The sequence below is a fragment of the Gobio gobio genome (assembly GCF_949357685.1).
Source record: "Gobio gobio genome assembly, chromosome: 24".
Classification (NCBI taxonomy): domain Eukaryota; kingdom Metazoa; phylum Chordata; class Actinopteri; order Cypriniformes; family Gobionidae; genus Gobio; species Gobio gobio.
In genome coordinates this window covers 11,443,890-11,515,978 of record NC_137120.1, presented here as the reverse complement: position 1 = coordinate 11,515,978, position 72,089 = coordinate 11,443,890, and the positions used below count along the sequence as shown (strand labels likewise).

Sequence of the window (72,089 nt, the reverse complement as noted above, 5' to 3'; positions counted from 1 at the left end):
GACTTTAAAGCTTTATATAATGTAAACGAATGAGTTATAAAAAAAAATTCACCGCCCTCACATTTGTCATGAAGGGCAAAATTAGCCGTATAGACAAAAAACACAATTTGTACCAGACTGTAAACATGTTTTTTTCGGCTGTAAATTTGGATCATTTTAACATGGGGCTCAATGAGATTCTGCTCCCTTCTGGAGCCTGTCCCTAGTGGCCAACTGCGGGAGTTTGCCGCTTACTTACTACAGGTGAGATTTGGCCAAACCTCTGAAATGTGCCTTACTGACATCTAGTGGTCTGCTAAACGCATGCAAAACCTAAAACACTGATATCTTTCACATAACGTTTGGAGAGTTAAGCTGTAAATATGGAAATAAAACCATTTAATTAGATTATTAGAGTCATGATATGGTGGATAATAGCAATAAATACATTTCCAAGCCCTTTATGGGTGATATATTCCTGCTACTGTGTATTCTGCCTTTACTAGTGTGTGTGAACTAGCTTTACAGATAGCTAACAGTCTCCAATAAAGAACTAGGAAGCATCTTGCTGTTTTAGTGTGTTTTACTGGAAGGACTGTAAAACTGTAACATACAGAAACAAAAAGAAAACATATTACAATCTCAATAAGGAGAATATACAATGCAAATATAAAATAAGTAGCTTAGAATTAACTAAACCCTCAAAAACGATCGCATTAGCGAGAGAATAGCACAAAGCTAATATACATGGAAAATGCCATAGGGAAGCTAACAGTACTAGCGTCACATATTTCCTTACAAATTACAAATAGAAAACATGCTAAAATTACTCAATTTGGAATATAAAGGAAGCTAAGATCACTTATCAAACAAATACTTACAGACAGATAATTGCCAGGGACCAAAATAATGATTTACAGCCTTTAACACTCTGGGAGATCGACTTGCTGAAGGATTGTTAGTAAAATAACTGAACTACGGAGGCTCTGCGTGGACAAAACACATAAAACTCAAAACACAAATAATTCTTCCCACAAGGGGGCAGCACACTCCCCGTCTGATATACTGCTATATCACTATTGACCTTTAACTAATAACACAATTTCAGAAATAGGTCTTGAGTACACCTTAGCAGTGCCTTCTTTAATTATCCGTACGTCTACTTTACGTACTCTTTTATCTCGACCAGGATAAGTGTCCACAATAAGTCCAGTAGGCCATTCGTTTCTTTTGACCTGAATGTCCTTTAGAAGAACAACGTCACCAATGGCTAAGTTTGGTTGATCTGCTTGCCATTTTCTTCTTGGTTGAAGGGATGCCAGATACTCTTCTCGCCATCGTTTCCAGAATGAGTTGGCAAGACTTTGCACCTGTTTCCATTGCTTCCGGTACAAATCCTTTAGGTCAAAGTCTCCAGGTGGAATAGAGACAGGACAGATTTTCTGAGTGAGAAGGGCTCCTGGTGTCAGCAAATCCGGTTGTTGAGGGTCGGAAGACACAGGTACTAATGGACGACCATTCATTATGGCTGTTACCTCTGCCATGAACGTCACAAGTACTTCATGAGTCAGATTTGGAGAGTGAACTTTCAGCAACATAGCGTCCAAAATACGTCGGGCCACTCCGATCATTCTTTCCCACACCCCTCCCATGTGAGAGGAGTGAGGTGGATTGAACTTCCAAGTGCATGCCTCATTTTTGAGGTAGGATTGAAGCTCTGAATCTTCTGAACTTATCTGAAGCTCTTTGCACGCTCCAACGAAGTTCGTTCCACAATCTGATCGAAAGAGCTTGGTGGGGCCTCTTATGGCCAGGAACCTCCTGAGAGCGTTTATGAAACTTGAAGTGGAGAGAGACTCAACTACCTCGATGTGAACTGCTCGTGTAACTAAACAGGTAAACATTACTGCCCAGCGCTTGTTCTCTAACACACCACCTCTTGTCCGGCGGATGCTGATGTTCCATGGACCAAACACGTCCACCCCAACATGTGTGAAAGGAGGAGATTGGATGAGGCGATCAGATGGAATGTCTGCCATCTTTTGTTGTTGTACATTTCCTCTTAACCTGCGGCAGGTTGTACATTTGTTGAGAAGATTTGTCACCAACCTTTTCCCTCCAAGGATCCACAGTCCAGCAGACCTGATAGCTCCTTCTGTGATGAGTCTACCTTGGTGCACAACCTGTTTGTGATAGAACTGAACCAGCAAAGCAGCAATGTGATGCTTCTTTGGAATAACGATGGGCTGGCTTTGTTCTTGAGTTATATCGGCAGAAGTCACACGTCCTCCTACTCGCACCAGTCCTTCTTTGTCCAAAAACACATTGAGATTCTTCAGTGGACTGTGTTTTAGTATGTCCTCTCCTTTGTTCAAAGTTTTTAATTCTTTTCCAAATGTCTCGCCTTGAACAGTTCGTACAATCACTAATTTTGCTTGTGTTAGAGCGTCCATCTTCGGTTCATTTGATTCAGGAGCTTTTGAGAAAGACCTGACCTTTTCAATGAGTTTGGCTATAGCTTGTGTAAGACGTTTCCAACTGGAGAAGCGTTCAAACCTGTGTGAGCCGAGCAATTTTGTCACAGTATTAGTTGCAAATGTTGAGACTTGTGGGCGGACTTCAATGTCTGTGGCAGGTTCCACAAGTTGAAAGCAGTTTGATTCCACAGGACACTCCCCATCGCTTTTCCTCAAGAAGTCTGGACCAGTCAACCAATTGGTAGAACTCAGTAGTGAAGCTGGCACATGCCGTGTTCCATGATCGGCAGGATTGATTTCCGTACTCACAAAGTGCCACTGACTGGGTTCAGATGACCTTCTGATTCGAGCAACACGGTTGGCGACGTAGACATAAAACCTTCGGCTGCTGTTGTTGATGTAGCCTAAGACTACTCGGCTGTCAGTGTAGTATTTCACTTTGTGAATTTCGATGTCAAGTTCACTTAGTAGCATGTCTGCCAGCTCCACCGCCAGAACTGAAGCGCATAGCTCCAAGCGAGGTACTGTGTGGACTTGTCTAGGAGCTAATTTAGACTTGCCCATGCAGAAGCCTACGTGGACGTGACCTACGGTGTCTATGGCTCGAAGGTACGCCACTGCTGATATGGCTGATGTAGAAGCGTCTGCAAAGACACACAGCTCTCTTTGACAGGTAGATTGCAGTGACGTGTTCACATACTGTCTAGGAATTTGTAGTTTCTCAAGGTCAACAAGCGAGTCTTTCCAAGATTTCCATTGTGCTTCTTTTCCTGCTGGCAGTGGAGTGTCCCATTCACAGTTCTCTGAGCACAATTCTCTGATGAGAGCCTTGCCTTGTACGATGATGGGGGCTGCAAACCCAAGGGGATCATACAGGCTGTTAACTGCAGAAAGAATGCCCCTTCTTGTGAATGGCTTGTCTTCTCTTGACACAATGAAGGTGAAACAGTCATTTTGCAAATCCCAGTTAAGCCCTAAACTTCTCTGTAAGGGCAGGGGTTCTGCACCAAGGTCAAGGTTTTTCAGTTCCTTTGCACGTTCTTCTGATGGAAATGCTTCCATTACAGTTGGGCTATTGGAGGCTATTTTGTGCAAGCGAATGTTAGAGTCTGCAAGCATTTCTTTGGTGCTTTTCAAAGTTTGGATGGCGCTGGCGTCTGAAGAAAAGGAAGCCAGTCCGTCATCAACGTAGAAGTTTTTAAGGACAAACTGTTTGGCCTCGTCACTGTATTCTTCTTGTGTAGCCAGCGCTGCCCTCCGTAGACCATATATTGCTATGGCGGGAGACGGGCTATTTCCAAACACGTGTACAGTCATCCTGTACTCTCTGATGGCCTTTGTGGGATCGTTACCTTCGTACCACAGAAAACGCACAAAGTCGCGGTGGTCCTCACGAATGACAAAACAATAGAACATTTGCTCTATGTCTGCAGTGATTGCCACAGGTTCTTTGCGGAAACGCAAGAGGACCCCAATAAGTGTGTTGTTCATGTCTGGGCCGGTCAACAAAACATTGTTCAGAGAGGTGTCTTCGTGAGTGGCACTAGAGTCAAACACTACACGTATCTGGTTAGGTTTGCGATGATGGTAGACACCAAAAAACGGTAGGTACCAACACTCTTGGTCTTTGTTGAGTGGTAGAACGGGTTCTGCATGTCCTGACTCAAACATTTTCTGCATAAAGTTCAAGAAATGTTCTTTCATGAGGGGCTTTTTGTCAAGCACGCGACACAGCGAATTGAGACGTTTGACCGCTTGGTCTCGGTTGTTGGGTAGTCTGTTCCTGTTTGTTTTGAAGGGTAATGGCGCCACCCAGCTGTTAGACTCGTCCATAAACATTTGCTCATCCATGATCTTCAGAAAGAGTTCATCATCCACTGACATGGCAGGTTTATCATCATGTGGAGTTCTCATGAACAGTTTGTTGAAGAGACAGTCATTTTCGTCTATGTCAATCAAGCTGGTCGTGTTCGAAGAGTTAAATGGGGAGTCAGTGCCCAGGACCTTTTCTTTGACATGGAATGAGTTGGGGCAGGAGTCCAAAAGAGATGTGCGTCCGTTGTTCAACACAGTTGTGCGGTAAACACTGACTTTGCTTGGCACATGCGCACCCCCAAGACAAACCTCACCTATTATGACCCAGCCAAGGTCGAGGCGCTGGGCGTACGGAGCATCGTGGGGGCCGTTGTAATGCTCTCTGACCTTGTGCACTCTTGGTATGTCCCGACCGAGGAGGATCAGTATTGAAGCATTTGGGTCCAAATCTGGAACCTTGGCTGCCAAATGCTTGAGGTGAGAGTGGTGTATTGCGACCTCCGGTGTCGGAATCTCAGATCGATCATCTGGGAGCATGTTGCACTCGATTAATGTGGGAAGCCGGACGCTAATGTTGCCGTCGAGAGACTCCACTATGAAACCGTCAGCTTGGCGCGCCCTTGTCTCTCCTACACCTGAGCAGGTTTTCAAAGTGTAAACTTTGGTGCCTGTGTTGACGTTAAAGATCTCAAAGAATTCTGTCTTAGCTAAAGACCTATTGCTTTGCTCGTCTAACACAGCATAGGCTTTCACTGCCTTTTCTTTGTGTCCAGCAGGATAAATGTTGACTAGACAGATTTTGGAGCATGAACGTGAGCTGTTACCTTTGCCACAGATCTCTGTACATTTGGACACAATGGCCTGGATAGGACTTTCTGGTTGCTCCCCGCCATGTCCGTCTGGGGCTACAGAGCCTGGAGTTTCCGTTTTCCAGGGTGCTGGTCCAGGGTGCAGCGCGGTGGTGTGGTGGTCGCTTTTACACTCATTGCAATGTACGCTTGCGTCGCAGTCTTTTGCCATGTGGTTGACGGAGGAACAACACTTGAAACAAATATTATTTTCCTTCAGAATGGCCTTTCTCTCATCCAAGGTCTTTGCTCTGAAACCACGACACTTGCGAAGGGAGTGTGGTTTGTTGTGGAGCGGGCACAGTTTATCTGGGTCAACCACCTTTTGGTCAGAGGGGCCACGATAGCCTTTTGGAGCAGTTATTTCAGTTTTACGAACAGATACTGTGGTTTTGAAGTTGGGCTTGCTCAGTCTTTCAGGCCTATAAACACTTGGGCAACCAGCAGAAAGCAAGGGGGCAAAGCTTGGGTCATTAAGAGTTTTAGCTTTGTCGCACACAAACTTCACGAAAACAGGGAAAGGCGGGTACGAAGCGTGGTGGTACTCTTTGTAGTGAGAAGCTGAAGTAATCCATTTCTCTTGGAGGTGGAATGGAAGTTTTTGAACGATAGGAGTGATGCCCCTGGACGTATCTAGGTAACTCAGGCCAGGTAAGAGACCATCTACACGGGCAGCATCAAGCTCTGAGATTAGATCACCAAGCTCCCTCAACTTGTGATTTTCTCTGTTTGCGATTTTGGGAAAATCTTCCAACTTTTTCAGGAGAGCATTTTCTATTGCTTCAGGGGACCCATAACTGTCCTCCAGTCTTTGCCACACCATTTTGACACCAGTTGTGGCATCGTAGGTGTGTACAGCCCTTAATCGTTTCGCTTGCTCTGATGATTTGGGACCTAACCACTTGCAGAGGAGATCCAACTCCTCTCTTGGGGATAAATAGAGTCCTTCTGTAGCGTTCACGAAAGATGCCTTCCAAGCCCAGTAATTTTCAGGCTTATCATCGTACGTCAGGAGCCCTGAGCTAACCAACTCTCTGCGAACCAAATATTTAGCTAAGTCTGATGTGGCTGGGGAATTGGACTCGTTTGCACTGACAACAGGGCGTGGAGACGATAGCCTGGGCTGGAAAGGGGCAGACTGATTCATAGAGTGTGGCTGAAATCTGTGGTCAGTAGTAACTGGGGTTGGATGCTGCGAGTAAGATGTGAAAAGGGCATTTTTGAACAAGCTTTGGCCATTAGAATGATCTGCTCCACTGTTGCTGCCATACTGTGAGGAATGCACCACTGGTAGCTCTTGAAACTGATATTCACTAATCTCACTGTTTTGTATGCTGAGCTCTTTGACTTTATTTTGCACAAATTCACCACTGTACTTTACTCGCTGGACTGCTGGAAGCACTTGTGCGGTAGCTTGTGCAGAGTTAAAGCTGGTATTAGCCGGCGGAGGTGGAACTGGTATGGGTTCGACGACGTTGTCGCTGTTTTTAGGAAACCAGGTATCTCCACCTTCATCCACGGCTGCTGCCTCTAGGACCTCTGCTTCGGCGTTAGCAGCTGCAGCTGCACTCTGTAGACGCAGTCTGAGGAGGTCAGCGCTGAGCTCTGCTTTCTTTTTTGTAGCTTCAGCTTCGATGTGGGCCTTTTCTTTTATCACCTCTGCTTCTCTTTCAGCGTATGCTGCCTGTGCTTGAGCGGCAGCTGCTCTAGCACGTGCCTTTGCTGCCAAAACGCTTGCACTGGACCATTGACTGGCACCTGACCGCTGACTGGCACGTGACCGCTGACTGGCACGTGACCGCTGACTGGTCCGTGAGATGTTGGAACAGTTCGATCTTGTTTCCCACAGGTCACCAACGTTGCTGTATGTGCTTTGGCGATCCGGGACAGCAGTGTTGTCTTCTGTATCGACTTTTGGCTGACCTTCCATCTGTCTTTTTACTATTCTGCCTTTACTAGTGTGTGTGAACTAGCTTTACAGATAGCTAACAGTCTCCAATAAAGAACTAGGAAGCATCTTGCTGTTTTAGTGTGTTTTACTGGAAGGACTGTAAAACTGTAACATACAGAAACAAAAAGAAAACATATTACAATCTCAATAAGGAGAATATACAATGCAAATATAAAATAAGTAGCTTAGAATTAACTAAACCCTCAAAAACGATCGCATTAGCGAGAGAATAGCACAAAGCTAATATACATGGAAAATGCCATAGGGAAGCTAACAGTACTAGCGTCACATATTTCCTTACAAATTACAAATAGAAAACATGCTAAAATTACTCAATTTGGAATATAAAGGAAGCTAAGATCACTTATCAAACAAATACTTACAGACAGATAATTGCCAGGGACCAAAATAATGATTTACAGCCTTTAACACTCTGGGAGATCGACTTGCTGAAGGATTGTTAGTAAAATAACTGAACTACGGAGGCTCTGCGTGGACAAAACACATAAAACTCAAAACACAAATAATTCTTCCCACAAGGGGGCAGCACACTGTGTCTAAAACGGACGCAACCATTTTTGCGCCACGCCACAATGGTAAAAAAGCAAAAACGAAATCAGTCTTTTTCTTCTGGTAACACAAAAGGTGGTGGTAAGCAGAATGTTGGGTACTGACAGTCACTTTAATTGCATGGAAGAAAGATGCACTGAATGTAATGCGGCCGTTGCAAATCCATTTGTCCCTTATGTCAGTTGTAATGTGTGTGGTGCCCACGGAAAGCTGTGTACACAAATATTATAGAGTAGTAGGGCTGCACGATTAATCGAAATCGAACCGCAATCGCGATTTGGCTTATGTGCGATTATGAAAGCGCAAAGGCTGCGATTTTAATGAAATAAATAAATGCCCAGCGTGTCAGTGAAGAGCGGCTCTGTGATCAGTAAACGCTGCTCCGTCTGAAAGACTGCGAGTTTGAGCAACATGTGTCAAACATCTTCACAAACTAGTAATGCGAAGCGTTCATAAACCTGTTGTCCAACCAAATACAAAATGTAATAACATGTTTTAACTCACTTCATATTAGGGGCTGCACGATTTGGGGAAAATATCTAATTGCGATTATACTGGTTAAAATTGCGATTGCGATTTAAAATGCGATTATTATTATTTATTCATTTTTACAAATGAAAAGTGTGTTTATAACATTTTGTGTTTAAATATTAATGTGACTAATAATAATAATTATTGCGAAATTAATTTAAAAAAATACTATTACAAAAACAATAATGGGTTACCTGTTAGTATGCCGACAGCCTATGACTAAAAATCATTAGAAAGGTCGATTTATTGTAAAAAAGTAAATAAAATAAAAATTATTATTATACAAATCTGTGCTTTTTATCTGTGATATCAATTTCTTAAAGTCTGTCTTTAATATGAAATATGAGCCTCTTATACATCCACTGTGGGGATTAAAACTCCTGTACATTGAAAAAGAACATATGGATTGCCATATACATTTTTTTAAGAGAGAAGTTTTATTTTTCTTATTTTCTACCCAAAAGTTTCATTCATACTGGAGGCCAGAGCGCGCCCTCGAGCAGAAACGGCACATTTGCGCCAGAGAAGTTTGTTTTTCAGGAAATCTCTATGGGAAATCCCTAATGTGAAGCTCACACTGTAAGCTGAATAAAACGAATATAGATACGCTTTGACTGATTAAACATGAAGATTATACTTCTGCGACAAGATATGGTGTATTTGAGTTTTCAAACCTTAAAAAGTCTACAGTCCCATTTGGGGCAGTTGTGGCCTAATGGTTAGAGAGTCGGGCTTGTAACCGGAAGATTGCAGCTTCGAGTCTCAGGTCCGGCAGGAGTTGTCGGGAGTTAATAACCAGTGCTCTCCTCAATACCACGAGTCAACTGAGCAAGGCACCGAACCCCCATCTGCTCCCCAGGCGCAATATGGCTGCCCACTTCTCGGGGTGGGTGGGTAGGTACTAGACTGCAAGTATTTATTTATCACAATAACATCTCTTAGAATTCACTAGAAAAAAAACAAATCACATGACTAGTATAACAATATGCTTCATTAAATGCATAATTTTAGAGACTTCTTCCTCAAATTTGAAATGAAGCAGGACCACACGTATGGCTTCACTTAAGTTGTAGTTATAAGTTATTATACTACATTCACATAGTTATACATTTAAAAATATAATATTTGGGTTTTCTAGATATGTTTATGTGCATATTCAGAAAGACTTGCGAGCAGCAGCCCTTTTATTTGCTTCCAACACTACAATTAGAAAGTGGTTATATAGTTAGAATGTGGAAATTAAAAAGACACAGTGACATTTTACACATTTTACTTTATTTTAGACAGATTAGTTCTTACAAAATTAAAATAAGTGTGCAAAGACAAATAAATTACTAGAACAATAAAATTAAATTATAAAATGTGAAAACAACAATATAAAAAAGTGTATTTTTCAGTAACCTGTCCAAGAGCTGTGCCAACACGTACAATATATAAAGTACAAATGTGGTAGAGCAAATGCTTCATTCAAGCGGCTGGTCATTGTGGCTACTTCTTGAACAACTGGACAAACTGTCCAAGAACAGACAGAAACCCGGTCTGAAAGTCCCTCTGCTGCCGTCAGCTTTCTTCCGCTTCTGACTGGTGGAATGCCAGCTCTTGCCTCCTCATCTCTCCTCGGCCTGGCTCTCCAGTAACAGCTGAATATATTGGTCTCGCTGTTCTTGTCCATGCTGCAGGACGGCCCGGTTAGCATCCTCCATGTCCCTCAGTGCATCAAGAAAAGTCAGTCCCTTTTCCTTTTCCCTAAGTAGAAAAATTGCACAGAAACACATGGAAATTAATACACAAGGCAACCATGAAACAATAGAAACCATCAATTAATTATTTAGTGTTTTCACTACAAATAATGAACAATTGTTTGCCCAGCTTGAACAATGCCCAGTGTGCAATTATTATGGGCAATTTAAGTTTACAATTAAAAACAACAAAACTACTCAAAACCATTATGGATTACACATCAGTTTTTAAATATATACACATTTTGTCAGCTTTATACCTCTGGCATGTGTGTGTTTCGGCAGGAGACACGGGACGAGGGCTAACGTACTGGTGACCGTGGGGGAAAACACGCTGGTCTCCGTTGCCTGCACTTCATCAGGGCCACCCGTTACGTCTGGAAAAGCACGTTGAAAAAAGTTACTGCAACGTTACACTGCAACGAGTTTAATAGATGATACCAAGATGAGATATTTACCTTCAACCCACTCGGATTCCGGGATGGTTTCCAACAACGCACTAGCCGAGTCTTTCGTTACCGCTGCCCTAGAAAAGGACGGTCTGTGTCCCAACAACGCGTCCAGGCGGTCATGCCACTTGTTGATACGCCGGTCGGAACCGCTCCGGTCGTTATGATCCTTTAATTTCTTGTAATCTTGTCTCAATTTCTTTAACTTCTCTCTGCACTGTTTTCCAGTGTGACTGGAACCGAGTCGATATCTTCAGGTAACGTTATACCTTTTCATTGCGGGTCGCCGTTTCCAGTTCCTGCTGGATGTCCTCCTCCGCATATATGCTCAAAGCCTGAACCTCGTCGTCGGTCGAATTTTTTTGTTGAACTCCATTGTTGCAAAGAAAATATTTACTGAACGCAGAACCCACCTCGCAAAAAACTTGTAAAAATGGCGATGGGGAAAAAAATGCTGCGAGAGCTCAACCAATCAGCATGTTCAGCGCCCAAGTCCCACCCCCGAAAGTTCCCGACCTTTTCAAAAGTACCACCTCGCAAGCAGGGCCGTTTGGAGGGGGAAATATTTACCCGGAACTTCATTTAGACCCTAGTTCCTGCGATCGAAACACACCGAGTTCCCCCCCAAAGTTCCTGGTTCCGGGGGAAAGTTCCTGCGGTGGAAACGCGGCTCATGACACAGAAAGAACTGGCCAATGCGTGCAGCGCGTGCATAACAGTCCTGAGTGCAGGGTGTATACCGGGTGGTCGATAAGTCGGGAACGTGATATTGAATGACCGACGCTCCCGTTCAAATTACACCAGAGTTACCGACCGCTACCGTGTAATTTAATCCCGCGGCGCAAAATATATGTTCGGGTCAGCAGGAACACTCCTCTTTTTTGGGACTTTTGCTTTTTCACTGTATCCCCCAGAGTTAGATAAGTCCATACATACCATTCTCATCTCCGTACATCCCATAACTCTGTCTGACGCACCCACCGTTAGCCTAGCTTAGCACAAAGACTGGAGGTGACAAAATAACACCAACATTTTCCTATTTACATGTTGTGATGTGTATAGTCACAGCGTGTACAAATAACAAGGTTACATGAGACACAGCCATATTATAAACGTATACACACTGGGGACTATATTCTCAGAAGGCGCAGCACTGCTCTACTTCCGCGGAGGGCGGAGTGATTTGCTCGCAGGACCGGAGAAGCCCCGCTGTTACGTCTTGTCAACAAAACCAACGTGACTAGGAAGATAGTAGCGAACGTGACTGTTGCATGGCTGACTTTGAGGAATTGTCAGAGGATTTTTATTTAGTATCAAACCAAAATCCAGAACCATATCATTTTGAGCCAGAATACACAGACAAGGAGTTACAAACTTTGGAAGCTGATAGACAAGACGCAGAATTACCTCAGAAATGTAAAAAAGGTACACAAAAACTAATTATAAGATACATTACTATGAAGTCTGATACAATAAAACTTCCTCCAGCTCTCCATGGTTCAGGAGTGCACAGTAGAGCCCTGCGCGGGACTGTTTTCTTCATCCCGCTCCCGCCCGCACCCGCTGAATTTCTGACCATTACCGCCCGCTCCCGCAACGTATGTGTTACACTCCCGCCCGCTCCCGCAATATGTATGTCCACTCCCGCCTGCACCCGCAAAACTCCGAGAATTTATTCCCGCACAATAATAGAGATGCATTGATTTTGTGTCTTCTCCCGTCCCGCAGGGGGAAAAAAACGCGTATTTGTATTGATATTATTAAAGAGATTCATGGGGTTGTTTGTTTCGTTTCCCTGGCCTGCATGTAAAAAAAAAAAAGAAAAAGACAAATACATTCAAATATAATTTCGTTTTTATCAAAAATTTGATAAAAGTTCCGGCGTACGTCGAACGTGACCGACTGAAAGGAAACCTGAGAAAACATGCTTCAACAGAATGTAATGTGAACACAAAATAGCAAACGGACATTTAGAAACAATCCATTTCCACTCACTAAACTTCTATGTATTGTTTGTCAAAAACACCAAACAGTCTTTAATTGCTTGACCTGCAGGGAGTGCTGAGCGTTTTTGGTGAGGTATGATCAAGTAGCTATGTATTTGCCAGCTGCGCAATATGTGGATACATATAACGTTATACCGCATGATTTTGCCTACCAAAACAATTGAGAAACAATTCTCCAAATGTTAGACTTTCCTTGCTTAGCTTTTGTGCTGTAAATACCTCGTTTGAGGTTCTTTTCTACATCATCTATTGACATCTTCTCCATCATGTCGTTAGGCAACCTCCCTATCCCGCCGATTCCCGCAGTGTTTTTTTTAGCCGCCCATTCCCGACCCGCAGCAAAATTCAAACCGCCCGCTCCCGTGAGATTTACGTTGGGTCCCGCGGGACCCGGCGGGACTCAATCCCAATGCTGCCCTCTAGTGCACAGTCAGTCTCTCTCTCTCATGCATGCAGTGCCTGCAGTGCCTCGCTAAACCACGCCCCCTCCGCAAAATAATCTAACACTCATTTCAAATGCAAAGATGTCAGCCAATCACAACAGTGGGCATTTTCACTGAAGTCTCACAGCAGACACGCCCATTGAAACAGGGCATTCAGCCACAGGGCAAACATCAGTATAGAAAAAATGCCTTTTATTTCTAAATTATGAAATAATTTGATGTAAAAATCATACTAACAATAAAAGTACACCTCAGGAAACTAGAACTAGAAAAATGCCATGCCATGGGACCTTTAAACATACATTTTTGTACTTATCACACAGAGTATTTTTCAGTCTTTGTTGTTCACAAACAACCCTCTTCTGTCTGTAAATATATGTAAACTTGGCGCTTTAAGTTTTTTGCTACAAAATAATTGACATCAGACTGAGAAACATCCTGGACCACAATGGAACTTTGTGGGATACTGCAAAGTCTCTGCAACCGCAGCATAACACAACAATCAGAAAAACCTGAAGGTGATGAGCCTCCTCATTTTTCCTCATGGTCTGTGACAACGCCCTCTCACTGTCACCTCATCGACAACTACATTCAAAACTATTCCAAAGCAATGTTTTGGTGAAATGGCACAACATTAACAATGAATATGTTACCGACTTTTAATTATGTTTTATAAACAAAGTTCGGGAGGAGCACGTTCAGATAATTGACACAGGTGGAGAGCACTCTAGTGCTGGGCAATATGTGAATTTTTTGGGGGGGATAATCGCCTTCAAAAATATCGCGATATGTGATAATATCGTCTACTCCGCACTGACCACGCCCACTCGCCCACGCGAGTTCTCATGTCTGTGTCAAAATTTTCCAGGCATAAAATGGAGGACAATGGCTTAATATCAAAGAAAAGATGCACACCGGTAATTTGGCAGCATTATGGATTTAAAACCAAATGCAAATGGTGAACCAGCGGATCCAACAGAGGCTATCTGCAGGCTGTGCAAAAAAAAAAGTAACGGTTAAAGATGCACAAACCACTAATCTCCGCTGCCATATCCACATACACCATCCAGTGTAGCGGCCTCATTTGAGCCCCGCTCTGCAGCCGCTTCTCAAAGCAGGAAAAGTTCTTGTTTAACTCAGATTGCTTCTGCGTTCGCTTGTGGAAAGAAGTACGATAAATCCAGTTTAAAATGGAGACAGTGCACTCTAGCTGTGACCCGATTTCTGGTTAAAGATATGATGCCTCTTACGCCAACGCCCGTTTCACACATAAGCCGCTTTTCCACCGAAATTACCCGGAACTATTTGTACCAGGAACTTTTTTCACAGGAACTTTTTCTCCCCCAGACCTGCTACAATCTGCGTTTCCACCGCGGTCTAAAGTACCGGGGAGATTAGGCAAATTAGTCCGGTGACGTGGGAATGCGCGCGACTGCTTCACCCAGTTACCGACGGACAGTAATCACTTTTGCGCGATACTGTCTGCAACAATAACAAGGTGATGCAAGCAGCACTGCTTTTGCTGATTATTCAAGATTCAAGAGTTTTATTTGTCACATACACAGTTATATACACAATATACAACTGGTATACACACATGTACACACATTACCAACACTGTTTATTTAAACGTGCACTTTCACCTGGTTTGACCATTTTAATGCAAAATGGGATGATGGGCAATCCAAAATCTGAATGTGTTGTAATAGCTCAATTCCAAAACAAAACATTTTCTATAAAAGGATAATGAGGTTTCAGTCATGACAGATGTGTGAAAAGTTAATTGAATGAAAACAATAGACTGAATTAAGCAGTTGAAAGATTAGGTACTAGACTGCAAGTATTTTATTTTTTATCACAATAACATCTCTTAACATTCACAAAAAAAAACTCACATGACTAGTATTACAATATGCTTCATTAAATGCATAATTTTAGATACTTCTTCCTCAAATTTGAAATGAAGCAGGACCACACTTATGGCTTCACTTAAGTTGTGGTTATAAGTTATTATACTACATTCACATAGTTATACATTTAAAAATATAATATTTGGGTTTTCTAGATATGTTTATGTGCATATTCAGAAAGACTTGCGAGCAGCAGCCCTTTTATTTGCTTCCTACACTACAATTAGAATGTGGTTATATAGTTAGAATGTGGAAATTAAAGACACAGTGACATTTTACACATTTTACTTTATTTTAGACAGATTAGTTCTTACAAAATTAAAATAAAAGTGTGCAAAGACAAATACATTACTAGAACAATAAAATGAAAATATAAAATGTGAAAACAACAATATAAAAAAAAGTGTATTTTTCAGTAACCTTTCCAAGAGCTGTGCCAACACGTACAATATATAAAGTACAAGTGTGGTAGAGCAAATGCTTCATTCAAGCGGCTGGTCATTGTGGCTACTTCTTGAACGACTGGACAAACTGTCCAAGAACAGACAGAAACCCGGTCTGAAAGTCCCTCTGCTGCCGTCAGCTTTCTTCCGCTTCTGACTGGTGGAATGCCAGCTCTTGCCTCCTCATCTCTCCTCGGCCTGGCTCTCCAGTAACAGCTGAATATATTGGTCTCGCTGTTCTTGTCCATGCTGCAGGACGGCCCGGTTAGCATCCTCCATGTCCCTCAGTGCATCAAGAAAGTCACAGTCCCTTTTCCTTTTCTCTAAGTAGAAAAATTGCACAGAAACACATGGAAATTAATACACAAGGCAACCATGAAACAATAGAAACCATCAATTAATTATTTAAAGTGTTTTCACTACAAATAATGAACAATTGTTTGCCCAGCTTGAACAATGCCCAGTGTGCAATTATTATGGGCAATTTAAGTTTACAATTAAAAACAACAAAACCATTAAGGATTACACATCAGTTTTTAAATATATACACATTTTTGTCAGCTTTATAACGTACTGGTGACCGCAAGGGAAAACACGCTGGTCTCCGTTGCCTGCGATTCATCAGGGCTCGTTACGTCTGGAAAAGCACGTTGAAAAAAGTTACTGCAACATGTTTAAACACTGCAACGAGTTTAATAGATGATACCAAGATGATATATTTACCTTCAACCCACTCGGATTCCTGGATGGTTTCCAACAACGCACTAGCCGAGTCTTTCGTTACCACTGCCCCAGAAAATGACGGTCTGTGTCCCAGCAACGCGTCCAGGCGGTCATACCACTTGTTGATACGCCGGTCGGAACCGCTCCGGTTGTTATGATCCTTTAATTTCTTGTAATCTTGTCTTAATTTCTTCAACTTCTCTCTGCGCTGTTTTCCAGTGTGACTGGAACCGAGTCGATATCTTCAGTTATAGCTTTTCATTGCGGGTCGCCGTTTCCAGTTCCCGCTGGATGTCCTCCTCCGCATATATGCTCAATAAAGCCTGAACCTCGTCGTCGGTCCATCGGTCGAATTTTTTGTTGAACTCCATTGTTGCAAAAAAAATATTTACTGAACGCAAAACCCACGGAACCCACCTCGCAAAAGACTTGTAAATATGGCGGTGGAAAAAAAAAATAGCTGCGAGAGCTCAACCAATCAGCATGTTCAGCGCCCAAGTCCCACCCCCGAAAGTTCGCGAACTTTTGAAAAGTCCCACCTCGCAAGCAGGGCCGTTTGGAGGGGGAAATATTTACCCGGAACTTCATTTAGACCCTGGTTCCTGCGGTCGAAACACACCGAGTTCCCCCCCAAAGTTCCTGGTTCCGGGGTAAAGTTCCTGCGGTGGAAACGCGGCTATACTCTGTCTGCAGTGCGTATGCGGTGTGTGTTGCGGTGCATATGCGGTGCAGGAGCAGCACGCGCTGTTGTGCTTTCATATATGCTGCGTTTGCAGCACGCAACTGATCCGCGATTGTATACCACAAACACAGCATTTATTCATAATTTTTTTTATTTCAAATCCAAAAGTTGTTACTGAACATGGCTTGTCAGAATTGCAACTCTCTTTGTTTACACTTTCATAGATGTCACGTTTTAACGTAGTAGTAGGCCTACATTTAAACAACGTTTTATTCAATTAATTATTTATATTTATAGCCTAGATTTAGCTCACACAAGTGGCAAAACATTTAAATATAACGTATAGCCTATAAACATTTTAAATTAGAAACTTACAATAGGCTATATACAAAAACAGCCGACTCTTGTCTTTTCTTTCGTTTTTAAACCCTTTTAAAAGCAGGTCATAAAGACCTTTGTTTTTCCCCCTCCAGGAACGTATGTGCTCTCCATTATTTCAATTTTTTTAACCTAAATGCCAGGTAAGGTGTCGTTTCCTTGCTTTACCCGAGAAAAAAAGCCATGTGTTGACTTTGAAACAGAGTATTTTAAAGGTCCCATGGCATGGCATTTTTCTATTATTTTATAATGTTTCCTGAGGTGTACTTATATTGTTAGTATGACTTTTACATCATAAAATGTCATAATTTAGAAATAAAAGGCATTTTTTCTATACTGCTGTTTTGCCCTGTGGCTGAATGCCCTGCTTCAAGAGGCGTGTCTGCTGTGAGACTTCAGTAAAAACGCCCACTGTTGTGATTGGCTGACATCTTTGCATTTTAAATGAGCGGAGGGGGCGTGGTTTAACTTGGTCTAGAGGCAGGAGCAGGCACGAGCTGCTGCCAGAGAGACGGATGGACCTGAGTTCACTTCACATCAGTTCTCAGCATGTCTGAACTGTTGTAGTTACAGCATATACTTCAGGTTATTAGTCTATTTCTAGTTAGAGGGACTGTCACTCATGTCAGAAAGTTAGTAACTTTAGTAAATTATGGATCAGCGCTGACTGGAGACGCGAACCGTTTAGAACGATTCAGTCCGAACCGGACATCACTAATGTACCAGAGACGGAGATCAGCGATTGCTAACAAAGTTATTTATAGTAACTAGTGAGTTATGAGAGCGCTGTCTGTCAGCGCGAGTTTATTGTGTTTGTATCTGAGAGTTCTGAATAAACAGTCACACCGAGTCCGTCTTCATCATTATTACCAACTTTGTAACACATGCAAAGTATCATTACAGCTGTCGAGATGAACGAGTTAAAAGTAAGTGTTGATAATAGCATTATTTTTAAAATAAAATAAAAGCGTCAGTGACGCGCGTTGAGTACACAGCGCAAACAAAGACACAACAGCAGTAATCGAATGTAATCCAGTTTATTGTGGGGCTAGGCTGGCTAGCCCGAATATGCTCACGCTTACCCCCCTTCTGCTTAATCTCACGCCGCGTTTGGTGCCTCCGCTGTGGGCCAGATGCAGTACTGGGGGTCGGGGATGTTGAAGGCCAACGGCCAGTGCAGCCCGAGCTTCGGCGTGTGTGAGGCCGATGTTGAGCAGAAACTCATGACTGTATGCACATTTTAGAACCGATAGACGCGACGAGGACGTACAAAAACACTGACTCACAAAATAGAAAACACGAAAACACCGTTCTGTCTGGAGAGAGAGAAGCCGCATTGTGTGCACGAATAATAAATAATTAGCTACACATCAGAAATCACTGATCACAGATCAGAAGGAACTGAAAAAAGACTTCTGTTTTCATTTGTACATCCAAACACTGAGAAACTGCCAGCATTCACTCGTTCACAACCCATGATCTCTCGAGCGTTTGCATGGGAGATTCTCTGGGCGGAGGAAAGGGAGGAAACCGTTCCTGCTTGGACGTCAAACCAGGAGACTTCAGGATTGGCTCGTCTGTCATTTTCTCAAAGGCAGAGAGAGACAGCCAGAACTAGGGTTTACACCGATCAACATTTCTATCCACTTGGGGACAATATTCAGGCTAGGGGAACTCATATTAATGTTGAAAAACCTCATAAAATGAAAATTTCATGCCATGGGACCTTTAAATTATATGCATCTGTGGTAAAATTACTAGATTTTCGCGTCAGTACATGTTTATTTTAAAGCGAACAATGTTCTGTCACTTTAATTCCGCAGTGCAGCACAGCAAAAAATAGACTCGGTACGGAAACGATCGCCGGACTGCTGCAGACGCACCGCACCTGGAACGGACTGACGGACAGCATCCGCATGCAGTGTGAAAGCTGTAATCCGTTACATGGGTACGGAAAAAAATACGCACCGCATACGCACTGCAAACGGAGTATGTGTGAAACGGGCGTAACGTCTCGGTTACGTATGTAACCCTCGTTCCCTGAGGAGGGAACGGAGACGTACGTTAGTGACTGACGAATGGGGGTTTCGCTTAGAAGCCAATCATCTCCGAGAATTCAACAGCGCCCAATGGCAGTGCCAATGCCATGGGCATGCGGAATTTGCATGCGTAACTCCGCCCCACCTCGTGGGTATATAAGGAAGTACGCTGGCAACATCGCATTATGTTACTGCTGCAGGAGCCAAGACTGAACTCCGCGTTCCAGGCAGCACAGCTGACGTGGCAAAGGAAACGTACGTCTCCGTTCCCTCCTCAGGGAACGAGGGTTACATACGTAACTGAGACGTTCCCTTTCATTCAGTCACTACGACGTACGTTAGTGACTAACGAATGGGGGTTCCAATACAACAACGCCACTCAGCTGTCATCCAGTGCCCTGCGTAAGTGTGAGTACCCTGTCGTAACACTAGTACGGACGAAGGACTCCCACTTATCACAGGATTACCAAGGTACACTGGGAAGCATATCCCAGTGAGGGAATGCCAAGATGCCTACCCGTAGGGAGGGCTTAAGAACACACATATGACCCGCTAAGGGCTGCATATGGAAGATCTCTAGGGTACCAGCCGAAGGTGGATTTTTAACCCTAGGGGCGGCAGGGACTTGCCAAGGGAAAGACACCTGCTCGCTGAGGAGGCTTACGGTGGAAATACTCGTGTGGGGGTCGCCGGAGGGGAACCATGCACACGGAGCACCTGGCCGGACATGAGGGTCTGGGCTCGAAAGGGCAGACTGAACTGATGTCGGCGTAAGCAGTGCTGGAGGAGCTCAGGGCTCTCGGGGAGCTCACCTGAGGGAAAATATTGCACGTATCCAGTCCTTGGAGTGGAATGGCGAGCAAGCGAAGACACCTGAGCCTGGCCCATTACCGGCCACCCGTAGGGGCGAGTACATAGTTGGACACTGGCTCCACTCGGAGATTGTAGAATCTGGCGAATGTGTTGGGTGTCGCCCAGCCTGCAGCTCTGCAGATGTCTGTTAGCGAGGCGCCATGCGCTAGAGCCCAAGAGGAGGCCACACTCCGAGTGGAGTGTGCCCTCACACCAAGGGGACATGGTCGACCTTGCTGCTGGTAAGCCAAAACAATGGTGTCCACTATCCAGTGAGACAACCTCTGCTTTGAGAGAGCACTTCCCTTCCGCTCTCCACCATAACAGACAAAGAGCTGGTCTGAGGTCCTGAAACATCGCGTACTGTCTACATAGGCGCGGAGGGCGCGTACTGGACAGAGCAATGCCAAGGCTGGGTCTGCCTCCTCCAAAGGCAGCGCTTGCAGGTTCACCACCTGATCTCGGAACGGAGTGGTGGGAACCTTGGGCACATATCCGGGCCGGGGTCTCAGGATCACGTGAGAGTTAGCCGGGCCGAACTCAAGGCACGCTTCGTCAACCGAAAATGCTTGCAGGTCCCCGACCCTCTTAAGCGAGGCCAATGCGGTCAGCAGAGCCGTCTTCATAGAAGAACTTAATCTCAGCCGACCGCAAAGGCTCAAAGGGAGGCCTCTGCAGAGCACTTAAGACTACTGAGAGGTCCCAAGAGGGAACGAGAGGAGAGCGAGGAGGTTTCAGTCTCCTCGCCCCCCTCAGGGACCTGATGATCAGGTCGTGCTGACTTACCTTTTTGTCTCCCAGGAGATCGTGGTAGGCAGATATTGCGGCCACATACACTTTAAGGGTGGAAGGAGACAGCCTTCGCTCCACCCCCTCCTGGAGAAACGATAGCACGGACCCGATCGGGCATTTCCAGGGGTCTTCTTGGCGGGAAGAACACCATGTGACGAAGAGGTTCCACTTCAACGCATAGAGACGTTGCGTAGACTCAGCTCTAGCGGAAGTGATGGTAGCGACCACCGCAAGTGGAAGACTACTCGAACCTGCCGCGTCCCGTCCAGAAGCCACACGTGGAGTTTCCAGAACGCTGGACGCGGGTGCCAAAAGGTGCCCCGTCTCTGAGTGAGGAGGTCCGGTCTCAGAGGAATAGGCCAGGGAGGGGCTGTCGCAAGGAGTAGAAGTTCTGGGAACCAGGTCTGGCCGTGCCAATACGGGGCGACCAACATGACCTGCTCCTTGTCCTCCCTGATCTTGCACAGTACCCGTGCAAGGAGGCTCACTGGGGGAAACGCATACTTGCGTAGCCCTTGCGGCCAGCTGTGCGCCAGTGCATCCGTGCCAAGGGTGCCCTTGGTCAGGGAATAAAACAGGGAGCAATGGGAAGAGTCCTGGGAGGCAAACAGATCTACCTGTGCGTCGCCGAACCGTTCCCATATTAGCTGGACCGTCTGGGGGTGGAGTCTCCACTCTCCGGGGAGAGGCTGAATCCGTGAGAGCTCGTCGGCTGCACGGTTCAGGTCTCCCGGGATGTGGACAGCACGAAGGGACCTCAGGCGCTTCTGACTCCACAAAACGAGATGGCGGGCGAGTTGAGACATACGGCGGGAGCGTAGACCGGCCGTGTTGTCTGTCCTGACTAGTACATGTTGACCCCTCGGCAACGCTCGGAAGCGGTGCAGGGCGAACCGTACTGCCAGTAACTCGAGGCAATTGACATGCAAAAGGCGCTGGGGTCCTATCCAGGAGCCCGCGGCTGCTTGTCCATTGCACATGGCACCCCAGCCCGTGGATGATGCATCTGTTGATACAACAACATGCCTGGAAACTCGTTCTAAGGACACTCCGGTCCGTAGAAAGCTGAGGTTCGACCACGGGGTGAGAGTCTGTAAGCAGGCCCGAGTCACTTGAACCCGGAGCGTGCCAGACCGCCATGCCCATCTCGGGACTCGATCGCGTAGCCAGTGCTGAAGCGGTCTCATATGAAGCAATCCGAGCGGCGTCACCGCGGCTGCAGATGCCATATGCCCCAGGAGCCTCTGAAATAGTTTCAGTGGAACCGCACTCTTGCCCTCGATTTGACGAAGGGAAGTCAGCAGAGACTGCGCGCGCTCGCTCGAAAGCTGCGCGCACATGGCGACCGAGTCGATATTCATACCGAGAAAAGAGATCCTCTGCGCGGGGCAAAGTTTGCTCTTCTCCCAGTTGACCCGAAGGCCCAGACGGGCTAGGTGATGGAGCACCAACTCTCTGTGTCCGCAAACCTGCTCTCGAGAGTGACCCAGTATGAGCCAGTCGTCGAGGTAGTTCAGGATGCCAACCCCGTGCTGCCGAAAGGGCGCAAGGGCTGCCTCGGCAATCTTCGTAAAGACGCGAGGGGACAGAGATAGCCCGAATGGTAGAACTGCGTACTGATATGCCCGCCCCTCGAAAGCAAACCGTAGGAACGGTCTGTGTCGAGGTAGAAAGGAGACATGGAAGTAGGCGTCCTTCAGGTCGATCGCTGCAAACCAATCGTCTGGACGAACGCATTCGAAAAGGCGTTTCGCTGTCAACATCTTGAACGGAAACCGGTGAAGGTAACGGTTCAAGACGCGCAGGTCCAGGATCGGTCGTAGCCCACCGGCCTTTTTGTGTACAATGAAGTAGGGGCTGTAGAACCCGGACTTCATCTCGGCTGGAGGGACAGGCTCGATCGCACCCTTCGCCAATAGGGTGGCAACCTCCGCTCGCATGACAGGGGCATTAGCCCCGACCATAGTAAGCGGACTCCCCGGAAGCAGGGAGGAGCCTGCGCGAACTGAATCGCGTAGCCGCGCCTGATTGTCTTCGCGACCCAGCGGGACAGCCCTGGAATCTGAAGCCAGGCTCCCAGGAACTGCACCAGCGGGGTCATTCGGACTACAGACGTACCCGGAGTGGGGCAGCGATGCAGCGTTACCGACCCGGACAAGGGAGGCTGTTGGGCGTCCCGGTGTGGGGGTGCGGTTAACGGCTGCGTCCTGACAGAGGAGACCAGGGAAGGACGCGCGTTCCACTGGGGTCTGCTCTGCCAGGAGGCTGGCGACAGAGAGGGATGCGAGTGGCGGGACCCGTGGGTGGCGCGCACTGTCATCACCGGTCTCTGGGTCCTCAGAGACAGGGACATGAGTTTTTCCCAAGCGCTGCTAGCCCGGGGGCCAGCAGCGGAAGGATTTTTCCCCCGGCCCTCCACCGGGGGAAGGAGAGGCCCTGCTACCATCCCCAGGGAAGAACTGGAACCCATCTCTGAGTTGTCCACCTCCAGCCTGGCGTTTAACCAGGCTGGGGAGCGGACTGGGCGTCATCCTCAACCACCTCCACGGCGCGGCCCAGGTGAAGGCTGCTGCTGGGGCCGGGCGGGAGGAGGGAGGGCGCCCTCGGCGGCGAGCAGACCGAGGCGACTGAGCCGGCGGCTGGGTGCAGCAGCTGGCCGCCGGGGCAGTACGTGTTACAGCCTCAGTCTGCTCTGGGGCGGACGTGAACCGTTGGGCGCAGTTCTCAGCCGCGCCACCGAAGAGGCCAGCCTGGGATATGGGTGAGTTGAGGAGGCGGGCCCGCTCAACGTCCTCCACATCACCAGGTAAGGCCAGGTGTTCTCCCGGACCACAGCTGTGGACATCGCCCGACCCAGGGAGCGTGTGGCCACCTTCACCGCCCGGGGGCGGGATCAGTTGCGGCACGCAGCTCATTGAAGAGCCCTGGGTCGGCTCCACCCTTGTGCAAAGGGGCGGCTGCCTGCCCATAGCTCTGCAGGACCACACCACCGAAGTAGACGAGCGCACAGGCTTTGGGAGGGTGCTTAGGACAGCCACACCACGCCACGCCAAGCCCTCTGTGGACACCGTAGTGCGCAACAGAGAGTTCAACAGTGGGGGTGAGGGGGCCCCAGTGTACCCTAGGCCGCGGCCCCATCAAGGGCAGAGAAGGCGGAGGAGGCCACCAAACGGTCGCGGGAAGCACGGGGACTTCCGGGACCGCGTGATCTCCTCATGCACCTCAGGAGCGAAAGGCATTGGGGGCGGGGCCCAACAGCTGTCGGGTGCTGTCCCCAAAAACCAATCGCGCAACCACGAGCACTCGCGACTGGGCGGAGTTCCACACCAGCGCGAGACTCGTGGCTGCCCGAGATAACATGGCTGTCAACCTTAGGTCGGATCAGGCAGCGCTGACACACCCGGAGGAGGAGCACAACCTAATCGTCATCCCCAAAGGACTCCAGCCCACCTTGGGATGCGGCGATCGACATCTCACTGCTATCTGGAGCGTGAACGAAACGAACGAGGCGTCAGAGACGGGCCGCTGTTTCAGTCCAACACTCGCGGGTTTAAGCAATGTGCGAGAGGGGGCGTGGCCCGAGGAATGATCGTCGGGGTTCTTAATACCACGGCACCGCCCTCAGGTCACCCTGGCCACCAGCCAAAGTACCACCTCTCTCGGAGACGGTAGATTGGGGTGTGGCAGAGGGGACTCTCTCTCCTCACGGAGATCACTGAGTCTCGACCGCGACATCGCGATAGTCACGTTCCCGCAGTGGGAACATGACACATCCACAAACACTGCCCGAACGTGCTGAAGCCCAAACACATCGAGCAGTGAATGTGCCCATAGCAACGGAGATCGATCGCACCCGGAAGTGCACGGGCGAACCGTCTTGAAAAAGACGTGCCACGCGCAAGCTCTTTTTGTGAGAGGAAAGCTCTGCAGAAGTGCCGAAGCGCCCAGGGAAACACACACACAGCTGTTGCAGATCACTGCACAGATCAGCAGACAGGCAGCATGAGATCGCTGGAACGCGCCGTAGATCCAACGCCTCTGGAAAGCTTGTTCGTCTCGAAGGCTGACAAAGACTCAGTCAGCAGGCTTGAAGGAGTGAAGAGATACTCTTGGCTCCAAAGCAGAAACATAATGCGATGTTGCCAGCATACTTCCTTATATACCCACGAGGTGGGGCGGAGTTACGCATGCAAATTCCGCATGCCCATGGCATTGGCACTGCCATTGGGCGCTGTTGAATTCTCGGAGATGATTGGCTTCTAAGCGAAACCCCCTTTCGTCAGTCACTAACGTACGTCGTAGTGACTGAACGAAAGGCGATCGTTTCCGTACCGAGTCTATTTTTTGCTGTGCTGCACTGCGGAATTAAAGTGACAGCACATTGTTCGCTTTAAAATAAACATGTACTGACGCAAAAATCTAGTAATTTTACCACAGATGCATATAATTTAAAATATACTCTGTTTCAAAGCCAACACATGGCTTTTTTTTCTCGGGTAAAGCAAGGAAACGACACCTTACATTTAGGTTAAAAAAAATTGAAATAATGGAGAGCACGTACGTTCCTGGAGGTGGAAAAACAAAGGTCTTTATGACCTGCTTTTAAAAGGGTTTAAAAACGAAAGAAAAGACGATAGTCGGCTGTTTTTGTATATAGCCTATTGTAAGTTTCTAATTAAAATGTGTATAGGCTATAAGTTATATTTAAATGTTTTGCCACTTGTGTGAGCTAAATCTAAAGTATAGGCTATGTAAATATAAAGTAATTAATTTTTATAAAACGTTGTTTAAATGTATACGTTAAAACGTGACATCTATGAAAGTGTAAACAAAGAGAATTGCAAGCCATGTTCAGTAACAACTTTTGGATTTGAAATAAAAAAAATAATGAATAAATGCTGTGTTTGTGGTATACAACCGCGGATCAGTTGCGCGCTACAAACGCAGCATATATGAAAGCACAACAGCGCGTGCTGCTCCTGCACCGCATACGCACCGCAACACACACTGCATACGCACTGCAGACAGAGTATGTGTGAAACGGGCGTTAGTCTTGTGGACCAGGCAGAATTCCGGTCCATGCTTCAAACTTTTGACCGGCAGTATGAAGTACCCAGTCGGAAATATTTCTCAAGAACAGCTATTCCAGAGCTGTATAATACAGAGAAAACTGAGGTCATGACTCCCCAGCAAACATTATGACGTTTAATGACCGTTGAAAAGACGTCCCTCCGACACGTCCCGTCACGCCCGTTTCACACATACTCCGTTTGCAGTGCGTATGCGGTGCGTATTTTTTTCCATACCCATGTTAACGGATTACAGCTTTCACACTGCACGCGGATGCTGTCCGTCAGTCCGTTCCAGGTGCGGTGCGTCTGCAGCAGTCCGGCGATCGTTTCCGTACCGAGTCTATTTTTTGCTGTGCTGCACTGCGGAATTAAAGTGACAGCACATTGTTTGCTTTAAAATAAACATGTACTGACACGAAAATCTAGTAATTTTACCACAGATGCATATAATTTAAAATATACTCTGTTTCAAAGTCAACACATGGCTTTTTTTTCTCGGGTAAAGCAAGGAAACGACACCTTACCTGGCATTTAGGTTAAAAAATTGAAATAAGGAAGAGCACGTACATTCCTGGAGGTGGAAAAACAAAGGTCTTTATGACCTGCTTTTAAAAGGGTTTAAAAACGAAAGAGAAGACGAGAGTCGGCTGTTTCTATTGTAAGTTTCTAATTTAAAATGTTTATAGGCTATAAGTTATATTTCAATGTTTTGCCACTTGTGTGAGCTAAAGTATAGGCTATATAAAGTTATATAGGCTATATAAATATAAAGTAATGAATTGAATAAAACGTTGTTTAAAGGGGGGGTGAAATGCTGTTTCATGCATACTGATCTTTTTGCACTGTTAAAGACTTGGATTCCCATGCTAAACATGGACACAGTTTCAAAAGCTAAGGTGGACGTTTGATGGGAGTATTTCTTTGCCAAAATTAGTACTTCCTGTTAGTCATAAGTTTCGGAAAGTTTTTTTCGATCATGGGTCCGCTTGACGTCAACAGGGCGGAATTTCCTTGTATGGGCCGTACGGACAATTCTACCGGAAGAGAGAGAGAGAGAGAGAGAGAGAGCGCGTGAAAGCAATAGGCTACGCCCATCAAAGCGCTGGCTCGTAGCCAAATAACCCTGCGTTAAGGCAAAAGTGGATGGAATTTGCTTTTCCGGATTTTCAAATCGCCTAATACTGAAGGATGGAGCGGTCCCAACGATAAAGGTCCCAACGTTGGAACCGCAGGCAGTGAGTAAGACTGCTTCAAATGTCTGTTTTTGCCTATGCCCATCAAGTAGCCCAAACATGACCACGTATTGATCAATGGAGCATGCGATGTATAGTGTGTACATTTGTTTAGCTGGCCACTATATGTGTATGTTTGTGTATTGTAAAAGCACTCCAAACAACAATACACAAAGAATGGGGAAATATGTTGAACTAAATAAGCGCGCTTCTTCATTCAAATGCGCTACTATTCCATGTCTTTCTATGTAAACACTAGCCTGACGCGCAAAACCAGTCCGCTTACTACAAATCATGTCTACACAAACCACGCGTAAACACACACACACACACACACACACACACACACACACACACACACACACACACACACACACACACACACACACACACACACACACACACACACACACAAACACAAACACAGTTTAAAAGTAAAAAAAAATATGTATCCAACCCCATTTAAAAACAGTCTGTGGGTGTCATCTTTTGGACATTCATCATTGTATTGCATTGGTTTTGATTTCTTTCATTCACTTATATGAGAGGTTGTAGTGAGCTCACATTTTCTGCTAGAATGAAGAAGGTATTGAATTTAATGGGAAAACATCAGGCATGCATTGCTACCACAAACGTGCTAACATACAAGGAAGGGGGCTAAATAATTGACTACATTTTTGTTTAACCAAAAAATCCTAGCTTGCACTTTCTGTCTGTCTTCCATCAGAGTGCAGTTTTTCCTTGTCTTTCATATTTGTGTTTATTATTGTGGAATTGGCAAAGACCTGGTGGTTGTTTGTGAAAGCTTCACAGACAAAATTAATAGGGCCTAGCCATTTTCATAATTTCACAGCCTTAATATAAATCAAAGTGTAATATGACATTGACAAAATATTAAATAGGTTATTCAATGCTAATTCTTTAACACAAAGCAACACATAGCATCAATAAAAGCTAATAAACTATTTTTAAAATATTTTTTTTTATTCAGGTTGAAGATAGTTGCAGTATAAAAGATGACAGGGAGAGTGCAGGGAAGTGCGAGGATGTCCCAGGATGCTCTACATCACAATATTTCAAACGGCCCAAGTCCGATAGTCACAGCCTGAAACAATTTTTTGCAAACCACCCTCAGTAAAAGCCTAAAAACCTGTCTCTACAGAGAGTGTTCAGTTGTAAAGATGGTACCAACCGCAAATGGCTCACATAATGTGAGGCGAATCACACGTTATATTGTACAGTTTGTTTAGCATTTGCCAAGCCAGGTGAAACAAATCCCTTCATAAGTGGAATACCTTGTCTGATAGTCTGAAAATATTGTGGCATAGTACATCCTGGCTAGTGTCTGTTGCGCACGGCTAGGGGGGAATGGCCGGATGATGGGCCTATTTGGGAGAAAGTCCAGGGCTGTTTTTTAGCCCCAGTCCGTCCCTGCCCATATCTTGACCCAATATACTCCCTTACATTATATACTTCTGTTTCATATGAACCTTCCTTTTGCCTTTTTTCTAATAAACTTAAATCTACTTCTGGTTGGGGCATGATCCATAATGGTACTCGAGATAAAGGAATTATTGGAGCATATCCAACCTCCTCCAATCTCATATCTCTAACCAATTTCCTCACACTCCATCCAAAACTATTACACTCTCTCTTCCCATATTCCCAACTAGGACTCATTACTTTCCTTGTCGGGTGTTCCTCACTCTGACCTTTTAAATTTGCCCAATAAGATGCCATTAATTGCTGTCTTCTTATATGCAAAGGCATTTCACCCATCTCTACCTGAAGAGCCGAAACTGGAGAAGTTGGATATGCTCCGCAGCAAATTCTTAGTGCTTGAGACTGAATTCTCTCTAATTTAATTAAATGAGATTTATTTGCAGTACCATATACAATACAACCATAATCAATTATAGATCTTATCATAGATATATATATAGTTTTTAAAGCCAATCTATCTGCTCCCCATTCCTGACCTGAAATACATCTCATTACATTCACTACACGCTTAAATCTTCGCACCATTTTTTCAACATGCTCTCTCCAAGTTAATCTACTATCAAACCAAACTCCTAGAAATCTTACTATACTTACATGCTCTAATTCTTTTTTGTATAATTTTAACTTAACATCCACATTCCTCCTCATTTTAGTAAAAATTATTATTTTTGTTTTTTCCACTGAAAACTTAAAACCATTTTCGCCTGACCACTTTTCAACTTCATTTAGCGCACTTTGCAATTTCTTTATGTTATAATCTATATTCTTTCCTCTAAACCAGATAGCCCCATCATCAGCAAACAATGATTTCCCCATACTTCTATCAATCCTTGAGAAAACATCATTAATCATAATAATAAATAAAAGTGGACTTATTACACTGCCCTGAGGTGTACCATTATCAATTGCTCCACTTAAAGATATAGTTCCACCCACCTTTACTCGAATACTTCTTCCAATTAAAAACTCTTTTATCCAATTATACATTCTTCCTTTTATACTCATTTTCTGTAACTTTATTAATAACCCCTCTTTCCACAACATATCATAAGCCTTTTCTATATCAAAGAAAACAGCAAAGACACTCTCCTTATTTAGAAATGCCTTTCTTATTTCGTCTTCTAAAGATACTATTGGATCCATAGTCCCTCTACCACACCTAAACCCACTTTGATAAGAAAAAAAACATTTCATTTTTTCCAAATGATAATTCAATCTATCAGCTATCATTCTCTCCATTACCTTACATAAATGAGAAGTTAAAGCTATTGGACGATAATTTATAGGATTACTTGGATCTTTCCCAGGCTTTTTAATAGGTATAATTAATGCTTCCTTCCAACTTTGAGGAATTATACCTTCTATCCATATTCTATTATAAAATGTTAAAATCACTTCCATTGATGTATCACAAAAATGCTTCATCATACAGTAACTAATCCCATTCACTCCTGGAGTAGATTGTTTCATTCTTCTTACTGCATTCTTTAACTCACTCATAGAAAATGGTACATCTAACAAATTATCTTCAGCCTCTTTTTTCTTCTTTATATCAGGATATTCCTTCATCACACTCTCCCTCATTTCCTTACTCTGTTCAGTCAAATTCTCTGAACTATTTACTTTTATAAATGCCTTTAAAAACATTTCCACTTTATCTCCATCCTCCACAGCTATTTCTCCCTCCATACTTAAAACTGGATACCCATTACACTTTTGAATCCCTTTCATTTTCTTAATCATACCCCATACTTCCTGTACTGGTGTATTCTTCCCTATTTCATCACAATAAGCCATCCAATACTGCTTTCTGGCTTTCCTTATTATCCTCCTTACCTCAGCTTGTGCTTGTTTATACTCTATTAAATCTTGAAAATTATGTGTTTTCTTAACAATCCTAAATGCTTTCCTTTTCCTTCTAATTGCACTAGTACATTCTTCAGTCCACCGTGGAACTATCTTATTCTTCCTACGTCCTTTCCTTTTTGGTATATATTTATTTGCTGCTACTCGAATAGCATAAACAACATCATCACTAATAATTTCTACAGATCTATCTGGTTCTATTATAATATTCTTTAATCCCTCTTCACTCAGATTCATGAATTCTTCCCAATTCGCTTTATCAAACCTCCAGCTACCAATATTTCCTTGACTCACCTTACTTCCTCTCTCATTTACACTAACAGATATCATTATTGGATAATGATCACTCCCAATAGTATCTTGTCGCATTATTTCCCACTCAGCACTTCCTGCAATTGAATCAGACACCATTGTTAGATCTAACACAGACTCTTTACCTGTAGCCACATCTATTCTTGTATTACCCCCATCATTCAGACACACCAAATGTCTCCGATCTATCAAATCTTCCACCACCATTCCATTACAATCTGTCACTAAACCAACATGCTCTGTGCATTAAAATCCCCACACCAAATTACCCTATCTTCATTAAGACCCTCTATTTGTTCTAACTCACTCAACACTAATTTCTTACAAGGATTATAAAAGTTTATTATTACATACTTTATTCCATTCACCCATACCTCTACTACAACATACTCTTGTGTTACACCTTTGCCTAATGACTAGTCTCATGCCGGAAGTGGGCGGAGTAGCAGCCTCAGATAGGAAGTGGGCGGAGTTAACGAAAACTAAACAATCGGCATGGCGGAAAAAGAGAACACGGTAAACAGTTGTTTTTGTGTTGTGATTTTAATCTATCAAGTTTATTTGTGTTTATTTGTTTGATCCATAGTTGTTGTATTAACACTTTATACAGCACGTGGCTTTAATCTTTTTTTAAACGAGCTTTACGATGTCTCTCGCGTCTGTTGATATGGTCTTGCTTTAAAGCTACACTGTGTGATATTTTCCCCCATCTAGCGGTTAAAAGGTATATGACCATCCAGTGAATTTTAGTTTCTGTTCTTCTCAATTCCGATTTCGTTTCAACTCCTACGGTGGCCGAATTAGTCCAAGATTAATATGGCTTCCAGTTCGACCTCGTCCACATTCAACACGGTGCCTGTGGGATATTCTGTGCGCAGTGGGATGGTTGGAACTCAACTGGCCTAATTATTCGGCTAGAAAGAACTGCAGCTAATCCAGAGTGAACTTTGATGATAGTAATGTTTATTCAGTCATCCAATTGCAAGGCATAAACAGGTTTGCGTGGATATGTACATAAATGTGGTTTCTGTGAGAGAACAAATAAGGATGGTAAATATACATACACAGTTCAGAACTGTATAAGTATACTTATAAGTTACATTTGTATAATGTAACCGTAAACCAGAGCTTATTGTACCATATATAGGTGCTAAATGCAGCTGCATTAAAAGGAGCGGAGCTGCCGCTGCTAACAAGCGGTGTCCGGTTACAAAAGTGTGTGCGGCGCTTTAACTTTAGCACTGCAGTGCGCTCTGTATAACAATTGTTAAAATGCCGATCAGACCTGATACATATTTCCGTCAACATACATTACAAGCAAATATTTTCTAAACACGAATAAACATTGTTGATAACAAAATAACTGAATGATTATTCAAATAGGTGAGCATTACGCTTTTGTATGTTGACACAAAAATACTTCTGAGGTGACATCAACTGAATTACGCGATGACACACTCTGAAACACATCTAACGTTACAATGACAATAACTATTATTACTTACGGAGTTATTAACGCACAGAAATACCACACAAGGAAAAACAGACTTTTGAGGAATAAACAAGCCAGGAAAACTCCGTATAACTCTGTTACTGGACGCAGCTGAGATGAAAACTCTCTGCACATGCACCAGACAAGTCTGAACAAGTTGACGCGCACATTCGCGAGGCAGAGAATTTTGTACAGTGCCATCGAGTGAAACGCAAAAGGCGAAGCTTGAATTTACGGGTATGTCCCTCTTTGGCTAATGTAATTTCTAGATGGAGGGGCAACATGGCGACCACCGTTAGATCCCATTACCTTATGTATTTTCAATGGCATATTATAAACTTACGAGAATACTTTATTACTTGAAAGAAGTAAATATACATTAATGAGCACATATATTTTTCAAAGAACTAAGTGTTTTTAGCTAAGAATAGACTAAAAAAGTTACACAGTGTAGCTTTAAGTTACATATTCATTGTTTGTGAGTTTACTTTGTTGTTGGCGCTGTATTTTTTATTTAAATACCTTTTCTGATAATGGCCAATGTGTTTTATGTGGATTTTTTTTCTAATTTATAGAGGCATATTGCGATTTGGAGATACTCAGCTTTACTTAATTTTCATCAATGCAAGACATTCTGCAACAGTTTTTACTGCCCAGGGGTTTTAAACTGACCAGATGGCACTAGTTGAATGCACACCTTCAAATTCACTTCAAAAAGCAACTGTCCATGAAGGTATGAATGTTTTGAGTTATTTGTTTATATACAGTGGCAATAAATACTATTTATTAGTTATCCTTTTGGAATTAGTTGGTTGCATGATTTGGTCAAAAATGTAATCTCATCTTCAAAGTTTCAAGTAGATATATTTATATATAAGCACAATGTGCTTAACCTAACAAAATACAAACTATATTTAATGTGTCTGAATATGTCCTTTTAAAATCAAATTAAATACACAACCAAACATGTTAAATGTATTGCCAATTATAGATATTGTTCATTTTGGATGATGTTCTGAAAGTTTCTTTTATATTCTGAATTTGCAGTGGTTGAAGTGGTAATTTTTGCTTGAGAAAAATGAAACTTGGCTCTCTTGTACAATTTTTATGGTTACATTATATATAATATATTTCGGTTTGATTTTGTTGCAGTAAATTGACAAGCAGACTCACCCCAGCACAGGACAATGGAAGCTGATCAAAAACAAGGTTAGTTTTAAAAGGCTCTCATAAAGACATAAGCTACTTATACAGATAGTGTGTTGTTATATCTGTCACATCTTTTCCAGGAATAACTTAATAATGTTCTATTGTTTTAGACTGTTCCACAACAGTTGGTCAGCTCTATTGACTGTGGGATATTCATGTTAATGGTAAGACATTTTTGTTAAAATAAGAGCTTCTCTTCATTAGGATAAAAAACATGAGGGCTTTTCACACTTGAAATAGTAAACCCCGGGTATACAGAATCCTGGGTTAGCTTGCTTCACGTTTCACACTGATCATCATTTACCTGAGATGAACAATTAATCCTAGGTATTCATACACTGCCGTTCCACACTGTACTTTACTAAACCATGGGATAACATCCTTATCTGCAGTGTCAGTGTCACTGATTGGATGAACACCGCACACAATATGTTTACATAAATGCTCAAGATTTGCATGAGGAGTATTACAAGTTTATCCTGAATGGACATTTCAGATTATAAAATAATTAAAATGGTCTCTTCTTCACTGCAATTGTTGCGTTTTCTGTCAGCATTTGACGTTTTTCCTCTCCAACGCTGAATTTATTATTTATATAGAATGCACAGTGTTTCAGTGACTGTCAAATGCACGTCAATATAAAAGTGTGAAATGTTACTTCACCCGGGGTTAAAAGTGTCTTTAGAACGACGATAAGCTCAGTGTGAAAAGCTTGCCTTTGATTTCTGTATACATTTTGAACTGAAAATGGTTAATTAATTTGATTTGTGACAGGGTATGATTTGTCACAAATATAGACATGAGGGAAATTGAATTTCAAAACTTTTTTACAAACTATTATACATGCCACATCCTTCAACACACGAGATTGTTAAAAACTTCCAACATTTCATCCCATTTTTTGTACCCTTCTCTCATGAAGGAGCCACAGATCACAGAAGACCTCTGCACTGCAGGCGAACTACCAAACGTTTTCAGAGGTTTCGTGGAGGAGCCGTGCTTTCTGAAATTGAAAGAGGAAGACCAGGAAAAAGCCCTTCAACTTTCACAGACTGAAATGGTTGACCAACAACTTGCCAAAGAGCCTTTAGTGTTTTTTAAGTGTTTGGACAAAAGGAGTCTCAGAATTAATTGTATATTTATGGAGATTTCATTTGATTTAATTTGTCATGTACCTGCTGTGGAATAACTTTGAACCTAGTTCAATATATTCTCTTTGGTCTGATTGTGTATTTTTTTAAAGCAAACCCCAGCTAGTATATGATGCCTTTGGGGAAGTAAATAATTTGTGTGTGTTGTTTTGGGATTTGATTAATCTGAATCTGCTTGAATTATGCATTCCAGTGTAGAATTGTGTAATGTGTATTATGTACTATGAAAAAAGGTTCATTCTGAAATGCTTGAGTAAAAAATATTTTGTCATATAAATAAATGTTCAAATGCTCAATCTTTGTTTTCATTTTTAGTGTTTTAAGCTTTATGTTCAATTGATCTAATATAATCTTTAAAGACATAATATAAATAGAAACTTTTTACTTTAAAAATCCTTAACAAAACGTTGCAATGGGGTTTATATATATATATAAACTTACATTTTATATATATATATATTAATTTACATTTCATATATAACTTGCATTATATATATATATTCAATGTGTAATGTGTGTATTTTTATGATTTAACTATGTACTATTAATGAAAAGTGAGTATATCTATCTATCTATATCTCTCAACAATTAGAACGTATTAATAAAACACTTGACATTATTAACATGGTTTGAAACTTGGGTTTGAAACGCTCCAATGTATGATTGCTCCATGAGCAATGTATACGAAGATAAATCAGCTCCGCCCACTTCCGGCATGAGACCGTGGTGTGGTGCTGTTGCTCTCAGACTGTTGTGAGTGACGTATATGGTTCTGCGGTTCTGAAGTTGGTCGTGTCTCACTTTAACAGCTTCTGCATGTGTTATATTAATCTTAGCTCTCTCATTCTGTACTTCAATTGCTTTCTTCCTCACCTCGCATCCTCCAAACGCAACACTATGCTCCCCTCCACAGTTGCAGCATTTTGGTCCTGCTCCTTCACATTTGCCATAATCATGTTCTCCCCCACATCTTGCACATCGTTTCTTAGCTTTACACACCATAGCAACATGCCCGTATTTTTGACAATTATAACATCTTAAAGGAGGAGGCACAAAAGGCCTCACTGAATAACTGATAAATCCAAGCTTGACCTTATCTGGCAATATAACTCCTTCAAACCTAAGCTCAACAGAGAGACTCTCCATTCTGTTCCCTTCTCTACTCATAAACAATCGCCTAGCACCAACTATTTTCCCTCCACTGATGTTACTCTTAAGCTCTTCCATAGTCACTCCCAATGGCACTCCAGATATTACTCCACTTACCCTGTCCTACAATCCTACTACTCACCACTTCCTGCTTACACATTATTTTAATCTTCATCACTTTCCTTCTTTGCTCTTCACTATTACAAACAATCATCAAATCTCCATTACTTAACACTTTTGCAATCTTAATTTATCCAACTACTTTCCTCAACTCTTTTGTTAATACAATTGGACTTACCTTTTGTATTCCACCATCCTCTTTAAATTTCAATATTACCTTCAACTCATGCAAATTTACATTCCTCACCTCCTGTTCATTTCCACTCTCCCCTGAACTTCTTACCTCTATCTGTTTTTTCTTTCTTTTCTTTGTACCTACATCTTCCCTTATATCTAAATTCCTCTCTTCTCCTGTCTTTCCTAAATCCATTTGATTATCTTCCACATCCGTATCATTAACACTAACTAGTGTCTCTGGTCCATTTCCACTATAATTTTTCTTATATTTTGACATGATCGATTTCGCTGCATTTGCCGCCATCCACCAAACACCGACAAGTCATCAACGTCCACTCTCAGCAAAATGTCAAAGTCGGGAAATTAAAATATAGAAGGGGCGATGTCCGCCTCGATGTGTCGCACCGCCCCAATCGTCCAGACTGCACTCTGTGGTTACTCGAGAACATTGGGAACTTGACGCATCCTCAAATGTTACACCACTCTCCGTAACGCAAGCTGGTCTTCTGTTTGTTTTACACACGTTTGGAAGCTTCAGCGTCGACCATCACATCACTAGCTAAATGGCACAAGCGTTGTTGTGTTCTTCGAAACACTTACTTACCAGACTAACGTTGCTTTTGCTTTCAGTTTAATTGGCATCGACGTAAACATTTGACAGAATATGGACTTCCGCGAAAGTGGGGAAATCATGCTCGGCTTTTCTCTCACACTGTATTTTTTGTTCCATGGTAAGCCATTTATTTATAAAATATGTTATTCTGTTATTAGACATGTTTGTGAGGGTGCAGACTGCGGACTCGGAGAAGGCTTGTGGCGTTGCCATTAATAGTGATCCACTCAGTCTCACACACTATGAATCGTGTTTTAAGTGATGAATATACGGTATATTGCTATACAGCTTTGAGTAACGTTAGTCCTGTATTATTTAATGTTTTTACGCAGTTTGATTTGGGAGAGGGGGAAGATTAACCTCTCAACTGAATAACAAAATTGACCGATCGAATAATGGTTGTGGCTGGCTCGGCCTACGCTAACGAAAAATAGCCATATTTTAATATAGTTAAAAGTAATAGTTGCTGCTAACCTGTTTTTGGCGGATTAATTAACGTTACCAGTTGTATAACTACAGTTATCAAAACTATGGTTAATGTAACAAAACCATGGCTAATTTGTGGTTACCATGGTTTTTACTACAATAACCATGGTTTTTGGTTTTTAATTTTCGTATATAAACAGTTGTGTGTACTGAAAGTTTAAATCTAATTGTGCATATAAAACTATTAACACAGTGTTTCCCCTAGAAATTTTTCCAGCAGCGGTGCTGTTACGTGCCGGAGGTTGTTACCAAGACGCTCGTCGGGGGGTCAGGGGGCATGCACCTCCGAAAAAAGAAAAGAAAAATTGAAACCTTGACTCCTGGCAAGTTTTGTGGATAGAAAGACATTTTGACCATTAAAATCCAAATTAAACTTTTAAACATTAATTTAAAAGGTGACTTATAGCCTATTTTACTTCAATAACCGGCAGGGACGTGCAGAAAATTCCTAGGGGGCAAGGGCTCAAATGTAAGAGAGGGGCAATATGTAAAAATAAAAAAAAGTGTTTGGATACTATTTTATGTTTTTGCAAAAAGTCTCATGCTTATCAAGTCTGCATTTATTTAATCAAAAACACAGAGAAAAAAAAACAGTAGCCTAACATTGTGAAAAATTACATGATGTTTTTAGATATATATTTTTAAGAGCATCACATATCATACAGGAGCTACAAGTAATTTTCTCTTTGCCTTTTGTTGTTTGATTCACATAAATGGCTCAATCGTCACCAGGTTTATTATTAGATGCTGCCCCTTTAAGACCGAATACAGATCTAATGATATCATTCTCCCATTAATTTCTCCCAACTATTTACGCCCATTTAAGCTAAACTGTGTTTAAGTGAATACTCTCCAAGCCTGTCATTTTGAGATATAGGCTATTTTGTTGTGTATTTGATGGTTTAGTCGCGCACACGAAGCATTTGTGCAAGTCGGTCCGTTTCGCATCGTGCGCGCGCACACACACACACACCCCCGCCTTGAACTTGGAAACAGCGTCTATTGCGCGGATTGTTGTGCTTTTCATTTAATCAAACACGTTCTGCAATTTAGCCAAAGTGGAGAGTGCATTTGACAACTATCAACGATTGTGCTGAGTCTGACGTTAAATGCATGTTTGGGGAAAAATGACAGCGCGCGCTATGAAGGGAAGGAAGCTGTGCTAGACGATGCGCGAGCATAGTTTATAATAGTTTTACCTCATATCTTCTTTTTATAATCCTTGGAAGCAAAAATAAAATAAGATTAATATCACAGCCCTAAAGTGTAAGCAGACTTCATTTTTGTTTAGTTCTCTGGCCATCGTCAACCTCTCTCTCTCTTTTACAGTGTGTAAGTGAATGTCGTGATATTACTGATCATGAAAATTTTGCAGTGGCGCTGAAAATCCAGCGGCGGCGCTGCGCCGCTGTGAATACATTGTAGGGGAAACACTGTAACATGAATGGATTAGCAAAATTCATGCAAAACCAAAGACATTGATATCATAAATGCTTGTACAGGCAATTATTTAATTAATATATAGAATGGGATTATTTGAAAATAGCATTAGGTTATATGAGAGCGGCCAGCCCAATACTTAATTGTATTAAAGGCATAAATCTAATCATTTTGTTGTTCAAGGTCATTCATTAGACTCTTTGTCTGATGAGTGAATTTGTAAATCAGTAATGTTCTTCTGCTGTTTGCATGTTACATTATCAATCCAGACATGGGGGTCTATTTCTCTACTCGCAATCTATATGATCACTATTCCAGACATGATTTATGATTATCTGTTTCTTTCTTCTCCAGGTGTGTCTGGTGTTGATGAAGAGTATTTGTCAGTGAAGGAGGGAGATTCAGTCACTCTACACACTGGTGTTGAAATAAACCAGAAAGACACAATTAGATGGTTTTTAAAAAACACGCGTATAGCTCAAATAATTGGAAATATTAGTATCTGTACAGATGTTCAGTGTAATAAAGATACTGAGACATTCAGAGGCAGACTGAAGCTGGACAATAAAACTGGATCTCTGACCATCACAAACATCAGAAACACAGACTCTGGACTTTATGAACTACAGATCACCAGCCGCATTAGCAATACCCACAGCCATAAGACCTTCAATGTTATTGTCAGTGGTGAGTATAATTTAGTCATTCAATGCAATTTCCTGTGAAAAGTGTTAAAATACAGCTGAATATTTTAAAGGGGTCATGAACTGGCTTTTTTAAAAAAAAATTATACTGTTGTCTGAGGTCAACTTAAGACGTCCACATGGTTTTTACATTCAAAAACATAATGAATAAGTAATAGGCTATTTTCTGTCTTGGTTTTGAGGCTCTCTGAAAAACGCTCGTTTTTTAATGGGCGTGCCGCACTGAAGACTTGGGAGTAAACACCCACGGCTAGGATTGGATAAGATTTGCATATTTAATGAGCTTCAGCTCCTCTCAGTACATGTGGGCATTGTTTTGAAAGCATCTGGAGAAACGCTCACAGGGCTCGAAAAATATCTTTATCAAACAAACACTGTTTGTTTTGTATTGGTGTGTTTTATGTTTGTGTTTTTGGACCATGTGTGTCCTGAATAAAAGCTTTGATGATGATGATGATGAAACTCAATGATTCATCACGTGCAAGAAAGGAATGTTATTTCACTATTTAAGATACCACCGGCCTGCCGACAGGCTATGTTTTGGTAGCCCGTCTGAAAAACACACAGGCCCGGGACGTTGGGCTTTGGGAGCACTGGCGTTACAAGTCCGAGTCTGATCACTAATTATTATTATGTTTTTTTCACGATTATGTTTTAATCTCAATATGTCTGCAAATCCAGTCTCGACCTGTATCTTGTTTTCAGTCGATTCTGCGGTGAAATGAAGCGAACAAACGCGCAATGTCTTACGCACGTGAGCTGGAACCAGCATGTTTATTGCTCTGTAGCGTGACCCGTTTAGCTCCACGAGTCGCTTGAGGCGGTGCTTCTGCATTCTATGATGTCAGTGGTCGATATATTCTGAGATTGAGCGTTTTCTGGGTCTGGTGTCAATAAAAGCTTTTCTTTGACTAACAAGGAGGTTTTCAGCTCTGAAACGGACAGGATATTCTTATGTCACGATGAATTTTAAATATCAAAGGCTCAAAGTAGGGATGGGGCCGACCCAGTATCGGTATCGGGACCGATACCAGCTTAATTCACGTATCGGATTTTCCCGATCCAACCTGCAGAGAAATCCGATACCCATGAGCCACGTCTGCGCTTTCCAAAAGTGATTCCCGCCGGCTTGTCTGCTAGCTGGCTGCAAACTATGGAATGGATTTCCTGAACGGAGGCGCGGCTCAATGAGACACAGAGTTATGAGACACGCCCCGCTCAGGAAATCCATTCAGCAGTTTGCAGCAGGATAGCATTGAGCAGCATTGTGGCTAGCCAACATGTCAGCTGTGTGGAAATACTTCACACTGGAAACACCGCAGAGCAAGACAATGTTTGCAAAACCGTAATTCAGAATAGGGATGGGCAACAGTGGTCGAGTAATCGAGTACTCGAACATGACAGCGATCATCGATCATGAGAACGATGATCGCCCTGACTTTAAAAATATATATTTGTCTCTTTTTTATTGGTTATTGCGTCATTTTGCGCGGTACCTGAGGTCTGATTGGTTAGCGTTATACAGCACGCCTCCAGACTGCGGCGAAATAAAGTAAAACTGAGGCACTGCAGTGATGTCTGGAATCACTGTGATCATTAAATGGTTATTGCAAGATGCGCCAATCTGTCATAGCCTACATAGCATTATAATGAGAACACAATGGAAATAGAATGCTGTAAATTCTCTGTACTTCCCCGTGTATCAGCTGATAAAGCAAATCCACAGAGAAACTAGCGAGAAGGCTCTGACTAGCGCATTCGCGTCCTTTTCTGCAGATGCACGTTGTAAGATTACTTTTATGTTGTCTGATTAATCTAATATAAGAAGCGTTTGGTGAAGCTAGAAAAGCGCTGCCGTTATACCGGATGTTCATTCTCTTCAGTTTCAGCTCAAACGCATATTTCATGCTCGACATTACGGTTTAGAGACAGTCATATTCTTTTTAGATAGGCTATTTCTTTCTCAGAATGATTGATATATTAGTAATGCAGCAGTGCTATACTGTTCTCATATTTTTTAACTGTAGACCTAGTTTATTTAAAGTTGTTTTTCGTTATGAGTTCGAAAACGCACAGTGATGTCTGTAAACGCTGCGATCATGAATAATAAAATTAAGTGCATGATGTGCAGAGTCAATCTGCCAAAGCATTATAATGAGAACACTATTTTAATAAAATGTTGTTTCTGTGTGCTTTCGTTGTCCGTGTATCAGCGTTGTTAAGGGAAGAGCGCATTCAAAATGTTCCGTTTCAAACCATAGCCTGTAAAATCTAGCACGCTGAAGTTCACGTGCGCATTCACGTCCTTTTGTGTTAATTTAAGTTGTAATAAGTTCCTATTAATCTTCATATTAATATTGATATAGGGTGCGTTTGGTTGAGTTTATTAACCAGCTAGCAAGCTCTGCAGGGTGGTGTTATTTCACAGTTTCAGCTCAAATGCAATGCTCGATATTATTGACTTGGTTATTTGAGACGGTCATTTTATAAAGATGTTTCTTTTTCAAAGACATTTATGCATCATAATCTAGCAGTTATTTTTTGCTTTATATGTTCATGTTTTCATATACCAGTTTTCATGTCACGTTTGTATTTGTCAACAACCATTTTCATAACAGTATTTTCATTATCTCAATGACGGACATGCCCCGCCCCCTGCACATGCCCCGCCCCCGAGTACTCGAGTACTCGTTTTTGAGACCTGTCGATGATCGAAATGAGAAATTGACAAAAATGAATAGGCTCCCTCGCGTCGTACAACACAACGAACGCAATCAAACATTTAAAAAAGCAGACAAGACTAGGGTGACATTTAAGAGATAATAATCAGGGCTTGACATTGACAATCGCCATCTGCGTGTATTTCGGCTGTGTAACACTCACACCAGCCACTTTGAACTTATTATGGTCTTCTCAAAAGCCATCTGTTATAATCACTTTGCGCATTATAACCAATCACACGTGTTTATATTGAGTTTATGAATATAATAATCAGAGGCGTTCAGATTAGCGTACTAGTTTTGTTCAGAGCGCGCGCGGCTGTCACTCGTTGAAATCTACACTCAAAGCACAGATAACCGTGCGATGCACGCAGGAGATTAATTCATCATACAGTGATTGACAGTTTTTGTTATATTTCAGCACCGAAAATAGTTTAAAACAAAGCACAGCAGAACCACAGCGCATCTGATATGACTGGCATAAAGTCGGCTTGACGTTCGCGAATCTAGGGACCGTCTCTAAAGTTACATAATTGGTAGGCTATACACGTTTCTAACTTAAATGGCATTTGAAGAGAATGACTTAGTCATAAAACTGACTGTAAAGTGTTCATCTAGGTGTTAGGTATGATGCACACCTTTTGGATTTTTGATATTTAATCAAATAAACTGTCAAATCATTTGAAAATATATGCTTTATTTCACAAAGTACACAAACATATATTATGTAAACAAACTTTTACAACCCCAAATCAGAAAAAGTTGGGACAGTATGGAAAACGCAAAAAAAAAAAAAAGTGATTTCTAAATTTACTTTGACTTGTATTTCATTGCAGACAATATGAACACAAAATATTTCATGTTTTGTCTGGTCAACTTCATGTCATTTGTAAATATGCATCCTTTCCTGTCATTCAGACCTGCAACACATTTCAAAAAAAGTTGGGACAGTAAAGCATTTACCACTTTGTAATGTTGCCATTCCTTTTCACAACACTTAAAATACGTTTAGGGACTGAAGACACCAAGTGATGAAGTGTTTCAGGTGTAATTTTGTCCCATTCTTCCTGCAAACAAGTCTTAAGGTGGGCAACAGTACGGGGTCTTCGTTGTCACATTTTGCGCTTCAAAATGCGCCACACATTCTCTATTGGAGACAGGTCGGGACTGCAGGCAGGCCAGTCAAGTACCCGTACCCTCTTCCTCCGCAGCCAGGACTTTGTAATGTGTGCAGAATGTGGTTTTGCATTGTCTTGTTGAAATATGCATGGACGTCCCTGGAAAAGATGTCTTCTTGAAGGCAGCATATTATGCTCCAAAATCTCTATGTACTTTTCAGCATTAATGGTGCCTTCACAGAAGTGCAAGTTACCTTTGCCAAGGGCACTGACACCACCATACCATGACAGACCCTGGCTTTTGGACTTGTTGCTGGTAACAGTCTGGATGATCCTTTTCTTCTTTGGTCCGGAGCACACGGCGTCCATTCCTCCCAAAAAATACCTGAAATACTGATTCATCTGACCACAGTACACGTTTCCACTGTGTGATGGTCCATCCCAGATGCCTCCGAGCCCAGAGAAGTCGACGGCGCTTCTGGACACTGTTAACATAAGGCTTCCTTTTGGCACAGTACAGTTTTAACTGGCATTTGTGGATGTAACTACGTATTGTGGTACTTGACAAAGGTTTGTCAAAGTAGTCCTGAGCCCATGTGGTGATATCGCTTATAGATGAATGACGATTCTTGATGCAGTGCCGCCTGAGGGATCGGAGATCACGGTTGTTCAGCTTAGGCTTGCGCCCTTGTCCTTTACGCAGTGAAATTCCTCCAGATTCCTTGAATCTTTTAATTATGTTATGCACTGTTGAATGTGAAATATCCAAATCTCGTCCTATCTTTCTTTGAGGAACATTGTTTTTAAACATTTCAATAATTTTCTCACGTATTTGTTGGCAAACTGGCGATCCTCGGCCCATCTTTGCTCCTAAAGGATTAGACCTTTCTTGGATGCTGCTTTTGTACCAAATCATAATTACAATCACCTGTTGACATCACCTGTTTCAAATCACATCATTATTTTACCATTTTACCTCATTACTAGCCCTAAATTGCTCCTGTCCCAACTTTTTTTGAAATGTGTTGCAGGTCTGAATGACAGGAAAGGATGCATATTTACAAAAGACATGAAGTTGACCAGACAAAACATGAAATATTTTGTGTTCATATTGTCTGCAATTAAATACAAGTCAAAGTAAATTTAGAAATCACTTCTTTTTTTTCTTTTTTTTTGCGTTTTCCATACTGTCCCAACTTTTTCTGATTTGGGGTTGTATTTTGGATGCGATTAATCGCGATTAATATTTTGACAGCCCTAATATATGATATTGTTATATTCTGTTGTGATTTTATGTTCTTATGTACAGCGCTTTGAGAAGTTGCCTTTAAAGGCGCTATATAAAATAAAGTTATTATTATTAGGGGCCAAGCACCGAAGGTGCGAAGGCACCTATTGAAACCGTTCCCGTTCTTATTATTATTATTCATCTTCTTCTTCTTCTTCTTCTTCTTCTTCTTCTTCTTCTTCTTCTTCTTCTTCTTCTTCTTCTTCTTCTTCTTCTTCTTCCGCCACGAAGTCTATGGCAGCCCATAGAACCGTATGGTAAAAAGTTATGAAATTTGGCACACTTATAGAGGACAGTCTGAAGTGTCTCCATAGCAAATTTGGAGTCTCTAACTTAATGCCTCTAGCGCCACCATCAGTCCAAAATTGGACTCATGTTTATGCTAATAACTTTTGAACCATAAGGGCTAGAAACAAAATTCTTTTTTCCTCTGATTCCTTGGCTCAAGACAAATTGATTGCACCATATGACGTCATTTTCCGTCATAAAAATTTTCCCGCCATTTTTAATTAACCGAAAAACCTACTTTTGCGAACTCGTCCTAGACGGTTCATCCGATTTGCACGAAAATTGAACCAGATCATCTTCAGACTATGCTGACAAAAAATCAAGTTGATTCGTCAAATCTTTTTCGATAAACGTGCAAACAAATTTTATGTAGCGGTTGCAAAAACACACTTAAGGCAATATCTCCACAACGCTTTATCGTGTTCAAACCAAACTTGGTACATCTCATCACAAGCATGACCTGAGGCTACATGCAGCGTTTCGGCATAGCGCCACCTACTGGTCCGGAGATACAAAAATTGCTGTTTTTGCTTATAACTTTTGAACCGTTTGTCCAAAAATCAAAAAAGTGGTCTCGTTAGATTCAAGACGGCATGCCGAGTCGTCTGATATTCAATTTTACCATATCGGCCATTTTGCTTGTCGGCCATTTTGAATTTTGTCAAAAAATGCTATATTTTACAAATGCATTAGTGTATTGTTACTAAACTCGGTATGTTACTTCCATGCCATGCCCTGAAGGTACTCAAAAAGTTTTAGGGCAGTGCCACCTTGTGGTCAAAAGATATAACAAACTTGACAAAAATGCTAATAACTTTTGATTAAATTAGCCTAGTATATTGAAACTGGTCATAATAGAGTCATTGGCTGATGCCGATTCAATTGCACCCTATGATGTCATTTTCGGTCATGATAATTTCCCCGCCATTTTTAATTTTCCAAAAAACCTACTTTTGCAAACTCGTCCTAGACGGTTTGTCCGATTTGCACAGAAATTGAACCATATCATCTTCAGACCATGCTGACAAAAAATCTTGCAAATCAAGTTGATTTGTCAAATCGTTTTTGATAAACGCGCACACAAATTTTGCGTAGCAGTTGCAAAAACACTCATAAGCCTATATCTCCACAACGCTGTATCGTATTCAAACCAATCTTGGTATATGTCATCACCAGCATGACCTGAGGCAACATGCAGCGTTTCGGCGCAGCACCACGTACTGGTCCGGAGATACAAAAAATGGCTATTTTTGCTTATAACTTTTGAACTGTTTGTCCAAAATTCATGTCTTCCGCACCATGCTTTGAAGGTACTCAAAAAGTTTTGGGGCAGTGCCACCTTGTGGTCAGAGGTTATAACAAAATTTACAAACATGCTAATAACTTTTGATTAAATTAGCCTAGTTTAATGAAACTGGTCATAATACAGTCATTGGCTCATGCCGAGAACATAGATACTAATTTTGCCATATTTGGTCAAACATATTTGGTCAAACTTTGTTCCCATTATCTGTGATATCAGTTCCACCTTCCACTGAAGATCACATCAGCTGCACAGTGTTTAAAGACTCCATGTGTGTCAGAGAAGACACTAGTGTATACCCTCACCAGTCAGCACTTACACTACAGTCAGGCCCGGATTAAGAACATGTAGTGCCATGGGGCTATGACAAACCCAATGGCCCCCATAGTAGCCGATCTTGGTGCCACAACGTTTTCTACCACAGAAATAATTTGTATTTTTAAAAAACAAAATCTTCAAAGCACAGAGAAACAATGAGTATATACTGTCTGAATTTTCTATTTTAATATCAAGTATATATAAATGTTCCAGGCTGCAACAAATTAACAGCATAAACACATTAACTCCAGATATGAGGTCAAAGCAGTGCCGTCGCAAGGGCTGTGCCAAGTGTGTGACCGCACAGGGCCTCGCGCAAAGACGACAGCTGACTTGATGATGTAAAGCCAATAGTTAAAGTTCATGTTTTTGTCCTTCAAAATACTATAAAACATAGCTAAAAGTGTGTATTGTGATGCCTTATTATTCTGCTTGTTAAAAATGTATTATGCAGTAACTTGCAATAGCCTATTTCTCTGTGCGTGAGACTGTATGTGTGACGGTGATTTAATGCGCATATATGTCAGTCAGCGCGGCAGCGCACGTCAAGTTCATAGAGCTTTATTCCCAGTCCATTTTTCAGATTTTGGCCGCGTCTGAAATGGGTTAAACCATAGATATTACCTAAGAAGTTCAAGTAAATACGCTAGAAATGCGCGCTCATTCAAGGATGCATATTTATTGCATGGACGGAGAAAGCACAGACGTCTGCATTTCATTTGTACGCACAAAAGGTTTTTTATTTAACACTATTAAAGTTAAATAAGCATAACCTAACTATTAGCTACTCACCTGTCGGAGCATCAGTGAGACCAATGGCACCGCAGAACGAGTAAAGCCTACTCTATCTCTAGACGTTTTAAACGTTTTTAAATCTGAAAACTGCAAAAAGCAACAAAATTGTCAGACATCCATTTAGCGCATGTTCACAGAGGAAATACTGAAAAACAGCGCTGGTCCTCTCAATACTGTCTGTTTATTTTACAGACTGAGAAATCGATTCTGATGATTCAGTGAGAGAGCAGTCCAAACGAATTCAAGTGGATTCAGGCTGTTTTGCAAACACGTTTGACCCATTCATAATTTAGAACATAATTTTAGCGTCAAAATGTGCCTAGTTCAGTTACACAGTTTAACTTCTTGAACCTGCTGCTAAACTGAATATACGATTTTAAATATCCACATAAACAACAAATTGTTCGTCACTGTAGCAACAGTAGACCCCCGTTAATATACCCCCGGGCCTCGCACATCACGTTCGCACAGGGCCTCGCACCCCCCTTGCGACGGGCCTGGGTCAAAGCAAACAGGTTTCCAGAAAAAGCAACAACTTCTGTGCATGCAACTGCCTTAAGGAGTTTTAAAACCTGTGAGGTCCCAAATTTGAGGTATTTTTGGGGGTTTGGTGGGCATGGTCCCCCAAGAAAATTAATTTCTATGCTCTATATATGTGCATTTTAAGATGTTTGAAGGCTAAAAAAAAATAAAATAATAAATAGCTTTCAAAACCAGGTTAGTGGGCAGTAGATTTTCTGTCATACCTGCTCTCTCCTCATTTCATCACTCCTTCTTTTTCTCTCAGTCTCCTTCTCTTGCCCGGTCTCTTCCCCTCCTAAAGCTGAGCTCTGGCTGATAGTCTTTTCAATGTTTAATATTTCTATCCTAAAACAGCTGTCAAATATGAAATGTTTAGTTTAGCTACTTGCAGTTTACTGAAGTGTCGCACGACTCGCGCAGCAGCTTCTGTGTACATAAAGCACTCTATTGATAAATTATTTCACAACATTTATTATGTACAGCTCGGAAAAATACAGAGGTCCGGACCTCGGAGACCTTAAGTCATACATGGGCAATATACGGCCCGGGCCGCATAGTCAATCCGGCCCCCGCGATGCGCTCGATGTGCTGGCAATTTGGATGAAAGTTGAATTTTTGTATTCAGGATTACAAATGAAATGTTTAAGCTTTTGATCGCTATGGTCGCATATATGGGATTTTTACTTCTGTGCCCCTGAGAGTACGGTCCCACATGGTATTTAGAATGTTCAGTGACGTCGCATGACTGCCGGATTCAAACTGTGCTGTTGCGCGTTGGTTGGCGCTGAGCCAGAGACGGACGAGCTCAGCCTCAGCCTCAGCGCTGTCATATATCACAACTATGCAGTTTTTGTTCAACCTCATAATGTTTATTTTAGGTTTCAGACATTTCAATACACATAAGCACGAGTAAAACAATACATTTAGAGTTTGTAAAATACACACTGATGTCTGTGGAAGCAGCAATAACAATCTATTCCAATATAATTTTTCCGAAGTGATATTATATCAGACAAACATGGAAGTAACTATTAAGTCTACTCTATTCTTGTCACAGTTCACCGGCCACTTTCTTGCACGTATTTCGGGAGAAACTGATGACCCTGATTCTCGGAATAAAAGCGATGCATCTGTAATACAGTGTTATTGTGGGTGCGGTGTCACGTGACAAATGACGCATCACCATGGAAACATTAAGGGGGAACAATCTAAAATAGGAACCGCCTTGAAAAAACTCACTCGGGACGCTGGCTTATCTTTTTATTAAGCTAGTTATCAGTGTGTATTGATCATTGATGGTATAAAGTTAAACAACATTGTTCAGTTTCATGTTGCTATTTCTTATGCATGTCCTGTAGATGGTGATGATGATACAGATTACAGCTACATCAAATTTACATTTTGTGAGACGCATAGGACTATTCCATGTTGTTCTTTCTTTCAAGCAAACATACGTGTGATGAAGTTGATCTGCACTTAAATTGTGTTCTATTTTATAAAAGATTTAAACAACATATGTTAAAAAAAGAAATTACAAAAAAAGGAATAATAACAAGTGAAATAAGCTGAATATGTTTTTCATTCAGTGATGAAGTCATCCCCAATTAAATTTGATAATTCCAAGCCAGATTGCCTGAAGTCTGTATGTTAATGTAACCTGCACACATACATTTGCAGTTTTGTTAATAGTTTTCGATCTTGAATAGCTACAGCTGGTATGAATGACAGTTGAACAATATGCAGGGTAGTGTAAATTAATCCTTTTAAGTAAATCCAGTTATTGTAACCTTAGAGTAGCCTATGTCAGACAGGCCTAGCAAAAATATATATCAGACCTTGAAATAGGCTGGTAAAAGTCAAAGTAACTGTAGCCTTATACATATCTGCATTTAATTAATTTGTACGATTTAATCATGTAACTATGTTTAATTGCAATTGTCCAAAGTGTGGCCCTCCGTTTACTTTGCCAAAGTAACTGTGGCCCTCAGACTAAAACTGTTGCCCACCCCTGCCTTAAAGGGTTAGTTCACCCAAAAATGAAAATTCTGTCATTAATTACTCACCCTCATGTCGTTGGACACCCGTAAGACCTCCGTTCATATTCGGAACACAAATGAAGATATTTTAGTTGAAAGCTGATGGCTGAGAAAGGCTTCACACAGGCCTCCATTGGCATTCAGTACATTGACACTTCCAAGATCCATGAAAGGCACTTAAAACGTCGTTACAAAGTCTATCTCACCACAGTGGCTCTACAATAATCATACAATGCGACGACAATAGTTTTTGTGCGCAAAAAAAAATCAAAATAACACCTTTATCCAACTTGTTCTTGTCTTCCGTGTGCGCCTCCACGACGCATGCGCGAGAATATGACGTAGCGCCGGTGTTCGGGAATCGATGAAATACACACTTAAGCCCCATTTTGAGCACTACGCCGAGACCTAAAGCACGATCAATGTAGAATCCAACAGCTTAGACACGCGCGTCTTCCTCTGCTCGTAAACAAATCGCTTCTGGGTCATATGTCCGAACGCCGGATCTGCGTCATATTCTCGCGCATGCGTCGTGGAGGCGCACACGGAAGTCGAGAACAAGTTGGATAAAGGTGTTATTTTGATTTTTTTTTGCGCACAAAAACTATTGTCGTCGCATTGTATGATTATTGTAGAGCCACTGTGGTGAGATAGACTTTGTAACGACGTTTTAAGTGCCTTTCATGGATCTTGGAAGTGTCAATGTACTGAATGCCAATGGAGGCCTGTCTGAAGCCTTTCTCAGCCATCAGCTTTCAACTAAAATATCTTCATTTGTGTTCCGAATATGAACGGAGGTCTTACGGGTGTCCAACGACATGAGGGTGAGTAATTAATGACAGAATTTTCATTTTTGGGTGAACTAACCCTTTAAGTTATAGCTGACTACGCCCATCGTGTAGGCTATAGTTTACCTCAACACTTCAGTTTACATGGTTGGAGCTTTCTCCAGTAGCAGTATTAACATTAAGTGACATGACATCGGACGCACAGAAGCCAATGGCACATGTCACTATGTGTATTTGCACATCCGGTCTTCATTGGCATGTGCCAGTGGATAGTGGCATGTGCCACTGACATTATCACGACACACTACACTGACATGACACCTGACTGACACAGAGTCGCGGAACATGTCGCCGTGTGTCGTGACACCTCCAGTAGTGACTGACAGATTATTCGAGCACCTATACTGACGTAATTGTGACACAAAATCCTAAATAAATAGCATCATTTTGTGATATTTTAAATATCAATTAAACGCATTAAAGGCAGTAATATTTTGTCAAACTTGTTTGTGTCACGTCTGTAGCCTATTTGATTGGCATGTGCCACTGAATGTATTGTAATATACGTCACAAACTGCCCATTCTAGGAAAGACACAAAATAAATCAATAAAATAAAAACAAAATAAAATAAATAAATATCATGGGTCACCACAAATAACGCATTAACAGTCGCGTCCGTTACTGTAAACCTTCATTTTTGCTTAATGCTGCACGGACACATGCCAGTGCCAGTAGGTGTCAGTGTAAGTGAGTAACACTGGCCAGCGCAAGATTCTCATTGTGGCTTTAATATTTCAAGATAAGTCCATCCAAAAAAAGTGTAAAAAAAAATAATTATTAAAAATAATTTGTTAGGCTACGTATCTGAAAAGGATATACATACCGAGCTACTAGCAGTATTCTTTATTTTTACAAGCGCAAAAAAAGTTCTCAGTGCATTTTAAAATTAAACGTTTTGGTCACGCAGGATCTTCCTTAGTAGTTTTAATAAATAAATGTTTGACCAATAAATAAAATAAAAAATTTTGAAGCCTACAAATTAACTGTGTGCATATGTTACATCATTTTTCATACATTATACATTATACGAGGTGCCCAACACAAAGAGATGTCAGTTTTAGTAACACAGGCCAACTGGCATGTGCCAGTGTATAGTGGCATGTGTCACTAAAACGTGTGATGTGCCAATGATTGCGTCATGTGACACTTGCATAACAATTTGCTTTATGCTGTCAAACATATGATTTATTACAGCACTGAGTTAATGTGTACAACATTACTATACATGATTCGATGAAAAACATTTTTTTTTTTAAATATTAAAGCCACAATGAGAATCTTGCGCTGGCTAGTGTTACTCACTTACACTGACACCTACTGGCATGTGTCCGTGCAGCATTAAGCAAAAATGAAGGTTTACAGTAACCAGGGGCGTAAATCACGGGGGGGACGGGGGGGACAGGACCCCCCCAATCTGAGGGCTGGCCCCCCCTAAAAACCATGCTGAGTATTGTAAATAATATAATGATATATACTTAAAATAAATGTGTAAGTAGTAAAACAATACAAAAGCAAACGGGACAAAAAATGCGTTTAAGTTTAGAAACATTTTGAGTCCCCCCTCCCCCTTGCCCCACAGTGGTTTGATCCACCGCGCACCTCAACTAACGATACATAGAACATAAAAAACTACCACAAGTTTGGGGAGAGAACAAAGCTCTTCAGACAGCAGTTGTGAAACTCCAGTAAGCTGTCAATGCTATATTATTAACTTTAAACATCAGATGAAGTGACTCTTTTCTCTTTAATACAGATTAGGCAAAACCCTGTTAGCATCACTTGCCCACCGCGGCACCGCCCCGGGCCACCGTTGTTTTCATTTTTATAGTAATAAAATAATTTTGTTTAGTTAGAGAACAGACACAACAATTAAAAACTAAACGAGTCTGCATACAGCACGAGCCCAACGAGAGTCAGATTTCATTCATCACTAGAGCAAACAGCTGACAGACAAGATGATCGCGGAAGTTTTGGTTTCAAAGCGAAATGTAAAAGTGCCTATTTAAGGGAGTGTGTCATTGTACTGTTTTCTTGCTGTGTTTTTCATTAAGAATAATAGACTAATGAACCCATAATTCAAGCAACCCACCCTCGAATTGGCGCTAATTCTAAACCTAAAGTATATGCGCACGGCGCTCTGTCAGATCTGTGTTGGGTTTTGCTCAATATGATAATAAGTGGCAGATCAGACTTGCTGCAGTTGAATATCTAAAGATCTGAATATCATAGTATAAAATACTATGTGGAGGATGCAAGATAATTTTAAATAATATGACTGTGTGGTGAACCTTACTCATATTTAAACAACTATTGCTTTGTGTTGTTGGTCAGATAAAATGACAGAGAAAAGAAAAACGGACATTAGATCATTTTTCAGTGCACCAAAACGCCAAATAAGCACAATTATTTTTATTTTTTTATTTTTTGTGGTACACATATCCTTACAAGTACGATTTTGGCTATATTATTTGTGTCCCCTTCAAAAATTGCTCTTGAGAAATTTCATGTTTATCGTCCCCCCCTACTGTTAGATAAAATTTACGCCCCTGACAGTAACGGCCGCGACTGTTAATGCGTTATTTGTAGTGACAGATGATATATTTATTTCGTTTTTCCTAGAATGGCCAGTTTGTGACGTATATTACAATACATTCAGTGGCACATGCCAATCAAATACAGACGTGACACAAACAAGTTTGAAAAAATATTACTGCCTTTAATGCGTTTAATTGATATTTAAAATATCACAAAATGATGCTATTTATTTAGGATTTTGTGTCACAATTACGTCAGTATAGGTGCTCGAATAATCTGTCACTACTGGAGGTGTCACGACACACGGCGACATGTTCCGCGACTCTGTGTCAGTCAGGTGTCATGTCAGTGTAGTGTGTCGTGATAATGTCAGTGGCACATGCCACTATCCACTGGCACATGCCAATGAAGACCGGATGTGCAAATACACATAGTGACATGTGCCATTGGCTTCTGTGCGTCCGATGTCATGTCACTTAATGTTAATACTGCCTCTCGCTTTTCAGTCTGGTTCAGCTAGTTTCGCCACAGAGTCTTTACTGTACACATAATGTTGGGCTTGTATCAAATTAAAATGGATAAAGCGACTGCCTGGCGCTCGTTATGACTTCAATAGAGCGGCGAAAGCGCTGAACGAGTTCGTCAGCGCTGTGCGTAAGACGATCCAGCTGCTCTTGCGCTGCGACTGCTGGCTTTTGAGTTTCCCATGCACTCGCTCCAGTAGCGTAAATAACAGCGCTTAATATGTGGGGGCGTGGTGTGGTTTGGCGAGCGGCCCAACAGGAAAACTTTAGGTGCTCCTGATTGATTGTCAATCATTTCCTCTGCCAATCACGGGTAGGGTTGCCACCTTCAGTGTGGCAAAATAAGGGACACTCATTCACGCACTTTAAAGGGATAGTTCACCCAAAATGAAAATTCTGCCATAATTTACTCGCCCTCATGATGTTCCAAACCTGTATGAGTTTCTTTGTTCTGCTGAACACAAAAGAAGATATTTTGAAGAAAGTTTGTACCCAGGCTGCTTTGGGGGCACCATTGACTTCCATAGTAGGAATGAATATTCCTATGTGTTCAACATAACAAAGAAATGTATACATATTTGGAACAACTTGAGGATGAGTAAATGATGACCGAATTTTCATTTTGGGGTGAACTGTCCCTTTAAGCAGTCAGAAACTGTAATCACTTTTTTTTATTTGAATTTTTTTTATTTTATTATTAATTTAGGCTATAAATTATGACTATATTATCATGTAATTATTTGTCCCATTTTTATCTAAATATTTTTTTAAATGTCATAAACTTAATTTGACAGGATTATTTATTATGTATGATTAATATAGCCTAGCAAAATTACAAATTATATTAATAATAACATTTATTAGGCTATATTAATTAACCTGTCTAAAAATTATAATTCTGTTTGCCAAGCTCTGATAATGTATGGAATATTATATTAATATATTATCCATTAAAAAAAAACTATAGGCCTATACCTTTAGAAGCACAGATATGTCTGTCAGCCAGTGTTGCCAAGTCCGCGGTTTTCCCACGGAATTGGGCTACTTCAACACTGTTGCCACGGGCTGTTTATCATGTCCGCGGGTTGAAGCGACCCCAATTATGTGATATTAAGCCCCGGGAATGCAAATTTTACCGGAGAAGCCCCCCTGAAACACGATTGGGCTTGTTTTGGGCTAGTTTTGAGTAGCAATTGTGCGGGTTTTGTTGTTAAAACCTGGCAACCCTGCTGTCAGTGCTGCTGCTTTAAGTCAGACAGTCTGAGACACTGAAATGCTTCTCAATAATAATAATTTTAAATAATAATATAAAAATGTTATATATTGTATATGTATATGAGAATGTATAATACTATAGACACAGCCACTTGACTGAGCGATTTATTTGTGATGGAATAATTACTTTATATAATTTTATTTTTATTGGTTGACACACATGTTGTACAGTTAATCTGAGCCGTGCATTAAGTGATGACGGATATTATGGGAGTGGCTTGATGCAGCGCAAGAGAGGATAATTTGATCTTGACCCATACGAAACTTGAATACTGTCACGTTACAAATCTGCTTCAAACTGAATTAAAATTTAAATTACAACATTGAAATAAAAATGTAAAGGGTGTACAAATACTGTATAAAATCGTGAATATAAATAATTGGTAATCATGTTAAAAAATTTTTTTTAAAAAACATTTATCTATTACAACTTTTATGTTGGTTTGGTCGTTTGGCTGTTTCTTTATAAAGGTCCAGAAATTCGTGGGTTTTTTTTGTGTAATTTGTCAAGTTTTTTGCCAGGTGGCTTTTTAATTATATGATGTCATTACGTTGCTGTCTTGACGCCAGCCAATCGCTGCATTGTTGATCGTGGTTTCAAGAACGCGCAGTGATCTTAGATCATTTAATCCAGATATTTTAATCCAATCCACAAATTCGTTTGAAGAACCAAATTAGCCAGAGATCAGTTATCACGATTAAAAGATCTGGGATCTGTCAAATCATCTTAGATGTATTAAGCGAGGTACGAAGCTTTCAGTTTAACACAGAAAGAATAAAGCAGTTACTTTTTTGCCCATTCTTCTTTGAATTGTCAGTTTTTTTATTAACTTACATCATTCATTGTCTTTTGTGTAGCAGAATAATCCATCGTGTCATCGCGTTCGTGATCAGATTGTATCAGTGTAGCCAAATCAGTGCACATTTCATTTGAAGAAGACGTGATGAAATAAGCGCGCATACACGCTTCTGGAAGATGTTCAGAGCACTAGAGTATATGAAATATGTCCATTAAAAACTTAAACACGCTCAAAATGTGTTATGATCCATGTGGAGAACGCTGTTAATCTCATCACGTCTCTCTCTCTCTCTCTCTCTCTCTCTCTCTCTCTCTCTCTCTCTCTCTCTCTCTCTCTCTCTCTCTCTCTCTCTCTCTCTCTCTCTCTCTCTCTCTCTCTCTCTCGTACACGCCCGCATTAACTATATTCGTTCCGCAACTATAGGCACATTATTATATATATATATATATATATATATATATATATATATATATATATATATATATATATATATATATATATATATATATATATATATATATATATATATATTATAATAGGCCTAAGTATTCAACGCAAGGGCTATAGATACAACATAAGCCTGCCAATGTAAACCTCTGAAAATATTATTTCACATAATTATGTCACAGTCGAGCCCTGAATACAACGGAGCAGCAACAGACGCTTCGGCCTAAAATGCTCAGATCACGAAATCACACAGCCAGTTACCAACACACTAGTCTGACCTAGGGTTGCCACCTTTAGTGTGGCCAAATAAGGGACACCCATTCATTTATTTCTAAAGAACTCTTTAGAGCCTATTTGGTGCACTTTAAAGGGATAGTTCACCCAAAATGAAAATTCTGCCATAATTTACTCGCCCTCATGATGTCCAAACCTGTATGAGTTTCTTTGTTCTGCTGAACACAAAAGAAGATATTTAGAAGAAAGTTTGTACCCAGGCTGCTTTGGGGGCACCATTGACTTCCATAGTAATCTTCCTGTGTGTTCAACATAACAAAGAAATGTATACATGTTTGGAACAACTTGAGGGTGAGAAAATGATGACAGAATTTTCATTTTTGGGTGAACTGTCCCTTTAAGCAGTCATTCGGAACCACTAATCACTTTTTTGACAATTCTGAAATTCAAAATTGTTAATTTTTGTATTAATTTACTTAAATTTTGACTGTTATTATGTAATTATCACAGTCTCGTTTCAGGATGCGACTCGGAACGTGGATGTTTAGGGAGCAAAAAACGATCCATTTTGGTGTAACGTTATTTTACTTTGCTAAAACTCGCTATCAAAAACAAGCTGAAATGAGTTAAGGTCAGAGGTTTGCGGGCGCCGAGGCCATTGGCCAAAGAAGATCACCTGTTTGGGCCTCATGTTATTTTAGACTAAAATATATATAATTTTAAATTATTATTTAATTCCTATTTTAAAAACATGAAAAAGAATATTCAAACATGACATTAAAATATAAATATAAAAAAATTACAGACATTTCTTGGGGGTGCTGGGTAGGTGCTATGGCTATTATAGGGGGAGCTGCAGCACCACCTAGCCCCACCCCCCCCCCCCCCCCCCCCCCCCGGCGCTACCACTGACCGGTATTGCGGTATCATCAAAATTCATATCATAACAAAAATAAATACCGGTATTCGGTATGAACCGGTATACCGCCCAGCACTACATAAACCTATTGTAATAAATGTCACATTTACCTGTGCCCTTCAATGTATGTAATAAAAATTATTTTGGCCCAGTCAGACCGATTCAGATTTTTACTTACCCTGTCAAAAAAATGTTTTTGACCCATGTAACCTTGCAAACAGTGCTTTAAGGTAGGTTTGATTTTCAGGGGAAAAAAAATATTATTTACCAACATCCTCAATCAGCTGTTTGTGCTTCAGATGATCCTGCTGCTGAACATGAAATGAAGATGGTGAAGGGGGGAGAATCTGTCACTTTATATCCTGGTGTAGTAAAAAATCCAAATGATGTGATTACGTGGTATTTTAATGAGATTCTCATCGCTGAAATCACGGGAGATCAGAGTCAGATCTGTACAGATGATCAGTGTATAGATGGCGATGAAGGATTCAGAGACAGACTAAAGCTGGATCATCAGACTGGATCTCTGACCATCACAAACACCAGAACCACAGACACTGGACTCTATAAACTACAGATCAACAGCAGCAGAATCAGCTTCAGTATTAGAAGGATTGAGAACTTCACTGTTACCGTCTCTGGTGAGTATAATGTTGTCAGTCGCACATGCACAAAATCAGCTTTCCTGTGAGCACTGATGTTTCCTGTTGAGCTCAAAGTGCTTTGATGTCGTTGTGGTTCCTGTTCCTCAAAAACTATGTATCAGTTAAATCAGTACCACTGATGAACAAAACAGAAAGGTGTAAATATCAGTCAAAAACATCAGTAAAATATATATGGTTGTCTCTCTTTATTGTTCCAGGTTCAGGTCTGTCTTCAGGTGCTGTAGCAGGAATATGTGTTGTTGTTCTGGTGGTGGTGGCTGCTGCAGCTGCTGCTGCTGGTATGATTTACTATCGCAAACATCAAGCAATGAGTTGTGAGTATACAGCTGATTTTACAAAATATATGATAAAAGATATGAAAATGTGTTTTGGTTGTAATTGGCCAAAGTCTTCTGTGTTTATTTGAGTTTGTCATTATTGTTCAAACAGGCAGCGAGAAGCCGCAGCTTTCTAATCAGGTAATATAAAACCATCCTGATCTCTCAGATCTGAAAGTAGTGTGTGACTGTTTGTGTTTTACTTAAAGGGGTGGTAAACCACGATTTCACTATTCTAACTTTAGCTAGCGTGTAATGTTGCTGCTTGAGCATAAACAACATCTGCAAAGTTACAACGTTCAAAGTTTAAAGCAAAGGGAGATATTTGCTTTTAAAGAAATCAGTTTCTAAGAACTACAGCAAACGGCCAGTAGGCGACTACACACATTCCTCCAGGGTTGGTGACATCAACAGGCTCAATATTTACATAAACCCCTCCTCCGAGAATATTAAATAAGGGGGGGTGAGGCCATTTTGTATCGCGGCGCTGTTGTGGTATAGTTAGGCTGGAGTGTTGTTGCCGCGATGCAGAGGAAACGCTGTTATTTTCATCCGGATTGCAGGTCTGGGGTACTTGCTCTGTTCAGCCTTCCTTGGGACGGGGGTGCGTTGCAGAGCGTTTAACATACAGCATGTTATATGCACGTGTGTATGAGACAGCGGGGAACAGGCGCGTGCGGAGCCGCTGCACATCTCACGGAGGAAAACTTCCACCATCTTCGCGAATTCAATACCGGATTTGCACAAACGTCAGCTGCGTGAAAAAAACACTGCCAGTGTGTGGATGCACGACGCGCGCGCTGCACATTTCTCTGAGGAAAACTTCCACCATCTTCGCGAGTTCAATGCAGAATATGCACAACGGCTTGTCCTGAAAGCTGGATTTACAAACAGAAGCTGTTTACGGGCCACAACCTGTAAGTCTGATTTATTTTTCATCGATGTGTTTTCCTGTAATAGGTTGTAGCAAGGAAGTAAACAGATGACAACACTGTTCAGCAAACCACTCTGTTAAATGCTCATTCATACTTAACGTTATCCGACGAACACCTAACGTTACAAACACTAATGTTAAAATCTCAACAGCGAACTTGGCATTAGTGTAAATGATTCTTTGATTAGAGCTTTTATGTATTGTTTATCTACAGGCATGCTAAACATGGTTCTGTGTGTGATTTGGCTAACTTACTAGTAAAGCCAGTGTTTAGTGTTCGTTTTGGGTTAATAGTTCTTGCGACAGATATTTGGCTATAATCGTTCTAAAAATACAAAAGTTAAAGTGCCATTCAGTAGCGATCATTATAGATCCCCAGTCTTTACTCTTGAGGACTGAACAGGTTCTGCTCGATCATCTTCACTAAAATGTTCTGGGTCTGATTCGAGCTCAGATTGGTATGTTTTTATTGACGCAATGGTTTCTAATACTGACCAAAGCACAGTCTACCGGTAAAGGGAAGGGGCGTGACGTTTCCGACAAACGTGCACTGCGGTTAGCGAATCACAACACACTGGGCCAGCTAACCAATCTGAGCCCACTGCGTATTTTTGAGGGACTGGCTTCATACAACCCGGAAAGCATCAGACCGTTTTACAAGGAGGGACAGAGCAGTGTAGAATAAAGGTCAAATATATGAAAAATAAGGCCATTTTTTTAAAACGAAGCATGAACACATGTTACAGTGCACCCCACAAACACAGTCAAGCCTTCAAAAGAATGTGTTTTACCACCCCTTAAAGAAAAGTAAAATAAATATATTTTATATTTTTTTATATTTTATATTTATTTTATTCATTTATATTTTAAAATAATTATTATCCTCCTTGGACCCACGAATAGACTTTTGTCCACTGTAGTGGACATTATATTTTAGGGAATTTCTCTGACATCATACATGTCACAGTCTGGATGTCCTTTAAAGAGCACATTCGGGGCTTTGCAGAGATAATAAATGTTTGGAGGTTTCACCAGGGGCACGTTCAAAGCTCAAACCGGTGCGCAACGTTTTGCTACGGTTTCCGGTTGAACGTCATGTTTCCTGGAAACGGTGTGCAACGGTGTGCAACGGGTTTGAGATGCGTTTGATCTCGTTTGGTGGGTGTGTCAAAAATGACAGCCCAATCAGCGGCAAAATGTATATAAACCACGCAGTATTAAAGAAACAGCTCACACAATGGAAGTAAAGTTGTTTAATGTGTCCGCTGGTATTAGAAGACATGATTGTCGTAAGAGTTTAATATATATATATATGTATATATATATATATATATATATATATATATATATATATATATATATATATATATATATATATGTATATATATATATATTTATATATATATATTTATATATATATATAATCAACATGATGATGTATTTATTTATATCTTTAGCTTAATTGCAAGGCAAGTTTATTTATATACCAAATTTCATATATGGTAATTGCTTGACATAAAGTGAGAAAGAAAATACAAGCTATTAAAAAAGTAAGAACTAGAAATAAAATGATTTAAGTTAGAATTGATTACCAGGAGATGAAAAAGGTTCATTAAATGTGATTGGGGTGTTTTCATTTATTCTGGATGGCAAGGGAAGTGATAGCATGTATTTTGCAGTATTAAACACGTATTTATATCGATTTCATCAGGCTCCGAAAATTCCACAAAAAGAACACAAAGAATGGCCTTCTCGGCTGCCATAGTTACAACTCTTGCGTCAACAGAACAGGGTGTTCAACGCAGCACCGTTTCCGTTTAAAAAACGTTTTGCAACGTTTTGTCGGGGCTGAACGCAGCCCAGGACTCCAATCTCTTGGTCTTTAAAAATGGCTGATATTAATGTTTAGCACTCTTATGGAAATATGATAATATTTTTTAATAAAAAATTAAATCTGATTAATTTTCAAAATGTTTGTTATAAATCAACATCTCAGGAAAATGTTATGGGGTTTCTGATCAAAATATGACTTTCTGTTACAAAACAGGGCATTGATTTCATAAATGACCACTGTAGAGGACGCCAGGGCTGCGTTCAGCCCCGACAAAACGTTGCAAAACGTTTTTTAAACGGAAACGGTGCTGTGTTGAACACCCTGTTCTGTTGACGCAAGAGTTGTAACTATGGCAGCCGAGAAGGCCATTCTTTGTGTTCTTTTTGAGTAATTTTCGGAGCCTGATGAAATCGATATAAATACGTGTTTAATACTGCAAAATACATGCAATCACTGCCCTTGCCGTCCAGAATAAAAGACAACATCCCAATCCCATTTAATGAACCTTTTTCATCTCCTGGTAATCAATTCTAACTTAAATCATTTTATTTCTAGTTTTTTAATAGCTTGTATTTTCTTTCTCACTTTATGTCAAGCACTTAATTATATATGAATTTTGGTATATAAATAAATTTGCCTTGCAATGAAGCTAAAGATATAAATAAACACATTATCATGTTGATTATATATATATATATATATATATATATATATATATATATATATATATATATATATATATATATATATATATATATATATATATATATATATATATATATATATATTACTTTAAAACTCTTACGACAATCATGTCTTCTACCTTCAATTGTGTATACCGAGCTGCAGTGGACCCATTTGTAAACATCTTTACTTGGACCCATTGTGTGAGCTGTCTCTTTAATACCGCGTGGTTTATATACATGTTGCTGCTGATTGGGCTGACATATTTGACACACCCACCAAACGAGAAAAAACGCATCTCAAATCCGTTGCACACCGTTTCCAGGAAACATGACGTTCAACCGGAAACCGTAGCAAAACGTTGCGCACCGGTTTGAGCTTTGAACGTGCCCCAGGATTTAAATCTTGTTTATCAGGCATTCTGGAGACATAAGTGAATAGGGAATGAAATTACATATCAATATTCCTATGAAATATGAGATATTATTATGAAAATGTTGCCAATTATTACTCCCATTATTACACTTCTATTTTCATCACATGCTGCACCAAGAACACATTAATATACAAATTAGATGCAGCGTATAGATATATTGTATTGAATGGGAAAATCCAAGTATGGTCATTTTACCCTCATATTTCATAAAGTAAAATGGTATATCAATGCATTCCGTTATATCTTTCATAACATAGTTCAGAATCATCTTTAAACAAAGTTTGTTTAAAAAAAAATCCTGAAACCTAAAAATTGATTGGTGAATTAAAAATAAATGCCATTGTTTTTGCCTATACATGCAATTTCATGTCATTTTATTTTTTAAACAACTCAGTCCTGGTGTCAACTACAGAGGACATATCATAACATATGAATAAAATATAATTTTTCAAAAATGTTTTTTTTTATTTTATTTGTTTCTTATGCTCTAAACAATGTAATGATATGAAAAAATACTAAATTCAAAACACTTTTTTTTTCTGGGTCCCAGGAGGATTTATACTGCTTTGGGTCAGGTTGTAAGATAAATGTTTCCTTTTTGTCCTTATTGTTTATCACCACCAAAGCAGATCTTCACAGTTGAGGCAGTACAAAAATCAACCTTTGAATAAACTAAATGATAATAAAATAATAATTAAAATAATATAAAAACAAAAAGTTCATCTAGAGAGCAAGTGTCTTGTTAGTTCTTGCCTGTATAGGTCAAGCATTTTAGATGAAGATGACAGTTTATTGTTTTTCAGTTATTTACTTAGAAATTCTTCATGAATAGTTTCATATTATTTAAATAAAAAAGTATCAGACATTGATTTTCAAACGTTGTACTACTTTAGTACAGTATTATGCAGGGCCGTGCAGAGAGTTCGTCAGGGGCAGGGGCTCAAATGTAAAAAAGGGGCAATATATAAATTATATATATATATATCCTTATGCTCATCAAGCCTGCATTTATTTAATCAAAAATACAGAAAAAACAGTAGTCTAATATTGTGAAATATTATTATATATACTTTTTAACTTTTTATTAATCAAAGAATCTTGAAAAGAGTATCGCAGTTTCCATCATTGACATTAAATCCTCATATTAGAATGATTTCTGAAGGATCATGTGACACTGAAGAGTGGAGTAATGATGCTGAAAATACAGCTGTGATCACAGGAATAAACTATATTTTAAATTATTTTAAAATTGAAAAACATTTTTTTTTATATATTTCGCAATATTGCTGTTTTTTTAATCAAATAAATGCAGGCTTGATGAACATAAGAGACTTCTTTCATAATGCTACATAATATTAAAAAATGGTAATAAGTCCTTTCCTTTCATGTAACCATTTCGCCAGCCTACACTTCGCTTAATAGGCCTGTAGGTGCCGGTGGCACTTGGGTTTTGTTAACTTTGATAGTTTCATGAAATAGTAAACGGTGTATCAATACAATATACATAAATACAAGTGAATTCAACACTACTTACCATTAATGCGACGTTTGCTGCTGTGGTTTTGTGCAGGGATTTGTTTGTTGTCAGTTAAAATCCATTTTGTCAGTGATGCAATTTATAAAATTAGACAAACCGCAGGAAATCGTTCCACAAACGTTAGTTCGTCTGTCCATGTAATTTTCAACCGATTTATGAATAAGAATAGAAAATTACCGTTTCACATCGCCCAATGGAATTTGAACTTGCTTTGCCAGATCACGATTGGTTGGTGTATATACATGACAAACGGGCATTGGTGAATTGTGTAATACTTTAAAATATATAGCTAATATATAGATTTGTAATTAAATCAACACATTAGCTCTGATTATGGATGAAAAAAAAAACATTGGCTTACTTTTTTCCCGCGAGGCCACACACTCTCTGAAAGGACCATATTTGGCTCGAGAGCCGCTTCCGAACCGTGGAAAATCAGCTGTCAATCAAAACGCACGCGACCCATAGCAACGCGTTACGGCAACGCCTCAACAGAAATTGTCCGACTTTTGAGCCGTTCGTTACTATTGTATACATTGTCATGTTATAATAATTACATTTATTTAGTTTTATTGACCACGATATTATCATTGATATTTGTCTGAGAGGGGCACTTTTGATTCATTTTGAAAAAGGGCAGGGGCTCGAGCACCCAAAGCCCCCCCCTCTGCACGTGCCTGGTATTATGTCAAATATTCAGGAAAATTAAACCACCCCAGATTCCTAAAAAAAAAAACAATTCTATGTTGTTGTTTTTTTTTCAGTTTGTGTGACTGAATCTTCAATCCTGTTAATTTATTTTACCTTTTGTGAATCTGTTTTCTCTTACAGTCGAATGGTGGACTATACTCATCCGTTAGTCAGAATGGGGATCCTGCTATTGTGACATCCCAGCGCATAATGACGGGGATAATAAAAGATTAGGCTATTAGTAGGCCTACTCCTCATTGAAAATGCTTTGAAAACATTTAGGTCTGTTATACAATTAATTATAGGCCTATAATTAATATTATTAACAGTCTATACTATTTCCGAATGCTGAAGTGATCGATGAAAATTAAGAGCAGCTTTATTTCAAGCACAAACTTTGAAACAAACACATTAAACCTTGTTTTTATTTCTACTTTTAACAATATCTTGCTTTAACCTTGCATTTCACATGAGGAAAAATATTATAATAGAATATTATCACTGTGTGTAAGAGCCAATTGTATGTCAATAATTTGTATATTAATTTTGTTTGCTTGGTGTTGATTTTGCAAGTAATAACGGAAAGTATCATTTTTGTAACTTTCTTTGAGCGGCATTTCTGATATTTCCTGTATTATGATGTATAATTTCTGTTCTGTTTCTTTAATGGTGTCGTGGCAAAACATTTACTATCGCCGCATTACTGAATAAGAGACAAAACCTTGCCCAATTGTCTTAATGAAGATTTAATATCTTGCAAGAAATGAGTCACAGTCATACAGCCATCTTCAATGTCTGCAGAGTGCACTAACTAGACATAACAGCACTCAGCTTTTTATCAGTTTCCCAAACAAAGTCACTCCTCCTGTAAATTTCCACACATGACAAGAAAAGCAGCACTTGCTCAAATCCCAAGTGTGCTGTTCATTTTAACTCTGATCCCTACGTTTAGGCCATCCTGACCCCTGAGTAGAAGGTGTTCTCTATATTCTGTATATGACCTTTTACCCATTAAGCTGGTTCTGTATGATTATATGCAAATCAATTAACATTTCATGTGCAATCAGGGGCGTAAATTTTATCTAACAGTAGGGGGGGACGATAAACATGAAATTTCTCAAGAGCAATTTTTGAAGGGGACACAAATAATATAGCCAAAATCGTACTTGTAAGGATATGTGTACCACAAAAAATAAAAAAATAAAAATAATTGTGCTTATTTGGCGTTTTGGTGCACTGAAAAATGATCTAATGTCCGTTTTTCTTTTCTCTGTCATTTTATCTGACCAACAACACAAAGCAATAGTTGTTTAAATATGAGTAAGGTTCACCACACAGTCATATTATTTAAAATTATCTTGCATCCTCCACATAGTATTTTATACTATGATATTCAGATCTTTAGATATTCAACTGCAGCAAGTCTGATCTGCCACTTATTATCATATTGAGCAAAACCCAACACAGATCTGACAGAGCGCCGTGCGCATATACTTTAGGTTTAGAATTAGCGCCAATTCGAGGGTGGGTTGCTTGAATTATGGGTTCATTAGTCTATTATTCTTAATGAAAAACACAGCAAGAAAACAGTACAATGACACACTCCCTTAAATAGGCACTTTTACATTTCGCTTTGAAACCAAAACTTCCGCGATCATCTTGTCTGTCAGCTGTTTGCTCTAGTGATGAATGAAATCTGACTCTCGTTGGGCTCGTGCTGTATGCAGACTCGTTTAGTTTTTAATTGTTGTGTCTGTTCTCTAACTAAACAAAATTATTTTATTACTATAAAAATGAAAACAACGGTGGCCCGGGGCGGTGCCGCGGTGGGCAAGTGATGCTAACAGGGTTTTGCCTAATCTGTATTAAAGAGAAAAGAGTCACTTCATCTGATGTTTAAAGTTAATAATATAGCATTGACAGCTTACTGGAGTTTCACAACTGCTGTCTGAAGAGCTTTGTTCTCTCCCCAAACTTGTGGTAGTTTTTTATGTTCTATGTATCGTTAGTTGAGGTGCGCGGTGGATCAAACCACTGTGGGGCAAGGGGGAGGGGGGACTCAAAATGTTTCTAAACTTAAACGCATTTTTTGTCCCGTTTGCTTTTGTATTGTTTTACTACTTACACATTTATTTTAAGTATATATCATTATATTATTTACAATACTCAGCATGGTTTTTAGGGGGGGCCAGCCCTCAGATTGGGGGGGTCCTGTCCCCCCCGTCCCCCCCGTGATTTACGCCCCTGTGTGCAATGTTTAATGTATAGCTATGATCAGGGGATTGACAATCTGTGCGTTCTGGAAAAGTCCAGAACGGCCGTCGGCAAAAAAAATAATAATAACGCAATATGAACAGCCAACAGCAGGGCGACTAATACGATCACTTATGTGCTGCTACGTGAAAAAAAAAAAAATGAGGAAGAAGAGTCGGCCTACTAGCCAGTTTGTGATTGGTCCCCGAATTTCCAGAATCAAATCGCCGGCAGAATGGCTAGCAGAAAACGTACGGAGAAAGGTGGATGGGAAAAAGTTAAAGAAAAGAGGGCCAAGTCTCTCGAGACTGATGCAGCAAAGTGTAAAAAGCTCACAGGTATGTGTATTCGTTTTAACCGAATCGGCACGGGCGTCACGGCTCGGTGCAGGAATTTACACGGAGAATACACAATAAATAAAATTTGCGCGAAAATTAATGTAATGCGGAACGACTGTTAGAGAGAGACGTGATGTGTGTGAGAGAGGCGCGGGTGCGATGCCGCGATCGAACAGTGGAAACATAAAAACAATACATACTCCGTAATTTTGTTCATACATGATCATCATTCAAACTGCAAAGTGTTTGCTTATATTTGTGTACACTCGCAATAAAACAAAACATTGTGCTTTTGTCAAACTGTAAACTCTTGTCAAACTGTTACCTACAACTGTCATCTAACCAAAATCTCTCTCTCTCGCTCACACACACACACACACACACACACACACACACACACACACACACACACACACACACACACACACACACACACACACACACACACACACACACACAGTTTAAAAGTAAAAAAATATATATATCCAACCCCATTTAAAAACAGTCTGTGGGTGTCATCTTTTGGACATTCATCATTGTATTGCATTGGTTTTGATTTCTTTCATTCACTTATATGAGAGGTTGTAGTGAGCTCACATTTTCTGCTAGAATGAAGAAGGTATTGAATTAAATGGGAAAACACCAGGCATGCATTGCTACCACAAACGTGCTAACATACAAGGAAGGGGGCTAAATAATTGACTACATTTTTGTTTAACCAAAAAATCCTAGCTTGCACTTTCTGTCTGTCTTCCATCAGAGTGCAGTTTTTCCTTGTCTTTCATATTTGTGTTTATTATTGTGGAATTGGCAAAGACCTGGTGGTTGTTTGTGAAAGCTTCACAGACAAAATTAATAGGGCCTAGCCATTTTCATAATTTCACAGCCTTAATATAAATCAAAGTGTAATATGACATTGACAAAATATTAAATAGGTTATTCAATGCTAATTCTTTAACACAAAGCAACACATAGCATCAATAAAAGCTAATAAACTATTTTTAAAATATTTTTTTTTATTCAGGTTGAAGATAGTTGCAGTACAAAAGATGACAGGGAGAGTGCAGGGAAGTGCGAGGATGTCCCAGGATGCTCTACATCACAATATTTCAAACGGCCCAAGTCCGATAGTCACAGCCTGAAACAATTTTTTGCAAACCACCCTCAGTAAAAGCCTAAAAACCTGTCTCTACAGAGAGTGTTCAGTTGTAAAGATGGTACCAACCGCAAATGGCTCACATAATGTGAGGCGAATCACACGTTATATTGTACAGTTTGTTTAGCATTTGCCAAGCCAGGTGAAACAAATCCCTTCATAAGTGGAATACCTTGTCTGATAGTCTGACAATATTGTGGCATAGTACATCCTGGCTAGTGTCTGTTGCGCACGGCTAGGGGGGAATGGCCGGATGATGGGCCTATTTGGGAGAAAGTCCAGGGCTGTTTTTTAGCCCCAGTCCGTCCCTGGCTATGATTAAATTTTCCCATAACAATGGTTACGCGCACTTGTTGTTGCAGTAGATTAAACTTGAACAGATTCGGGCATAGGAGAAAAGGGAGAAACCGTTTTCTTACCATCTGTCATTTATGGATAAAAGTTGTTTTAATGTTTATGGTAACACAAGATAAATGTTTAATAAATGTAATATCAAAGGATACAGGAAACAACAGGATATACATTTTACTTGATTACAGATTTTTGACTGACTTTTTCCACATTTTCCCAGCCACTATAATACAAGTGAAGTTAACCTAGGATTTTGCATCTACACTGTGTGATAGATATGATTCTCGTCCAATTTAATGTTTTATTTGGTCAGTCAAACAAGACTAAACAAGAGTTTAGTAAGTGCTTTTAACAACAATTTCCTGCCATAAGGTTACCTATAAGGAGCCTATATAAACACTGTTCCCTTTCAGTCAGTACACTATGAGTTACGTCAGTTACTGACGAAATGGGGGTTTCGCTTAGAAGCCAATCGCCTTTGAGATCTACAAAACGAGCCAATGGCATGAAAATGCCATGGGTCTGCAGAATTTGCATAATGCAACCCCGACCCACCGCGTGGGTATAAAGGCCGTCGCATTGCACACTCGCATTATGTTAACCTGCTTCAGAGCTGAGTATCACAAGCTTGAGCGTTGTATATCTCTTCAAGACGAGCTTCTCTCCAGAGTGTTGGTGTGATGGCGCGTTCCAGCGAGTTCCGCATTCCTGTCGGTCTGTGCAGTGATCCGCACAGCGTGTGTGTTCTCCCTGGGCGCTTCAGCATTTCTGCAGAGTATAACTCCTCTCTAAAAGAGCTGCACGTGGCACATCCTTTTCAAGATGTCTCGCCCGTGCTCTGTTCCTGGGTGTGGGAGACTGGTTAGTCCATTTGACGGGCACGACAGAACACTTCAACCTGGCGTGGTGACCCTAAGCACCCGTCCAAAGCCTGTAGGTTTATATCTACTCTGGTGGCGAAGACCTACAGAGCCGCAGGACAAGCCGTGTCCGCCCTGCATGCTATGGCCATCCTTCAGGTCTACCAGGTCAAGGTGCTCACAGACATGCACAAGGGCAACGCTGACCCCGCACTTATACAAGAGTTGCGTGCGGCCACCGACCTCGCTCTACGAGTGACGAAGGTGACTGCACGCTCTCTCGGTCAGGTGATGTCCACTTCAGTGGTCCAGGAGCACCACCTATGGCTCAATTCCCAATTTCCCAGGCTGGGCTATTCGGTGGGCCGGTCGAGGATTTTGCCCAACAGTTCTCGGCCGCACAGAAGCAGGCAATCAAACATATTCTGCCACGGCGGCCAGCTGCTGCCTCCACCCAGCCGCCGGCACAGAAGTCTCAGCCTGCTCCCCGCCGAGGCCGCCCTCCTGCGGCTCCCGCCCCTCCCGCTAGGCCCCAGCAGCAGCCTTCACCCGGGCCCAAGCGCGGAGGACGTCGCAGGAAGGCAGCCCCGCCCGCCCCAGCCTCCCAGCCTGCCAAACGGCAGTCTAAGCGGCGGTCCTGAGGCGGGCGGTGATATCGGTTCTTTCCCAGGAGATGGTAACAGGACCACTCCTTCCCCCGGTGGAGGGCCAGAGGAGAATCCTTGGTTTTCACCTTCCGCCGCTGGCCTCATGGTTATGGTTAAATAAAGAACTGACATATTCACCTCCAAGCTCCAAGAGGGCGCGGCTGGCAGTGGGAGACGCAACCCAGCCTCACCACTCTCAGCCCCCTCTGTCGCAAGCCCCCTGGCAGCTGAGACCCCCGCGGAACGCTCGTCCTTCCCTGGTCTCCTTTGTCAGGGCGCGGAACTTGACCCCCCCCTCACCTCGGGATGCTCCCACGCCTCCCATGTCTGGGCCGGTCGTTCCGCATCGCTGCCCCATCGTGGGTACGCCTGTGGTTCGCATGACCCCTGCTGATTCAGTTTTTGGGAGCCTGGCTTGTGCTTCCCAATCTGTCCAGCTGGCTCGCTCGCATCATCAGGAAAGGCTATGCGATTCAGTTTGCACGATCTCCTCCCCGATCTCCTCCCCTTTTCGGGGAGTCCGCTATACCTGGCCCAAATGGCCAGTAACTGGACAGGTTCGGGTGTAATCGCTTGCTGCGCCATTCCACTCCTCGGACTGGATGCGTGCGCATCTCCATTCAGGTGAGCCTCTCAGCAGGCCCTGAGTTCCTCCAGCACTGTTGATGCCGACACCAGAGTGCATGCCCGGTTGGTCAGCCCTCCTGAATGCCTCCATGTGCATGGTTCCCCCTTTGGGCAACCCCCACATGTGTATTCCACGGTAAATCTCTTGAGCACGTGTCAACCCTTGGCAAGCCACATTGCCACCCCTGGGGTTGAAATATTCCACCTACGGCTGGATACCTCAGTGTTTTTCCACATGCAGACCCTACGGGGGTCATGTATGTATTCCTAAGTCCTCCCTTCGGGCAGGCATTGTGTTGCATTTCTCCAAATGGGATATGCTTCCCAGTGTACCTTGGTATTGGCGTTGAGCCCAGTCTTTTGTTCGTGCTCAGACTCACGTCAAGGATCTCGGGTCAGCGCAGGACGCTGGAAGACAGCCGTTGTGGCGAGATTGAATTGGGACCCCCATTTCGTCAGTAAATGACTTAACTCGTAGTGTACTGACTGAAAGGGAACGTCTCGGTTACGTATGTAACCCTCGTTCCCTGAAGGAAGGAAACAGAGACGTTATGTCCCCATGCCACTACCGCTGTACCGCTGGAATGGCCAGGTGCTCATGCCTCGGCTCTTCAGCAGGTAAACATAATGCGAGTGTGCAATGCGACGCCCTTTATACCCACGCGGTGGGGCGGGGTTGCATTATGCAAATTCCGCAGACCCATGGCATTTTCATTCCATTGGCTTGTTTTGTAGATCTCAAAGGCGATTGGCTTCTAAGCGAAACCCCCATTTCGTCAGTAACTGACGTAACGTCTCCGTTCCCTTGCTTCAGGGAATGAGGGTTACATACGTAACCGAGACGTTATTCTGAAACAAGCAAATTAGCTGGAAAGATATTTGTTTGTTTATATGATAAATGGCATTAAAAACATCTGTTTCACTTATAACTGGATTCTTTGAATGGTGAATTTTGGTTATGACACTAGATGGCGCTTTTTAAATACAGTATTCATACAACTTGTATTTTACACACACTTTATTAGGTACTTATTGCTAGTAGGGTGGAACCCTACTTCAGAACTGCCTAAATGGCATAGATTCAACTAATTTCTGGAAACATTCCTCAGAGATTTTGTTCCATATTGATATGATAGCATCATGCAATTGCTTTAGATTTGTCAGCTGCACATCCATGATACAAATCTCCTGTAAACCACATCCCAAAGGTGCTCTTGGATTGAGATCTGGTGACTCTGGATGCCATTTAAAGCTACACTGTGTAACTTTTTTAGTTTATTCTTAGCTAAAAACACTTAGTTCTTTCAAAAATATGTGCTCATTAATGTATATTTACTTCTTTCAAGTAATAAAGTATTCTCGTAAGTTTATAATATGCCATTGAATATACATACGGGTGAGGGGTTCGAATGCGGGTCGCCATGTTGCCCCCCCATCTTGAAAGCACATTAGCCAAAGAGGGACATAGCCGTAAATTCAAGCTTCGCCTTTCGCGTTTTAACACTCGATGGCACCGTGTCGAATGTGGACGAGGTCGAACTGGAAGCCATGTTAATTTTGAACTAAATCAGCCACCGTAGGAGTTAAAACGAAATCGGAATTGAGAGGAACAGAAACTATTATTCACTGGATGGTC

General features: G+C 41.3%; 1 protein-coding gene across 2 annotated transcripts; it reads left to right on the top strand.

Annotated features, from left to right (window-relative positions):
- The first annotated feature begins 36,329 nt into the window (after nt 1-36,329).
- Nucleotides 36,330-67,116, top strand: LOC307120364 (uncharacterized protein). 2 transcript variants are annotated; one of them, XM_079807377.1, is made up of 6 exons: nt 36,330-36,641; nt 38,804-39,136; nt 57,424-57,765; nt 57,987-58,103; nt 58,219-58,247; nt 64,363-67,116. In XM_079807377.1, the coding sequence occupies exons 1-6, from the start codon at nt 36,575-36,577 to the stop codon at nt 64,453-64,455; spliced, it is 981 nt and encodes a 326-aa protein (XP_079663503.1). In that variant the 5' UTR covers nt 36,330-36,574; the 3' UTR covers nt 64,456-67,116. The 2 variants fall into 2 exon arrangements, with proteins under 2 accessions (XP_079663503.1, XP_079663502.1); XM_079807376.1 differs by having other exon boundaries at nt 57,409-57,765; nt 64,363-67,110.
- The last annotated feature ends 4,973 nt before the right edge of the window (nt 67,117-72,089 follow it).

What these genes read in the sequence shown, in the direction of transcription:
- LOC307120364 (XM_079807376.1), top strand. Translation starts at nt 36,575, where the DNA reads ATGGACTTCCGCGAAAGTGGGGAAATCATGCTCGGCTTTTCTCTCACA. An exon ending in ACTGTATTTTTTGTTCCATG is followed by an intron (nt 36,642 to 38,803) that starts GTAAGCCATTTA and finishes TTTCTTCTCCAG; the next exon opens with GTGTGTCTGGTGTTGATGAA. An exon ending in CTTCAATGTTATTGTCAGTG is followed by an intron (nt 39,137 to 57,408) that starts GTGAGTATAATT and finishes ATCCTCAATCAG; the next exon opens with CTGTTTGTGCTTCAGATGAT.